The sequence below is a fragment of the Sorex araneus genome, chromosome 6 (assembly GCF_027595985.1).
Source record: "Sorex araneus isolate mSorAra2 chromosome 6, mSorAra2.pri, whole genome shotgun sequence".
NCBI lineage: Eukaryota > Metazoa > Chordata > Mammalia > Eulipotyphla > Soricidae > Sorex > Sorex araneus.
The window spans coordinates 166,907,888-166,976,908 of record NC_073307.1 but is presented as its reverse complement, the minus strand read 5'-3'; the positions used below and the strand labels follow the sequence as shown (position 1 = coordinate 166,976,908).

General features: G+C 61.1%; 2 protein-coding genes across 3 annotated transcripts; one reads left to right on the top strand and one right to left on the bottom strand.

Annotated features, from left to right (window-relative positions):
* Positions 1 to 20,429: 20,429 nt before the first annotated feature.
* On the bottom strand, positions 20,430 to 43,961 carry NADSYN1 (NAD synthetase 1). 2 transcript variants are annotated; one of them, XM_055143987.1, is made up of 21 exons: positions 43,744 to 43,961; positions 42,642 to 42,702; positions 40,426 to 40,542; positions 39,799 to 39,852; positions 39,459 to 39,548; positions 36,701 to 36,752; positions 36,100 to 36,188; positions 35,876 to 35,993; positions 35,411 to 35,542; positions 34,354 to 34,428; positions 33,161 to 33,285; positions 33,030 to 33,078; positions 31,613 to 31,715; positions 31,132 to 31,300; positions 30,712 to 30,847; positions 29,662 to 29,768; positions 27,036 to 27,167; positions 26,067 to 26,136; positions 24,337 to 24,465; positions 23,934 to 24,110; positions 20,430 to 22,919 (listed from the first exon to the last, which is right to left on the bottom strand). In XM_055143987.1, the coding sequence occupies exons 1-21, from the start codon at positions 43,826 to 43,828 to the stop codon at positions 22,869 to 22,871; spliced, it is 2,121 nt and encodes a 706-aa protein (XP_054999962.1). In that variant the 5' UTR covers positions 43,829 to 43,961; the 3' UTR covers positions 20,430 to 22,868. The 2 variants fall into 2 exon arrangements, with proteins under 2 accessions (XP_054999962.1, XP_054999963.1); XM_055143988.1 differs by lacking the exon at positions 39,799 to 39,852.
* Positions 43,962 to 58,069: 14,108 nt separating this feature from the next.
* Positions 58,070 to 68,884, top strand: DHCR7 (7-dehydrocholesterol reductase). The gene is made up of 9 exons (XM_055143464.1): positions 58,070 to 58,171; positions 60,442 to 60,531; positions 61,124 to 61,220; positions 61,321 to 61,543; positions 61,757 to 61,847; positions 61,997 to 62,210; positions 64,163 to 64,367; positions 64,897 to 65,028; positions 67,542 to 68,884. The coding sequence occupies exons 3-9, from the start codon at positions 61,129 to 61,131 to the stop codon at positions 68,004 to 68,006; spliced, it is 1,422 nt and encodes a 473-aa protein (XP_054999439.1). The 5' UTR covers positions 58,070 to 58,171; positions 60,442 to 60,531; positions 61,124 to 61,128; the 3' UTR covers positions 68,007 to 68,884.
* Positions 68,885 to 69,021: the final 137 nt, after the last annotated feature.

Sequence of the window (69,021 nt, the reverse complement as noted above, 5' to 3'; positions counted from 1 at the left end):
CAGAGTCAAGTAGAAGGAGAATCATAATAAATACAGTGATCAAAATAAATAAAATCTCAATCATTTGTGTTCACAGACTGAACACAAACACAGATGCTCGTGGCAGTAGCTGTTAGACAACTTTCTGCTCTGGGTCTGGAGAGACGCCTGAGCACAGAGTCAGGAGAAAGCCCTGAGTACCACCAAGTGCCACCCCCAAGTCAAACAGGAAGGAAACAAAGAATCTACAGATGTTTCTTCTCACTGAGTGCTCCCCCGAGTCTGGGGGTCCTGATCGTGGGAGCTCAGAAGTGTCTCTGAGGTCAGGGACCCCTGGGAGTCTCCTGACTGTGTCTCCCGGTGCTGTCCTGCAGCTCACTGTGGTCAGAGAGTGGCCGCAGCCGAGGGTCAGGCCCTCGAAGGTTCCCGAGATCCTCCCGCACTTAGAACCACCGTGAGGAGGGTCTGACCCCAGGAGACCAGAGACAGGAGTGCTGGGTGGGGCCCGGGGCTCCTCCCGAGGCACTCACTGCACAGTGCTCTCCCGGGCCCAGGGGAAGCAGCCACAGAGCAAATGCACACAGGGAGGGTCAAAAAATAAACAAGGCCTCAAGAGTTGGAAGCATCAGACTCACACCACCTTAAGTCATGAATTTGAAATGTGCCCACCAATGAGTGTGCACTTGTATAACTTTCCCAGTGGAGCCTTTGTTTCTCAATCTCCATTTTACCACTAACACGTACAACTAGTTACAGTGCCATGTTAAAAGGCTTGATTTAGAATTCAAGTTATGCAGAATATTGCACGTAAACTCCCAAATGATACAAAAAATTTGCCAGTTCAGTTTGACTCCCATTGTCTAGTCGAGATGTCAGTTGTCATCTAATCCCCAGCCAGTCTCCCCTGCCACGTCCCACAGTGTCCACATCTGGCCTCCGAGACTGACTCTCACCAGGAACCACAGCAGCCCCGACTCCAGTCAACGTCCCCCCAAACCCCACAAATATAAGAGCACAAGGTTCAGTACCTCCCAATCGAAAAATATCAGCAGGTTCAGGCCCAAGAACACGCCCCCTGACTCAGCGCCAGAGACCCCACACAGGTCACACGGGAGCAGCAAGGAGGAAGGGGATATCACGGGCGGGGGAGAAGGACCATAATCAGAACTTTTCCTTGCCGTGAGTTTGGGACATGCTTAGAGTATCATGTAAGGAACCACCTCGAGACCACCACAGGCGAACACTGCAGAAACCCACCACAGGGAGCGTCTAAAGATAGGGCTGAAGCCTCACCAAGGAGTACCCACATCAAACTCTCTCTGAGAAAGAAAGAATTCAGGGACAGACGGTGAGGGTGTTCAGTGGGCTCAAGGAAACAGTGGAAAGGACATTCAGTAACATGCAGGAGGACAGGAGAGGAACCGTGGAATGGACACAGGCTGCCAGAGTTAAAGGCCTTCCTCTGTAACACGGAACAGGAGAGCACGTCTGTCACCATTAGTGTTTATGCTGTTGCCGTCACCATGAAAGGAAAACACCCCTGGCTCTGGCAGGAAGGAACTGCAGTGAGCTTGGTCTTATGACACATTCTACTTGAGTGTACATATATGACACACAAACGCATGCAGGCTTGCCCATATAGTTCCATATTTGTGCCTTTCCTAGACTATTTCTCTCTCCAGACCCGTGTATGTAGGATAACATGGGGTTTGTCCTTTCAGCCTTGCCACAGGGAACTCAGTTTAGCTTAGAGCAATGGGCTTTCTGTATGGACACAGGAAGACAGTTAATATTATGCTTTGTAACTTGGGAACTGATTGACTCCAATAAAATTTACTCCTGGGCATCTGCTTTCTCGACTCAGTTGCCCTTAGTTCCTAGCACCCCAAAAGCAGAGTCCCAACGAGGGACGGAAAGGACCCAAGGCAAGTCTTGAGCTACACTGGCATCAAAATAGGCCTGGCCAAAGCTCCACAATACTCAACTATAAGTTGAGAGCATGGTCATGGACAAATGCTGTCATGATCCAAAAGTAACGATGAGACTAGGACCCTGCTGGGGTTAGGAAGACTAACCTGGCCTGAGGACTGTGGTCTGGAATATACAGTGAATGTCCTCAGGAAGAACCAAACTTTAAGTCTGATATATCTCTTACTGTGCTCATACAGAATGACATTGCTAGCAATATTAGAAGTAAATTTACTACAACTATTTAAGTGGATTACTAGCTGGGGAAGGAAGAAAGGGACACACCCTGACACACCCTTGTTTGGTCCTCACCCTTGAGCAGAACCACTAGTAAATTGGAAAAATCTCCTTAGCTGAGATTTTGTTAATCTCCTGGAGGAGTGGTCTTACCACTCTTTGTCGTTTTGTTAATGTACAACTCACCTTTGTGTTACCACCCTATGTGATTGCTGTATAGACTAAGACTGTAGGAGAAGTAGGGGAAGACACAGCAGTGAAGGAGACAGCAGGGACAGAAGGGAGACAGCAGAGAGGAGGAGACAGCAGGGACAGAAGGGAGACAGCAGAGAAGAGGAGACAGCAGAGACAGAGGGGAGACAGCAGAGAGGAGGAGACAGCAGAGACAGAAGGGAGACAGCAGAGAAGAGGAGACAGGAGGGACAGAAGGGAGACAGCAGAGAAGAGGAGACAGGAGGGACAGAGGGGAGACAGCAGAGAGGAGGAGACAGCAGGGACAGGAGGGAGACAGCAGAGAGGAGGAGACAGCAGAGATGAGGAGACAGCAGAGACAGAAGGGAGACAGCAGAGAGGAGGAGACAGCAGAGACAGAGGAAGAGGCAGCAGGACACAGACAGAGGAAGACAAGCAAGGAGAGGACAGAGGCACGACACGGAAGCAGAAGTAAGACAGAATCAAGGAGAAGAGACAGAGGCGGAGAGAAGACACAGAAGCAGGAGAAAAGACACAGACGCAGAGACAGAGAGAGTCGGGAGAGAACAGAGACAGAGACAGAGACAGAGAGACAGAAGAGAGCACAGCGGTACTCACAGAAGCAGAGCACAAGGAGGAGCCGTCCCGATCTGGTTTAAACACAGCGGCTCGAGAGCACTGAACACGTGCATTTTTGTAATTTTTTACACGTGTCTAAACCTCTCCCTCTAGTTCACCTTCTCTCTCCCTGGGTGTCACGACAGGACAACGGCAAACACATGTTAGGGATTTGAGTCCCAGATGAGGCTGGTTTTGTCCAACCCTGTGGGGGGGCGGGGGGGTCAGCAGGCTGGAGACCCGGGAGATCAGCCACACAGTGACCCAAGGCCCGATTCCGGGGATGCTTCCTGCCCTTCGGTCCAACCCTTTCTCCTCAGAACCACTGACCTGCAGTTCGGATCATGCGTGACCTGCCTCTAGGGTTCTGTGAGTCTGTGCTTAGGGGAAACCCCCGTAGAGGGAACCTCTGATCCTGAGGGAGGGAGGATTATACTGACACTATAGAAACGTCTAGAGTAGGACAGTGAAGAAGGAAGTACCATAAAGTTGCAGCATGAAGACCGGCCCCACCAGAATCAGTCCCAGGGTGGACATTAGCACGGCTGTCACTGCAGCAAGACTCCAAGAAGCCACAGCGTGGGGACACGCTCAGAGTCTCTCAGGGGGACGCAGAATGGATTTGGGAGGAGCAGGGGGTGTCTGTCACCGCACGCTCTAACACCAGGGACATGCAGAAGCTGCAGACAGGACAGGGGCAGCCTTGGGTGGACACTGGGCTCTGCTGGGGACTGTCCCAGGGCGGCCTGGTCAGTGCTCACAGCTGCTGCTGTTCTGCGGGGAAGGGCAGGGGGGGGTCCCGGGCTCCTGCAGGGGGAATGAATAAAGGTCCCTGACCCCGGGGGACCCAGGGGAGAGGGCGCCATGCAGGACAGCTCAGACACTGGCCTGTGACGCAAATTCAGGGCAGCAGAGGTGCTGGTGGGGCCCCTCCTGCTCCATCTACACCCACACGGGACTGGCGGGGCCACTGAGAGTTTCTGTGGTTCTCAGTATCTCTCTGCCTCGGTGGCCCTTCCACACTGAGCCGGGGCCGATAGGAGCCTTCAACGAAGCGTGAAGCTGTTTTCACCCTCCCTTGACCACGTTGCCCGGCTGTGCTCACCTCCCCTGTGTCCCGACACACACACCCTGCACGTTCCTTTCCGGGTGTTGGTTTTGTGTTTAAGACACTTTCCTTGGGAGGGCGGGTGTGTGTGAGCCCAGTCGGCCCAACTCTGGTCTGTGCCCATCGGTCACTCCTGAAGGTGCTCAGGGACCATCTGGGGTTTCAGGCTGGGGCTGGCACCCTGGTCAGCGGCATGCAGGCCACACCTCACCCCTGTAGCGTCTCTCGGCCCCAGTGCTCCTGCTCCTGTCAGGGATCCCGCAGGACAGGCAGAGTCAGGCTGGCCCAAGCTCTCCTGCTCCCCCTGTCCCGGACTCGGTGGGGACCACACCCCGTCCCTGCAGGTTCCCGGGGCCCGGCTCCTGCTGACCGGCCCAGGCTGACGTCAGGGGATTCAGAAGCCCAGAGAGACAGCACCGGGCGCCGTGCTGGGGTCCCTGTGTCCCACCCACACTCTCGGGCTCTCGGGGTCCTGCCTCTGACTCCTGACCCTCCTGTCCCTCTGCAGAAATGAGAACCGCCAGCCCATCCTTCCCTGGACACTGAAGTGTCACCCAGGTGACAAAGGACGTCCCTCCTTCTCTCAGACACAGCACACAGAGTGGGAGCACAGATGCTCGGAGCACTGTGGCAGGGGAGGCAGTCCTGGGTCCGAGACGGAAACCCACATTTCTCCTCACCTGTGTCTGACAGAGGCTGCGGCTTCCTGGTGCTCGGGGAGCCCGGGGGCGTCTGTGGCGTGTGGGGTCCCAGGGGTCTCCAGAGTGTGGCCAGAGGGACGTCCCGGGGCTCAGTGTGGCCAGATGCCGACCGCAGGCTGAGGGTCGGCTGCTGGGCTGGTCCCCGGGTCCCTCCCGCACTCACATCCTTCACCACGTGGGTCTGACTCAGGAGGCTCTCGGGGCCCAGGGTGCTGGGTGGGTCCTCCTGGATGCTTCTAGAAGTGACCAGAGGAGAGTGCTCGTCTCTGCAGCCTAAGTGTGAGTCCTTCCCTCTCAGTGTGGACAAAGGCAGGGCAAACTCTCACGAGGGCGCGAGTACTTGAGCCATTGCAATCATAACTGCATTAGTCACTCTTGAAATTTGCTTTTCAATTTGCATAATGCTCCCGTAACTTTTTTCTTTATACACAGAATTGTCAAATGATATGACTAGAAAAATACAAACTTGATTTCTCATATTAGTCGATTTTATTGAACAATTCAGGTTAGGAAATGTATGTTTACAACAAAGGAGAGTAAACAGTTATTCATTTAAATGTTGTGTGTGGGACAAATATTTGTCAATGTCCGTTATTATCACCTTTCTCTCAGGTGCGTGCGGGACCCTCGGAGGGAGAGAGAGTTGGGGACACCAGCTTGTCCAGTGCTACTGAGCGTCATGTGGGCAGGAAAACATTCTTTCATCTCATTTAGGTTCTTGTTCAGCTTCTCTGAAAACTCAGATACCCTAAACCAGACAGAGGAAAACTGAACATCCGGTCAGGAGCAGCCCCGAGCCCCAGGGGTGTGGGTGAAAATCACTAAAGACTCGACGGGGGGCAGAGGGAATCCAGATGGGAGGAGAGGACCCTGCTGTGAGGGGCACAAGGGGGATGGACTCTTTCTCTTTGCCCTTCCAGCAGTGCTCATGGCCTTGGGACCCAGCAGTGATTGTCCAACAAAGGGGCTGGCACAGCTGTGGCTCCTCGTGGGGCTGGAGGGTGACGATGTCCACTGTCTCACTGTCCTTCACCCTCACTCTGAGTGTTCATTAGAGGAATAAAGCGCTGACCCTCGCTCCTCTCCCCCTCCCCGCAGGCCTGTCCCCACAGACGCTTCCCCTCGCCCCCGTGAAGGGGCTCAGGAGCCCCTCAGCACCCAGGGCCGCCGAGAGCTTCTGCCCCCCACACCTGCAATGGTTTCCCGCACCCCGTATGTCCCCCAGCCCCCCCGCATGTGACCCTGAGCACAGAGCCAGGAGGAGCCCTGACCACGGCCAAGCGCGGCCCCCAAATCAAATACTGTGGTCAGAGAGTGGCCGCAGCCCAGGGTCAGGTTCTCGAAGGTTCCCGAGATCCTCCCGCACTTAGAACCACCGTGAGGTGGGCCTGACCCAGAGGAGACCAGAGACAGGAGTGCTGGGTGGGGCCCGGGGCTTCTCCCCAGGCACTCCCTGCAGAGTGCTCTCCCGGGCCCCAGGGGAGGCAGCCACAGGGCAAATGCTCAGAATCTAGACAAGGACTAAAGTGCTGGAGGCGTAAGATTCACAGGCACCTTAAATGATTTGGAATTGTGCGCTCCTGTGCATGTCCTTTCTGCCTTTTCCCTAGAAGCCTTTGGGTGTCAAAGTGCATTTTCCCACAGACACATACAGCCTGTTACAGCTCCGTGTTAAAAGGCTTGATGAAGAGTTCACAGCATGGCCCTCAGCAGTGAGGAACCCAGGCCGGCGGGCACCACACACCGAGAATGCTCGGGACCCCCAGGCCGGGCCGACAACACCAGGGTGCCCGGGTGGAGACGGTGCAGAGTCCCCGCCTCCTCGGATAGACTCCCGGCGACACTGAGCTTCTGCTGACGTGGCTCCGGATGTGGGACCAGGAATGTTTCTCCAAACCGCGCAGCCACATAAGCCGCGTCAGCGGCCGCACGACCTTTCCTGATACACAAAAACACTCAGGAGCGGCTCCTCCGCCCCTGAGCACCCCGACCCCAGGGCACACAAACCAGTCTCGGCAGGCAGCGGCTGCTGGCAGAAACGCTCCTGGGCCGTGAACTGAGCCACGGCCCCGTGCGGCCCCGGGAGGGGAAGGGGTCTTGTCCCTCGGCCTTTCCCCTTGGGCAGCATGGCGCCCGCCACCTCTCAGAGCCCACTGGACAGAGAGGTAGGAGCTCGCAGTGATGGGACGCACAGGAAATACTCACGATGGGGGGGACCCGTCCTGCTCCCCACCCAAACGAGACCCCAAGCGACCACCCAGGAACGGCTCCTCCCCCCTGAACGGCCATGACCCCAGAGGCACACAAGCCAATCTCGGAACACAGCGGCTGCTGGCAAACACCTCTGGACTTAATGACTAAAGTCCCAGGATTCCAAAACCTCGCGGCTGCTGTCACGGCCGTGCGACATCATATGCTCTTCACCATCAGCAATAGAAAACAAATGATCTAATGATGCCTTTTGGCAGGTCTGACTGTTGGGGGAAAATTCCAAATATTAATAGAGGATTTTCTGTCGAAAATCGAACATAAGCAAAGTAAAGAGAGAGTAAAGTGAAAATCATCTGCCACACAGGCAGAGTGAGGGGGTAGGGGGTATACTGGGATTCTTGGGGGTGGAACAATGGCACTGGTGAAGGGATGGGTGTTTGAGCATTGTATGACTGAGACTTAAGCCTGAAATCTTTGTAACTTTTCACTTGGTGATTCAATAAAAAATTTTTAAAAATTGGGGGCTGGAGTGATAGCACAGCGGGTAGGACGTTTGCCTTGCACGTGGCCGACCCGGGTTCGAATCCCAGCATCCCATATGGTCCCCTGAGCACCACCAGGGGTGATTCCTGAGTGCATGAGCCAGGAGTGACCCCTGTGCATTCCTGGATGTGACCCAAAAAGAAAAAAAAAATTAAACTTAACGGAGGAGTCCCAGTGCCTTACCCACCCCACCCTTCTCTAATGCTCGGGCCTTGAGCTGGCGTTTCTCAGGAGGGCTCAGTCCTGGGCTTCCTGCACTTAAGCTGCAGAGACGAGCACTCACCTCTAATCACTTCTAGAAGCATCCAGGAGGACTCACCCAGCACCCTGGGCCCCGAGAGCCTCCTGAGTCAGACACACGTGGTGAAGGATGTGAGTGCGGGAGGGACCCGGGGACCAGCCCAGCAGCCGACCCTCAGCCTGCGGTCGGCATCTGGCCACACTGAGCCCCGGGACGTCCCTCTGGCCACACTCTGGAGAACCCTGGGACCCCACGGCCACAGATGCCCCCGGGCTCCCCGAGCACCAGGAAGCCACAGCCTCTGTCAGACGCAGGTGAGAAGAAATGTGGGTTTTCGTCTCGGACCCGGGCCTGCTCCCCCTGCCACAGTGCTCCAAGCATCTGTGCTGCCCCTCTGTGTGCTGTGTCTGACAGAAGGAGGGACGTCCTTTGTCACCTGGGTGACACTTCAGTGTCCAGGGAAGGATGGGCTGGCGGTTCTCATTTCTGCAGAGGGACAGAAGGGTCAGGAGTCAGAGCAGGACCCCGAGAGCCCGAGAGTGTGGGTGGGACACAGGGACCCCAGCACGGCGCCAGGTGCTGTCTCTCTGGGCTTCTGAATCTCCTGACGTCAGCCTGGGCCGGTCAGCAGGAGCCGGGCCCCGGGAACCTGCAGGGACGGGGTGTGGTCCCCACTGAGTCCGGGACAGGGGGAGCAGGAGAGCTCGGGCCAGCCTGACTCTGCCTGTCCTGCGGGATCCCTGACAGGAGCAGGAGCACTGGGGCCGAGAGACGCTACAGGGGTGAGGTGTGGCCTGCATGCTGTTGACCAGGGTGACAGCCCCAGCCTGAAACCCCAGATGGTCCCTGAGCACCGTCAGGAGTGACCGATGGGCACAGACCAGAGTTAAGCTGACTGTGCCTCACCCAACACCTACCTGCAAAAGGAAAGATTTTCAAAATAAACAAAATGCTTAGAAACGAATGTGCAGGTTGTGTGTGTGGGGACACAGGGGAGGTGAGCACAGCCGGGCACCGTGAGGGTGAAAATAGCTTCACACTTAGTTGAAGGCTCCTGTCGGCCACGGCTCAGTGTGGAAGGGCCACCGAGGCAGAGAGATACTGAGAACCACAGAAACTCTCAGTGGCCCCGACAGTCCCGTGTGGGTGTAGACGGAGCAGGAGGGGCCCCACCAGCACCTCAGCTGCCCTGTTTTGCGTTCACGGCCAGTGTCTGATCTGTCCTGCACGGCGTCTCTCCCCCTAGCGCCCAGGGTCAGACGCCTTAATTTCGTCCACCTGCAGGAGGTCCCAGACCCCCACCGCCCTTTTCACAGAACAGCAGCAGCTGTCAGCAGTGGCGGGGACCTCCCTGGGGAAGTGGCCCCTGGTCCTGTCTGCAACTTCTGGGTGTCCCGACATGAGAGCGAGCGGTGACAGACACCCCCTGCTCCTCCCAAATCCATTCTGCGTCCCCACGGAGAGACTCTGAGTTGTCCCCACGCTGTAGCTTCTTGGAGTCTTGCTGCAGTGACAGCCGTGCTAATGTCCACCCTGGGACTGATTCTGGTGGGGCCTGTTTCATGCTGGAATGTTATGGTTGCATTTCTTCTTTATTGTCCAACTCTCGAGATGCTTCTCTAGTGTCAATAAATCCTCCCTCCCTCCTGCAGGGGCCTAAATTCCCTCCCTGGGGGTTTCCCCTAAGCTCACAGTCCCCTAGAGTCAGATCACGCCTGATCTGTGACTGCAGGTCAGTGTCCTGAGGAGAAAGGGTCGGACCCGATGGGCAGGAAGCATCCCTGGCATCGGGCCTCGGGTCCACTGTGTGGCTAATCTCCCGGGTCTCCAGCCTGCTGCCCCCCCACAGGGTTGGACAAAACCAGCCTCATCTGGGACTCAAATCCCTAACATGTGTTTGCCGTTGTCCTGTCGTTACACCCAGGGAGAGACAGAAGGTGAACTAGAGGGAGAGGTTAGACGTGGGCGCGCAGAAAGAAATGGTCTAGGAAAGGCACGAATATGGAATCTATGGGCAAGCCTGCATGTGCTGTGTGACATACATGTAATCTGCAATAGCGTGTGTCATATGAGCTGGCTCACTCAGTTCTTCCTGCCAGAGCCGGGGGTGTTTCCTTTCATGATAAGGGTAATTAGCATAAGCACTGACGGGGACAGACGCGCTCCCCTGTTCCGTGTTACAGAGGAAGGCCTTTAGCTCTGGCAGCCTGGGTCCAGTCCAGTGTTCCTCTCCTGTCCTCCTGCGTTCTCTTGGGTGTCCATTCACTGCTTCCTTGAGCTCCCTGAACTCCCTCACCGTCTGTCCCTGAGTTCTTCCTTTCTCAGAGGGTTTGATGTGGGTGTTCCCGGTGGGGCTTCAGGCCCTGTCCTTAGCCACTCCTCGTGGGGGGTTCTGCAGTGTTTCCCTGTGGTGGTCTCAAGGTGGCTCCTTCCAATATACCATCAGCACCGTCCCACAGTCAGGGAAGACTCTGAGGGGCCTGGTGGGTGGGGGGGTCCCTTCCCCCCTTCAGGATATCCCCTTCCTCTTTGGTGCTCCTGTGTGACCTTGTGGGGTCTCTGGTGCTGGTTCAGGGACGTGTTCTGGGGCCCAAACATCCTATTATGTTTAGATTGGGATGTACTGAACCTTGTGCTGTTATATTGGTGGGGTTTGGGGGACTGTTGACCGGAGCAGGGGCTGACGTGGTGCCTGGTGAGAGTCCGTCTCAGGGGCTGAGACGTGGACGCTGTGGAGCATGGACGGGGAGAGTAGCTGGGGGTTAGGTGACAATGGACGTCTCCATTGGAAAATAGTTGTAGGATTTGATTGGCAGCCGTCGGGCATCAGTTGGGAGCTCACATGCAACTTTCTGCATAACTTGAGTTCTAAATCAAGCCTTTGAGCATGGAACTTTAGCAGGTTGTACGTGTTTGTGGTAAAATGGAGTTTGACACCCCAGGGCTCGTACCGGGAAAGTCATACAGGCACACACACACACACACACACACACTCACACACACACATACTCACACACATTGGAGCGCACATTCCACATTCACAGCTTACGGTGGTTGTGAGTCTGATGGCTCCGGCACCTGCGGGCTTGTTTAGTTTCCGACCCTCGTGTGTGCATTTGCTCTGTGGCTATTTCCCCTGGGGGCCCGGGAGAGCACTCTACAGTGAGTGCCTCGGGAGAAGCCCCGGGCCCCACCCAGCACTCCTGTCTCTGGTCTCCTCTGGGTCAGACCCACCTCACGGTGGTTCAAAGTGCGGGAGGGTCTAGGGAACTTGCATGGGTCCGACCCTCGGCTGCAGCCACTCTCTGACCACCGTGAGCTGCAGGACAGCACCGGGAGACACACACCGACACACCCAGGGGTCCCCAAGCTTCAGAGACGGTCCTGGGCTCCCCACCATCAGGACCCCAGACTCGGGGGAGCACTCCGTGAGAAGAAATGTCTGTAGTTGATTTTTCTTCTTCTGTGACTTGTGGGTGGCACTGGGCTGTACTTGGGAGTTTCTCCTGCCTCGGTGCTCCAGGGTCACATGCAGGGGGCTTGGGGGGCCATGTGGGGTGCTCCAAACCATTGTGGGGGGATCCCATGCAGGTAAGCGCCCGGCCCACTGGACTCTCTCTCTGGCCCCGTGGGTTTCCTGTTTGCTGCCGGGACCTGCTCCCCCTCCCCCCTGACTCTGCCTTTCTCTTGCCTTTGTTGGTCGGTAATGCCGGGCAGTGCTCGGGGCTTACTCTGTCTCTGTCTACGCTCACCCTGGTGGGCTTGGGGTCCTTCTCAGGGGCTGGGGATTCAACCGAGTCAGCTGCAGAGAAGGCAGGACACAGCTGTATTGTCTCTCCAGACCCAGAGCAAAAAGTTGTCAAACAGCTACTGCCATGAGCATCTATGTTTCTGTTCAGTCTGTGAACACAAATGATTGAGATTTTATTTAATCAATGCATTTATTATGATTCTCCTTCTACTTGACTCTGAATCCCCTGACACTTGCCCGGATGCTTTAGAATCCCTCTTCAGCTTCATTTCCTGATTTTCCAGACTCCCTCAGAGCCTTTAGGGTTTATGGGGAATAATTCCAGCCCAGAGTGGGTAGAACTGTGTGCTCTATGCCGGCCACACAAACTGTCAACCATGTGTCATACAGGCCTTGTGTCCACTGTCCTGTCAGGGGCTGTGTCCGACTATACCAAGAGACCCGTGGGGCAGCTGAGGAGCCCGTGTCCCGAAGCCCTGCTCAGAGGGGAGGGACAGTGGCCTCCACCCGTGACCAGGAGCCAGAGCTGGAGGGTGAGTGGGACACGAAGGTCTAGTTCACAGACTGGGGGTGGGTGGGCACTAATGCAGCGGGCAGGGCTCTGGCCTTCATGGGGCTGACCCTTGGCACACACACAGCAGTAGGGACTCACTGTGCAGGCCCAGGTGGAATCACTAAACACAGTAGGTTGTGTCTGAAACCCCACACCACCCTAAAAAAATGAACAGAAAAGAGATATTGGGTGGTTCTAAGTCATACAATTTAAAGATAATAATTAGCTGATTTTTTTTTCTTTTTGTTTTTCGCTTGTTGGTCCACACCAGGCAGTGATCAGGCCTGACTCCTGGCTCTGTGCTCAGGGATCACCCGAGGGCTGAGGGGACCATACTGCGTGCCAGGGGTCCTCATGCAGGGCAAATGTTCCACCCTCTGACTATTGTCTGAACCTGATTTCTTAGAACACCACCAGCCACTAAGACATACATCAGCACCTGCCAACACAGAGGGACACGGAGAGTCCTGGAAACAGCCTTTCTCTGTGTCCTCAGTGCCGGGTGAGCGAGAGAGTGTGGGTGTCTGCCATGACGCGCAGAGGGCATTTCCCTTCACTCCCAGTCACCCCGGGAGTCAGCGAGGGCCTGTGTGCGCGTGTGTGAGGGGCTTGTTGGAAACTGTCAAGGGAGCACCTGGGCCACTGTGTCGTTTGTGCTCAATAATCACAGGAAGCAAATGTGCAGTTACTGCAAAGTTGTGTCCGTGTGTGGGACATGTCACTAAGCTTTCATTTGCTCTCTTTTTCTTTTACTCAAACACAGAAGACTCGCTTGAAGGAACACGTGACCCCAGGGGAGAGCAGAGAGCAGAGACGGGCTCTGTCCCCACCCAGACACCAGCCCCTCAGCAGCTGTGTCCTGGCCGGCTCAGCTGGGGACAGGATCTTCAGGCATCTCCGAGGGACCCTGGCCCTGCTCTGAGCACGGAGCTCATCTGCCTGGTGTCTGGGGACAGCAGGGGCCGGGAGGACCCTCACTCACACCCACAGCCCGTGTCCCTGCTCACTGGGGTCGTGGGGCTGAAGCCGGAGTTGGGGGCAGTGACGGCCTCTCCCTGACCTGAGAGGACCTGACCCGCCCCCAGCTCCATCTCACAGTGACCACAGAGGGACCCACAGATGGATCCTGAGCTCAGGAATGACACCGGGGACAGGTCTCCCCTGGGCTGGGGTAACTCAACTGAGGTACCAGGAGAGGTAAACGTGATGTCTCTGAACACAACAGACATTACAGATTGGTTTGATGATTCTGAATATATCAGCCGAATCGTGATCCTCAGTATCATGGGGCTCATCTCCCTCTGCGGCATGGTGGGGAACGGGACTGTCATCTGGCTGCTGGGTTTCCACATGAGGAGAAACCCCTACAGTGTCTACATCCTCAACCTGGCCGTCGCAGACTTCCTCTTTCTCTTAGCTACTGCTCTTCAGATCATAAGCTTGTTTCAACATTTTTTTTCTTTTTTTTATTGGTTATTACTCTACCTTCCCGCATGTTTTTACCCAGTGGGTCTGATAATGCTGATGGCCGTCAGTGCTGAGCGCTGTGTCTCTGTGCTCTGGCCCATCTGGTACAAATGCCACCGCCCGGCCCATCTCTCCACCATCGTCTGTGCTGTCATCTGGGGTCTGTGTTTCATTTATTTTTTACTGGTAATGGCATGGATCTACTTTAAGATTAGTAATTTGCGAACACTGTGGAACATCTATAGCACAGTGTCCCTTCCTACTCTCCTGGTGCTCTTTGTGTCCAGCCTGATTCTGGTCATTTGGGGACGATGCTGCTCCCCGCGGAGACAGCCCAGCAAGCTCTACTGGACCGTCCTGCTCAATGTCCTGGCCGTGCTGCTGCTCAGTGTGCCCATAGGGGTCTATGTGCTCTGCTGTAGGCGATATTTCTATAACTGGGTTACAAGGCCCCTCATGGCCCTCCTCAGTGCCCTGAACAGCTCAGTCAACCCCGTCATCTACTTCCTTGTCGGCCAGCACGGAGAACAGCGGGGCAGGAAACCCCTGCGAGAAGTGCTCCAGAGTGCGCTGACAGACGGGGAGGCAGGAACTGAGCAGAGAGGAGGAATCACCGGCCCCAGACAGGACGTGACGACCCCTGAGCATCAGGGAGGGGGAGCCCCGCCCAGTGCCCATGTCTGACCCTGCCCCGGGCACCGCCCCTGGGAAAGTCTCTGACAGTCCCTGAGTGGCCAGAACCAGCGTGTGACTGTCAGGGGCGGGAGCTGTGTCCGTGTCGGGGACACAACACTCTCCACAGACACGACGTGCAACTCCCGAGGGGCCGCAGCCTCCCTGTGTCCCCTTCTCCACACGCTCCCTCCCTCACCCCTGCACCCGGGGAGCAGGTGGGCTCAGGCCCCGTGTGCCCGTGTGCCTCTGTGGGAATCCCTGGGCACTGTCCCTCGGGCTGACCCCACAGTCAGGGTCTCTGACCCTTCACTGTCCCCTGGAGACCTACAGCCGTGGGCGCCAGCACTGTCCCCTGAGCTGTGCCGTGTCAGGGGTCCGTGTGGGACTGAGTCTCTCCAGTGGAGCCTCACAGGGTCCAGACTCTGGTCTCACCAGGAATCCGTCTGTTCTGGCCCATGTTCATGTGTGTGAACCATCAGCAGCTCTGACCTGGTGTCTGACAAACCCACTCTGCTGTCCTACCCACTACTGGAGAAGGTGACACCTGTGACCCCTGACCTCACCTGCGGGGCCTGCAGTGTGCGGGGGGCATCTGGGTGGCAGAGAAGGTGTGTGGAAGAGACGCCCCCTGTCTCTGAGAGACAATTGACCTCACAGGGGACTCCCCGATGCTCAGTGCTCCCTCCTGTCCACCCGGAGGGGCCTGTGTCTGCACTCGTGACCCTCTGACCTGGGCAGGGGGGGTTTTGGCAGAGAGAGAAGCTGCCGTGACCTCTGTGGGGTGCAGGGTCTTCTCCCCTCTCACACCCAGTGACTTTACTTTCCCACGTGGACCCAGGTCGCAGGGGCCACTCCCGCCCTGACCATGTGGAGCCCTGAGGGCCCCCTGGATGGGCCGGCAGGAACCTGCCCTTTAGTGAGGGCCCAGCACACTCCCCCACCCACAGTCTGAGCAAAGGTCCTGGGGCCCGTTACCGGGGTCCACACTGCACTGCCCTGCTCTGGGCCTTTGCTGCATGCGGGCACTGGGAGGGCAGGGCTCTGGGCTGGGCTGGCCCCTGGGGGAGCACTGTGTCGGGGAGCCGCCTGCCCACATGAGCGCCCCTCCCTGCCCTGCTCGGCCCTTGCATGCTCTAGGAATGACACCGTGTTCCCATGTGCCCTGCGCGGGGACCCCCACAGTCCACACCCTGCACTGGCCCCTGACCGCTGCTGACCGGCACCTGCCCTGGAGGAAGGTGAGCTCCTCCCGTAGGACCCTGAGTGAGTTAAGAGACTCTGGCTGCCCTGATCTCTGACTAAGCGTCTGTCCCTGAACACACCTCCCCTGGCACAGGGGGAAGGTGCTTGCTAGCCCAGGCTGACCAGGGTTTGAACCTGGAACCACCTACGGACCCCACGTTCCACCAGTGATGACCCCTCGCTGTGAACCCAGTGGAAGCCTTAAGATCAGCTGAGTGTTAGATCTGGACAAAAAAAACGGGAGGAATTGACTTGAGAGGGACGGACACAAATGGTCTCCGCGTGCGTGGGTCTGAGGGAGCACCATTTGGGAGTAACAAAGGGTCGATGGGGCGGGTCCTCAGGACTGAGTTTCCCATGAGGGGACCGTGGGGTCAGCTGACTCGGGGCTCTCTGGGGGGTGTGCATCCGTCATTTATATATAGCCAGTTATGCTTAAACTCATAATATAAATGTAACACAGTCCCCTTCCGGAATGAGGGTGACACTCTATGATGCTTCCTTGTGTCACGTATTTTATTCTTCAAACATCAGTTATTTGCATGCTTTATTTTGTGTCAAATCATATGACTACAAGTGTTTTTATGCATACTATTGCTCATATTTCTTTGAGATCATTGAACAAACCTGAAGTCAGTTTTGTTTCCATGATGATCTCATTGAATATGATGCTTCTACTCTGTATTTTGTGAATAAAATGATCCCGCCTGATTTCTCTGCAGTGCTCTTCAGTTGCTTTAAGTGCTCACGAAAGGTTTAGGAATGAGCATCATATGAAATATGCCAATGTAGGGATGTAGGGGCAGGAGGGATAGTCCAGCATATAGCGTTTTCCTTACACATGACGGGCCCGGGTTTGATGCCCAGCATGGCACGTGGTCCCTCAGGCATGGTCATGAGCGATTCCTGGGTGCAGAGCCAGGAGTCAGCCCTGAGCATCGCCTGGTGTGGCCCAAACACCACCACCAGCACCACCAATAATAGTAACAGCAAGGCCTCAGTCAGTGCTGGCTGGAGCGACAGGCCAGTGGGACTCTCTCCCTTCCCTGCCTGGACCCGAGCTCAGTCCTTCACACCCACATGGCCATGAACCCGTGAGGTGACCCTGGGTTTCAGTCAGGAGGAGACGAGCACAGCCAGGCTCTAGCCCGACCCCAGTAAGGACGTTGTGTCCTTCCCCTGAAGCCCCAGGGCCTGTCCATGGCCGAGAGGGCATGTCCCTGTGCTGTCAGTGTCCTGCTGACCGGTGAGGGGCAGGACAGCCCAGGGGACAGTGCCCAGTGGCTTCTCTCTGTCTGGAGACTCTCGTCCCTGGAGAAGGCTCTTGTCTGTCTCCTAGTCGCAGACACGGTCACCAGGACGTGCCAGGTTCCTGCGGCTATTTTATTTTCCTGTCACTCCTGGGCAGACTGTATCTCTGCACTGTCGGCTACTGTCCCCGCGTGAGTTCCGGCTCTAACGTCCTCCCGGGAAAGGACAGAAGCCCTCGGTGACTGTCCCAGGGGTCCGTGATTTTCCTGGGAGCCTGTGGGTATTTTCTCAGTGAGTTTCTGTGGGATCCTCCCAGCAGTAACCAAGGACCCTTGACCCACTGCGGGCGACTCCTGCCCCCTGCCTCAACGCCTGCTTCCAGCCTGCAGTGCTCTGGGTCCCAGGGCTGCCCCCAGGGCTGCTCGGGGAACCATTCAGAGCTTGGCGTCAGGCTCTGTCCCGCTCCCAGGCAAGGCCCCGGTCTCCGGCCTCTCCTCTCAGTCCTCAGTGTGGTCTGGGCCCTGGAGCACTGGGAAGGAGCACAAGGAGGAACGTCCATCCAGTCACCCCGGGTGGCCAGTGGAGGCCGGGGGACATCTGCTGATCCCGTGTCACGACAGCGTCCCCCAACCCTGTCTGAGCCCAGTGAGTGACGCAGAGTGGAAGCAATCTCACAGGGGGGTCCGGGGTGGGGGGCAGGCTGGTGCCCCTGAACACGCAGAGCCCGAACGTGGGAAACCCACAGCCTCTATGAGCACCCTCGGGAGAGCAGAGGGAGGAGCCTCGAGACAGCGAGGAAGCGGCTGCTGCGTCTGTGGGCTGAGAGGGACAGGCGCAGGAGAGGGTCCCGCAGCCCTGGGAGGTGGACTGAAGGTCCTGGGGGAAGGACAGGGTCCGCAGGCTGAGAGGACAGAGCGTCTCCTAAAGAGGGGAGCAGGGCGGAAACCCAGGACAATCCCGGAACAGATGTGGACTGAGGCACCTTGTGAGAATGAAGGTTTGGTGCTCAAACAACCCACTTCAAAACTCTACAACATGCAGTATTCCACCTTAAGGTTTAAACAAAAAATATACAAACAGAACAAAAATGACAACTCAGGAGATGATCCAAATGAAGATATTGGTATGCTGCGATATTTTTTTTTGTCACCTGGGGAGTGGGAAATTGCTGATCACCATTTGCTGAGATGACAGAGCCGAGCGTGGCTGTGCATGCATCAGCCACAGGCCCCGCGACTGGAATACATACATGAACACGCATCCGTGTGCACGAAGTACTAAGCACGGCCAGCCGGCGGCTTGGTGCAGCCCGTTAAGGCTCGTCTCTCGGGCCTCAGTCAAGGAGCCCGCAGTGTCGGGGTCTCACTCCCACCGACTCCCCCAGGACCCGGATGCGGGGTTTGCCGAGGCCCCCTCAGCCCCTCTCTGAGTAGCCGGCAGCTCGGCTCCGGATCCAGACACCGCCCGGGGGCCCTGCCCGGAAGAAGCTCACTTCTCCCCCCTCCTTGATTTCATTATATTTGAATAAAGTAATTGACAGTAATTTACCACCTGAGTATTCCAACCCCAACCCCAACCCCACCACACCCCCCCCTTCAGTTACCCCCGAGTCCAAGCTGGCCGGCTGTGTCACGGCAAGCGTCCTGCCCGCTGTGCTCTCGCCACGGGGCAGAACCTCGGGAAATGTTCCTCCCCTCCCGCTCCTGTGATTCCCTGGGAGAACGATATTCTTCGTTTCCCTTGTGAATCAACACGAATGATATCTCTTGCAATCATCTGCAGGAAGGAGACTCAGTGTTTGACGTTAGTGTTTGGATTTTTCAGTTATACTGAAAATGCCGCCTAAACTGCATGAGACAAGATTTTTTAGCTCATCATTTTGTTTAAATTGCGGTACTGCATGGGACTTTTGTGTTGACATCTCTGTTTTCTATGAATTGTAAAGTAAGCGTCACTTCGTCAAAAAGTTATGATAATCTGCACTTAAAATGTTTATCCTCAAGTGGACATTTCAATTAAAATTCATTTGCAAAATTTCAGCATCCATTCTGAGTTAAAATCTCCCTTTTTGCATACCCTGGATTATTAAACTAAAGACTTTTTAACACGGCATATCAATCTATTGTGTATTTTGTGATAATAAGGTTTTAGAGTGCTCTAAATGTATGAAGACAAAGTTATGCAATCACATATACAAATTCATAAATATTGAATTAAGAGAATTACTGACGGTGGAGTCCAGTGCCTTCCCCACCCTTCTCTAATGCTCGGGCCTTGGGCTGGCGTTTCTCAGGAGGGCTCAGTCCTGGGCTTCCTGCACTTAAGCTGCAGAGACGAGCACTCTCCTCTGGTCACTTCCAGAAGCATCCAGGAGGACCCACCCTGGTCCCTGAGAGCCTCCTGAGTCAGCCCACGTGGTGAAGGATATAAGGGCAGGAGGGACCCGGGGACCAGCCCAGCAGCCGACCCTCAGCCTGCGGTCGGCATCTGGCCACACTGAGCCCCGGGACGTCCCTCTGGCCACACTCTGGAGACCCCGGGGACCCCACGGCCACAGACACTCCCGGGCTCCCCGAGCACCAGGAAGCCGCAGCCTCTGTCAGACACAGCTGAGGAGAAAAGTGGGTCCGAGCCGGAGCCTGGCAGGTCACGCCAAGCCAGACGAGGCTGAACCCTGCACTCCCCTTCTCCCGGGCTCGGCGGGGGGCCCCATCACCCACCTCCCCGGGCCCCTGCACTCTGGTCGACCCCCGAGACTCCCTCCTTGATTCTCCAGCCAGGCCCAGGGGAGCCCGAGGCCCGACCCCCGAGAAACGGTCACTGCTGACGGCCACGGGCGTGTCACTCAGCATCCAACCAGCTCGGACCTCGCTTCCTCCTTTGTCCACCCACAGCATCGGCCGTCCCGGGTGGGGGAGTGGCCCGAGTCCACCGAACGCGGATGGCCAGAAAGAGAGCCGCCGCGGGACTCTCCCTCGCTGCCCGGAGATTACACAGTCAGTAATGTTTTGTGATAATCCGTGTTTCATACTTGTGCGAGATGAGGAGCCCCAGGATCAGAATTGAAGGAGAGATTTCAGCCTGCAGGAGGAGAACGTATTCATAGGAGGAGTTGCAGGAGTTCCTCGGCTATTCTGATCGATTACTGTCTCCTACGAGTCTATGTATACATTCAGCCTGGGTGGTGCATTCGTGTCGTGGAAAGTACTGTCACTTACAGAATGATTAGCATCCAGTTTCCAAATCTCTCAGGAAAATCTAGTTGTACTGAGTTTGCAAACACAGGAGATTAAGCCTATAAAATGTGACTGTAAGTCTAGATGCATTTAAAGCAAGGCAGGTAATGGAAGGAGATGCTGAAAGAGAAAGAAATTTATATCGAAGTAAAACTGGTTTGACTTTGGGGCTAGAGCGATAGCACAGCGGGTAGGGTGTTTGCCTTGCGCACGGCCAACCCGGGTTCGATTCCCAGCATCCCATATGGTCCCCTGAGCACTGCCAGGAGTAATTCCTGAGTGCAGAGCCTGGAGTAACCCCTGTGCATTGCTGGGTGTGACCCTAAAAAGAAAAAAAAAAAACCAAAACTGGTTTGAGTTTGAAGGAAAGTTATAGGACAGAATCAATGTCAAGGGTCATATAGAAGGTTCAGGACAGTATTTGATGGAGAGAAACTTTGATCACACTATTACAAGATTTACTTCTTTATTTTATTTTCATAAAGTTGTTCACAATAATTTATTCCACTCAGTATTTCAACACTGATCTGACCACCATTATACCTCCCCACCACCATTATTTCCAATTTTTCCACTATCACCCAAGCCTGCCCCAAAGGCAGATGCTAGTTTATCTTGTACTACTTGTTACGAATAATCCACGAAAAAAAAATGCTCAAAAAGGGAGCTGGAGCGATAGCACAGTGGGTAGGGCGTTTGCCTTGCACGCGGTCAACCCGGGTTTGATTCCCAGCATCCCGTATGGTCCCCCAGCACCACCAGGAGTAATTCCTGAGTGCAGAGCCAGGAGTAAGCCCTGTGCATCGCCGGGTGTGACCCGAAAAGAAAAAAAAATGCTCAAAAAGGTTTCCTTATAGGAAAGTGTGTGAAAATTGCTACATCTCACCTAGGAGCCATTAAACCCCTGTGTATGACATCACTAACGTGTTGTTACAGGTTGAGACAAGGAGATTTTTAAATTGTGTCTTCAGAGTCGCTCTAATACTCTGGTTTGAAGAAGCCTTAGAGTCTCAATACACATCAGAAACCTAGGGACAAAGTTGAAGGACTCTTACAAAACTGGACACATAAAAGTGCAGGAACAGGGGCCGGAGCGATAGCACAGCGGGTAGGGCATTTGCCTTGCACGCAGCCGACCTGGGTTCGATTCCCAGCATCCCATATGGTCCCCCAAGCACTGCCAGGAGTAATTCCTGAGTGCAGAGCCAGGAGTAACCCCTGAGCATCGCTGGGTATGACCCAAAAAGCAAAAAAAAAAAAAAAAAGAAAAAAGTGCGGGAACAGAGTTGAACAAACACAAGACCGCTGCTGACGCTGCACGCCCTATCCCAGACTATCCCAGACGGCGGCGGCGCCTCTGGCGGCTAAGACCCACGCAAACACGCTGAGGACACTTTATTGTGAGCGAAACGAAACACTTATTTTTCTCTCTTCTTGTCACCTTCAGAATTTTTTTTCTCATTTGTTTTTGTTTGGGGGTCACACCCGGCGGCGGTGCTCAGGGAACCATATGGGATGCCGGGGATCGAAGTCATGTTGGCGGCACGCAAGGCCCTCGCCCCACCACCAACAGATCCCCCCAGCCCCCTGCCGTGTCTCTGATGCTCCACGGCACTGTCTCTTGCAGCAGTCCGGAGGGGCGGCACTTCCCGTCAATGAATTCACTGTTCCAGACTCCTCAGTCTATAGCGTCCCTGGGACAGAATTCTCGGGAGGAGGCAGGACCGTGGGCCGCCCGCAGACGCCTCACACGCGTAAGCCACATGTGCTCCGTGCCCGCCTCCCCGTCTATCAGTGCCGAGACCACGCGGGGGCCCTGGGGCAGCTGGAGGAGCCGTGTCCTGCGGCTCTGCTGGGGGGGGGGGGGACACACAGCTTTGCTGCTGCCCAGGGGAGGCTGGGACGGGGACGTGTGAAGCAAAGTTGAGTTAAAGGTACTTTTGTGTGCTTGTGGGTGTCGGAACCCCGGATGCCTGACACCGGCCAAGAACAGCTTCATAGCTACGTACCGCACGGTGATTCAACAATAAACAAATAAACAAATAAGAGGTATTTTTGTGATAAATGGTAACGCTGAACTAGCACCCACGGTAGCCAAGATCCCCTCAGCCCACTGAGTGATAACCAGTGTCGGGGCACGCCTCCCTCCCTCGCAGCTGGGGCGTCACAGCGGCATGCGGGGTCCCTTCTGTGACACGTGTGGGGCGTTCTCCTCGGGGCCAGCGGTCATTACCGTGCACCTGAGAGGGCCGTGTGTGCTTGTGTGTGTGCTGAAAACAGCCCTAGCAGCCCCACGAGCCGCCGTGAGTGGGGCGTGACGCACGCAGAGAGCGTGCCAGGAGGTCAGCGAGGCAGAGAACTCGGTAGAATTTTCACTGAGTTTCACTTTCCGGCATTTTCTCTTAGATCAAATGATATCCTCAAATACTAGGAATATCCGGCGAGGAGGACTTCAAGGAAGGGGACAGCCTGAGGCCCAGGGGGCAGGGACCAGCCCTCGGGCACCGCGGGAGAGGCACAGGACGTGGGGTCGGGGCAGGGTCCATCTGCCGGGGCCAGGAGGACCCTCACCCAGACCCCCCAGCCCCCGTGTCCCTGCTCTGCGGGGCCGTGGGTCGAGCCAGAGACGGGGGCAGCGACGGCCCATCCCAGACCCCAGAGGGCTGTCCCGCCCACAGGGCGAGGCTGGTCGCTGGCCCTCGGGCTCTGAGGCCTCTGAGAGGTGGGCAGGGGGCCTGGCCGGGGCCCCCTGGACAGCGTGAGAAATGTCCCCGAGAGGAATCGCGCCTTTACTGCGGCTCCCGGCACGCGGGCAGGGCTGACGGGGGCTTCTCCCCGGGGGGGCTGGGCAGGCGGAGTCTCCGCTCCGGGGGGGGCGTCCCCTCACGGGCCCCCTCAGTGCACGCCATCCACCTCCTGCTGCTCGCCTCGCTCCAGCCGGAGGACCTGGAAGGAAGGTCATGTGCAAGTGGGTCAGCGGGTCGGATCTAAGGGTCAGGACGGGAGGACACGGGGAGGGGGGAGGGGGGCATGAGGCGACACAGCAGGTGACACGCCTCATTTCCGGCATCTTCCACACCATCTGCACGTCCTGGGCACTGCGATGCCGCCCTGACTTCGGGCTCTGACAGGGAGGTGGGGGGAGGGTGGGACTGTCCACTGCCTGGCAGAGCTGGGAGTGTCTGACCAGGGTGGGGTGCTCAGGGCTGGACTGTCCCCTGCCTGGCAGAGCGGGGGTACCCGGCCGGGCTGGGGGGTGCCCCTCGCCGTATCTGCAGGCCCTGCAGGCAGGGTGGGGCTGGTCTCGGTGCAGAGAAAGGAGACGGGGAGGTCGGGGGATGAGGGTCGCCTGAGCCTCGTGTCCGAGCAGGGACCGTGTGCAGCGTGTCCAGCTGCTCTGCCCGTTCCCTCGGGCCCAGAACCAGCGGCCAGAGCAGCACCCGCTGAGCCCTGCCCCAATCTGTGTCACGTCCCCAGCAACAAGGCAAGAGGAAAGGAGGGCCAGTGTCCCCGGTCAGCGCGGCCGTAAGTGCTGGCGGAGTGACTGCCAAGTGCTTGAGTGACCCCGAGTGCAGGGTGACCACGAGCTGGACACAGGGAACGCGAGTGCTGGAATGACCACAGTGCTGGACGGGGTAACTGCAAGGACTAGATGGAGAGACCGCAAGTGCTGGATAGAGTGATTCCAAGGTGATGACTCTGAATGCCGAATGAGTGATCTTGGTGCTGGACAAAATGCCCAGAAGTGCTGGATGGAGTGACCGCTGGTGCTGGACTATGACCTGAGTGTCAGGTTAGTGACCGCGAATGCTGGACAGAGTAGTATAGGTAATGAACAAAGTAGTCGTGTGCTGGACAGACTGACCGTGAGTGCTGGGCATGTGGCCACAGAGTGCTGGGCAGTGACCACAAGCGCTGGGCAGCCGCCCCCAGCGCTGGCCTGTGCGCAGGCGCTCTCACCTGCTGCTCGATGCAGCGGGCCTGCCAGGGCCAGCCCGGGCGGTAGAGGAAGGGGCGCAGGTCGAAGCGGTGGTCATCGGGGCTGTAGCTCTCGGCGTGGTAGGCGGGGGTCAGCGTGGTCATCTTGTGCCTGTTGGCCGAGTACTTGCCGAAAAACCGCATCACTTTGTCGGCCACCTGCGGGGAGCCGCGGGCATCAGGGCCCGACCGCAGGCCCCCAGGGGGCTGTCGGGGCCCCGCGGGGCGCGGCCAGGGGAGCCCAGGAGGCCTGGGAAGGCACAGTGGCCGGCCACCGGGCTGCGCCTGACCACCGGCACAGACACGGAGGGTCCCTGCACGCCCGCGGCCGCCCCCCAGCAGCCCCACGGACCCCGCCCGCCCCTGGCGGCCACCCGCCCGGTACCTGGCGCGGGGAGCACGTGTCCCTCCACAGGGTGAGGAGTTTGCAGAACATGCTGTAGGGACCCGCCTTGGCCACCTTCCTGAGCCTCCCGAACACCGACAGCTCCTCGTACGTCATGCCCATGTCCTCCTGCGGACAGCGGCACGCGGCCACGCTCGGTGACTGGGCTTAGTACGCTGGGCAGGGGCGTGGGCGTGGGCGGGGCCGCCGGTAGTGGGCGGGGCCATGGGTGATGGGCGGGATCATATGGACTGGGAGGGGCTACGGGACATTGGCGTTGTTGGGAGTGGGTGGGGCCATGAGGAGTGGGTGGGGCTATAAAGCATGGGCGGGGCATAGGCGGGGCCATAGGCGGGGCCACGGGGCATGGGCGGGGCCATGGGGAGTGGGCAGGGCTACAGCGAAGTGCATGGAACCAGGCGTCTGGGTTGGGGCAATGAGCTGCCCCCCACTAAGGGCGCACCCCTGTCTGTGGCCCCCCCAAATCTGGGTGCTCTGCTTGTCACTATTTTTTAATTTTGGTTTTTTTGAGTGCTGGTGGGGTATCTCCCCTACACACTATAAAGGCCCTTATTTTCTCCAGGTTTTCTTTAAGGGGGTGGGGGACACATCTGGCCGTGCTCAGGGATCATTCCTGGCGGGGCTGGAGGCGCCCTGCGAGGTGTCGGGATCACACCACGGTCTGCTGCTTGTAGCCGGTGCCTCAGCCTGTACTACCTCCCCACCCGGGCACTCAGTGCTCTTTCCCATTCTCTTAGGCACCGCGGTTTGTAAAACTTACCGGCTAGGTTCCCTGCACCACGCCCTGCACCGCGGCCCCGGGGGCCCACAGCCCACCCACCAGCACTGCCGCAGAGCTCCCGACTGAAAACCAGATCTCAGTTTGCGTGGAAAACAAGAGTCTGCAAAGCCACTGAGTTAAGATCTCAAGTGGGGGGCTGGAGCGACAGCACGGCGGGGAGGGGGCTTGCCCTGAGCCCTGCCAACCCGGGTTCCATCCCGGCCAGGGGTGATCCCCGAGTGCAGAGCCAGGAATATTCCCCAGAGCACCACCAGGTAGAGCCCAAGAACCAAAACAAAGTCAAAGCCAGGGTCCGTGTCAGGCCCAGGGGAAGAAAAGGATGCCCTTGCGGCCAAACCCGCCTGGAAACCTGAGGGGCCCAGGAAGGCTACAGCGATGCCGGAAAGGAACCCACGGGAGGACCCATGCCCCATTCGGGGCTGCAGACAGCACAGACGTGCAGACGGAAGGGCCAAGTCCAGACAGACCCGCCCCCCGTGGGGAGGCGAGACCCCCTGCGGCCAGCGACCACGACCACCTGGACACCCTCTGCAGGAGGACGGAGTTGCAGCCCACCCAGGAGCCAACCCCAGGACCCAGACAGAGGACACAGGAGCACACCTCTGTGGCTCAAGGACGTGGTGGGAGGGGGGCTGGTGCCCTGAGCTCCCGGGGTCACGGCCACGGCGCCCAAGAGCGCCTCAGACACCGTCCACGGCGCCCGGGATGCTGCAGCTGCCCCGCCCGGCCACCGAGGGCCTGCAGGGCGCAGCCAGCGGGCCCCACGCCCAGAGGGGCTGGATCTGTACGCCAGAAATGGGCGCGCTGGCGCTGAGGCCAGCTGCCAGGCCCAGAGGGGGCACCGGGCACCCGGGCACCACTCCTCGGGGTGGGGAGGCGGGTCCAGGCGCAGGGACAGGGATCACGGCCAAGACCCAGCCCACGTTACCTCATCCGTCTGGGACACCTGCCCGTTGGCCAAGGGCTCCAGCTCTGCCGTGGCCGGAGCGGCCAGGATCCTGCGGCCAAGATACGGGGTCGGTCAGGACGGTGGCGAACGTGCCACAGCTCCGAGGGCAGCGCCCCGCACTGGCCGTTCCGCACAGGCCGGCCCCCACCACTGACCCAGGTGCGCAGGCAGCGTCCAGCCCAGGTGTGGAGGGCGCGTGCCTCGCATGCGGCCAGCACAGGCTCAATCCTGGCATCGCGTGTGGCCCCCGAGCACCGCCGGGAGAGGTTCCCTGAGGAGGAAGCCCTGAGCACTGTCGGGAGAGGTTCCCTGAGGAGGCAGCCCCGAGCACTGCCGGGAGAGGTTCCCTGAGAAGGAAGCCCTGAGCACCGCCGGGAGAGGCTCCCTGAGAAGGAAGCCCTGAGCACTGTCGGGAGAGGCTCCCTGAGGAGGCAGCCCTGAGCACTGTCGGGAGAGGTTCCCTGAGGAGGCAGCCCCGAGCACCGCCGGGAGAGGTTCCCTGAGGAGGAAGCCCCGAGCACTGCCGGGAGAGGTTCCCTGAGGAGGCAGCCCCGAGCACTGCCGGGAGAGGTTCCCTGAGGAGGAAGCCCCGAGCACTGCCGGGAGAGGTTCCCTGAGGAGGAGGAGGAAGCCCCGAGCACCGCCGGGAGAGTTCCCTGAGGAGGAGGAGGAAGCCCTGAGCACTGCCGGGAGAGGTTCCCTGAGCACTGTCGGGAGAGGTTCCCTGAGGAGAAAGCCCCGAGCACTGCCGGGAGAGGCTCCCTGAGCACCGCCGGGTGTGCCCCTCTCCCCCACAATAGCAGCGTCTCCTGGCCCTGCCCTGTGGGACGGGAAGGAGGCCCGGCCAGGGCCCGGCGGCAGGTTGCCTCCCCCAGGAGTCGGGGCCTGAGAGAGGGTGGACGAGGCCGGGCCTGCGGGGGTGCGGCAGGGCCGGGCGGGCGCCCTCACCTGTGCAGGGCGGGCAGCGGGAACCGCTCGGCGCAGAAGCGCATGAAGGTCCGCAGGTCCGTCTTGCTGATGCCGCCGATGGGGTTGATGTCGGCGCTGGAGCAGTCGTACTTGGTCAGGTAGCCCAGGAGACTGCGGGGACAGGGGGACACGCGGTTTCCGGGCCGCAGATCCAAGTGGCCGCAGACTCCCTGAGAGGGACACCCGCCCCGGCCCTGAGCACTCGACTCCCCGGGGCAGCCAGGAACCAGGCCCTGCCGAGGGGCACAGGGATGTCTGGGGGGCCGTGGCAGGAGGGCCCCACCCAGGAGGGCCCTGGGTCAGGACAGACGGGGGTCGCGGGGTCCTCAGGCAGGGAGAGGCCATGCAAGGCGAGGCCACGCCAGCGGTGTGCCACAGTGTGGACAGAGCCTGAACCCCAGCCACACTGGTCAGCACCAGCACCCGGAGACCCCCAGCGTCTCAAGATACCCGTCTCTAGCTACAGGGGGCATGGTCCTGAAGGCTGCGGGACCCCAACGGGCACCACAGAGACCTGAGAAGAGGGAAAGGGGCCAGATGGTCAGCACAAGGACACGGGGGGACAGACGGACGGAAACTGGCTGGTGAGGTGAACAAACACTGACTGGTGTGTGAGTAAATGGACAGATGGGTGAGTGGGTGGTGGGTGGTTGAATGGGTGGTAGATGAGGGTGGATAGATGGATGGATGGGTGGATGGTGGGTGGATGGATGGATGGATGGATGGTGGGTGGATGGATGGATGGATGGATGGATGAGTGGATGGATGGGTGGGTGGATGGATGGATGGATGGGTGGATGGATGAATGGATGGGTGGATGGGTGGATGGGTGGATTGGTGGATGGGTAGATGGATGGGTGGATGGGTAGATGGATGGATGGGTGGGTGGATGGATGGATGGGTGGATGGATGGGTGGTGGGTGGATGGATGGGTGGTGGGTGGATGGATGGATGGATGGATGGATGGATGGATGGATGGATGGATGGATACCGGATGAATGGTGGTGTGGGATAAACAGGTGAATGAACGGTGGGTGGATGATGGACAGAGGTGGTAACAGGTTAGACAGAAGCACAGCTGGGTAGAGTGATATGAGATGACAGAGGACTGCATAACAATTACAGAATTTTAAACCTAGCCAAGAAGCAGCTTAGAACAGTGCAGAGAAGCTCCGCCTGGAGCAGGGGCTCAGGCAGGTAATGGAAACGAGGCTGGTAAAGGGGTCCCTGCAGCTCCCTACGGGGGTCTGGCAAACACGGGAGACACCCCGAATTGTCCCTTAATAAGGAGCCATGTGAGAAAGAGAACTTCCAGCCTAGATCAAGACTGAACTGCCTGGTCTGGAGGCGGAAGCCGCTAGGGAGGAAGTGAGGGGGGGTGGAGAGGGGGAGTCAGAGAAGGAAGGACGATGAAGCGGGGCCGAGCGGACACCGTCCTCCTGCCGGTCACAGGAAATGCAGGAACCGGACAGCACAGGAGGCAAATGCCACAACGGGGTGTAGGGAACAGCCAACCGCTTCTCACCAACACCAGACAGAGAACAGGGGGCCTGCTTCCTCCAGGGTACACCCGCAGGGATCAGGGCTACACCCGCAGGGATCAGGGCTACACCGCAGGTCAGGCCACACCCCAGGTCAGGCTACACCCCAGGTCAGGCTACACCCACGGGTCAGGCTACACCCATAGGGATCAGGGCTGCGCCCGTAGGTCAGGCTACACCTGCAGATCAGGCTACACCTACAGGGATCAGAGCTACACCCCAGGTCAGGCCACACCCCAGGTCAGGCTACACCCAGGGGTCAGGCTACACCCCAGGTCAGGCTACACCCACGGGTCAGGCTACACCCATAGGGATCAGGGCTGCGCCCATAGGTCAGGCTACACCTGCAGATCAGGCTACACCTACAGGGATCAGAGCTACACCCCAGGTCAGGCCACACCCCAGGTCAGGCTACACCCCAGGTCAGGCTACACCCCTGGTCAGGCTACACCCCAGGTCAGGCTACACCCCTGGTCAGGCTACACCCCAGGTCAGGCTACACCCCTGGTCAGGCCACACCCCAGGTCAGGCTACACCCACGGGTCAGGCTACACCCCAGGTCAGGCTACACCCCGGGTCAGGCTACACCCACGGGTCAGGCTACACCCCAGGTCAGGCCACACCCCAGGTCAAGCTACACCCCAGGTCAGGCTACACCCACGGGTCAGGCTACACCCCAGGTCAGGCCACACCCCAGGTCAGGCTACACCCCTGGTCAGGCTACACCCCAGGTCAGGCTACACCCACGGGTCAGGCCACACCCATAGGGATCAGGGCTGCGCCCGTAGGTCAGGCTACACCTGCAGATCAGGCTACACCTACAGGGTTCAGAGCTATACCGTCAGGTCAGGCTACACCCATGGGTCAGGCTACACCCATGGGTCAGGCTACACCCCAGGTCAGGCTACACCCACAAGTCGGGCTACACACGCAGGGATAGGGCTACACCCGCAGTCAGGCTACACCCGCAGGGATCAGGGCCACACCCACAGGTCGGGCTACACCCGCAGGGCTCAGGGCCACACCCGCAGTCCCAGCTGCACCTGCTGGCCGGCCGCACGCACCTCTCGTCCACGTTGGCGGAGCCCAGCACGAGCAGGCCGCCCGGCAGACCCCGCGCCCAGAGGCTCAGCTGAGCAAAGAGGTAGGCGACGACCATCCGGACCCGGGCCTGGACGACAGGGGCAGGGTCACCCTGAGCGGTCGGGAGCAGGGGGCAGCGCTGGGGGCAGGCGCCCCCCTCACCCCGCACGGCTCCGCAGGACCCTCTGGCACGGGCCCGCAGAGAGGCCCTTCCCGCGCCCAGGGACGCGAGCAGGTCGGGGGCCCGCGGCCGCTCCCAGACTGTCCCCAGGAGCCCAGCAGCGGCCACTGGCCCAGAAGGGCCCAGCAAGGGGCCGCAGGACTGCAAGGCCAGCCAGGGGGACATGCCTGGCCTCGGCTGTCCTGGAGGGCTCAGAGGCTGAACTGGAGCAGCCCGAGACAGACACACACTCACACCCACGCACTCACACCTCCTCACACGCACACACACACATGCACACAACACATGCACACACCCACGCACACACGTTCACACTCATGCACACACATGCTCACACACATGCACACACACGCTCACATCCATGTGTACACACACCCATGTGCACACACACATGGTCACACACAGGCACACACACACATGCTCACACCCGAGCACATGTGCGCACAACACACACCTGCACGCCTCAGATCCTCCCCCACACACTCACCTGCGCACTCATGGCAACCACACGGTCACACTCAGATCACACATGTGCACAGCACTGACTCCCCCCTCTCACACTCCTGCATGCACGCACACACACACACACACACACACACCTCGGCCACAGCTCACACACACACACACACACACACACTCTCAGAGCGTTGGACGCTCTCACCTTGGACGCTCTCAGCCCCCGCGAGCCCCTCTGCCCCTTCAACACATATGGCCACAGGCAAACATGCCCACACACATGCAGCCGTCACTGGGAAACTGTGAACAGGGCAGGGGGCTTGCCGCCCCGGACACTGCACCCCCGGCCATGCACCCCAGCCCTGGCGCCCTGGACGCCCCCGTGGGGCCGCACCTGTACGTTCTGCAGAGCCAGGTTTTCCCTGCTGCTGCCCCCCAGAACCGAGAACTTGGGGTGTGTCCCCGTCACCAGGCTGAAGATGCCCACGATGGCCTTCACGGCTGGCTCGATGCTGAGGCCCACGTGGTGGCTGCAAGAGGGGGCCGCGGTGAGTGAGCAGGACCCCCCCCCCCCCCGACCCCGCGCCCAGCCCAGGGGCCCGAGCCAGCCCGGCCCTGCGCCCTGCACCCACCCTGGCACTGGGGGTGCCGATGCCGGGGGGGGGGGGGGGCGCTCGGGGGTTTCTCGCGCTGACCAGGCTCCCTCGGGGCAAGTCCCCCGAGCCAGAGCCGCCCCGCCTGTCCCACACGGGGGGGGCGGAGCCAGCTGGCCCCTCCCACTCAGACTGGGCAGCCCCCGGCCCTGCCCACGCACCTCCCGATCTGCTGGGCCAGCTCGGCCGCCCGCGCACGCGTCTCCTCGGACGAGTTCTCGCTGGCCATGTAGCAGGTGGTCAGCAGGCGGCCGCACAGCTCCCGGGGGTCCCGCGGGGTGTAGTCCGTCTGGCTCACGAGGGCGCGGACGTCGGACAGCACGTCCTGGTCTGGAAGCCACGAGTCAGGGGGCAGCGGCCGCCTGCAGAGCCAGAGCCTCTCGCCGCCCCCCGCGGCCCCTCCCTGCCCCGCACCCACCGCACAGCCGGCTCCGTGCTGCAGGGGTGCAGCCTCGGCGGGAAGGGCCAGGCGCGGGCTCCGAACTGGACCACGGAGCCGCCTACGCAGGCGCCCGCAGGTGACCCGATGCCCCTCGGTCACCTCGACCCTGCACCCGTCCTGCCCCCAACCCCAACCCGCTCTCACTCGCCCCCTCCCCCGCCTGCAGCCCGCACCCCCCCTTCCAGACAGACGCCACCTACTTCCGCTGCGCACGGCCTCGCAGACCTGGTGGCACATGGAGTAGACGAGGCAGGCAGTGGCCGCGCTGTCCAGCCCCCCGCTCAGGGGCAGGAAGAACCCCGCCTGGAAGGCAGCACAGGGGTGAGGGGGGCAGAACCTCAGCCCGGACCCCGCCACAGGTCCCCAGCCTGAGGATCCCCTACCCACAGGCCCCACCCCATGTCTGAAGCTCCCCTGCCCGCAGACGGAGCTGCTGCAGCGATGCCCCCGGCACTGACCAGGGGGCCGCCCGCAGTGCCCAGAGGCAGCGGCCGAGGCTGGACCCCCACAGTACGTCAGGAACATGGGGTCCGACTCAGTCACCGGCCAGCATCCCGCTGGACCCCACAGGCAGAGCCGGACACTGGGCGCCCTCTGGCCCCGTGTTAGAGCCGGACTCTGGGAGCCCTCCCGCCCCGTGTTAGAGCCGGACGCTGGGAGCCCTCCGGCCCCGTGTTAGAGCCGGACGCTGGGCGCCCTCCGGCCCCGTGTTAGAGCCGGACGCTGGGCGCCCTCCGGCCCCGTGTTAGAGCCGGACGCTGGGCGCCCTCCGGCCCCCTGTTAGAGCTGGACACTGGGCGCCCTCCAGCCCGGGCAGGAGCAAGGCCCAGCAGGCAGAGTGCAGAGGTGACGCCGCCAAGCAGGCAGGACGGCTCAGTGGCCAGTGCGGGCACACGGCAGGCCTGAGAATACATGCCTCTGGCCTGCCTGTCCCCCACCCTGCCCGACCCGCAGGGACACCCCTCGGCCCTCCCGCCCCCTGCTCAGAGCACCCGGCCCCCACCGGGGACAGCGCAGGAGCGCAGTCCTGGCCCTCGCCGTGGCCGCTGCCCCGCTGCTGTCCAACTCGGGACGGAGCCTCCACTTCACCGTGACGGTGGAGATGCCAGCCCCCACGAGACCAGGGAAGCAAAACTCCCAGAACTCCACAAAACTGCAAATCAACGAGAAGTTGGTAGCAACCCCCAAAATGGTTGTTTTTCCCAAATCTGTGTCTCTCCTGTGATTCTCGGGTCTACAAAACCTAAGAGCTGATGGTATGACTAGTGCAACGTGGGGGGTGGGAGTGGGGGTCCCAGAGCCGCCCACGAGCCCAGTACTGCTGCCTGGACCCCCGCCCCAGAGGGCCATCTCTACCGCACTCCAGCCAGGCATGGGTGACACTACACCCGCGTGTGCGACCCTCGGCTGGGAGCGCGCAATCAGGGCCGTGGAGGTGGGTCAGTGGTTAGCGCACCTTGCACGGGTGAGACCAGGTGTGCAGCCTGAAACTGGCTCCAGGAAGTGCCGGGCCCTCGGGGAAACACACAACCCCCGGCCACGGCGACCATAGCCCAGGGAAGGGCGGGAGGAAGCAACTCGCTGACCGTCCACGCCGGGGCAGGGCGAGAATCTTACCTGCCGGCTGCGCCGCAGGAAGTCCCAGAGCCAGCACGCGGGGCCCAGGCTGGGGGGCAGAGCGGGGGTCAGGGGCCCTGCTGGCCAGGCACCTCACGGGGCGGGTGGCTGGGGGGAAACTGAGCCCGCACCTGATCTCCTCGCCCACGCCGTGGTACTGCCACTCCAGGGGCTCCGACAGCGGCACCAGCAGGTCGTCGTGGCTCGAGAGGGCGAAGTCCACCTTCACCCGCGGGTACGGGCTTGCCCTGCTGGCCTGTGCGGGCGGGGGGGGGGGGGCAGGGCTCAGGGCGCTGTGAGGCCTCAGGGGGGTGGGTGGGCTCAGGGCGCTGTGAGGCCTGGGGGTGGGCTCAGGGCGCTGTGAGGCCTGGGGGGGGCTCAGGGCGCTGTGAGGCCTGGGGGGGGGCTCAGGGCGCTGTGAGGCCTGGGGGGCACTCAGGGCGCTGTGAGGCCTCAGGGGGGTGGGCGGGGGCTCAGGGCGCTGTGAGGCCTGGGGGGGGCTCAGGGCGCTGTGAGGCCAGGGGGGCGCTCAGGGCGCTGTGAGGCCTCAGGGGGGTGGGGGGGCTCAGGGCGCTGTGAGGCCTGGGGCGGGGGGGCTCAGGGCGCTGTGAGGCCTCAGGGGGGTGGGGGGGCTCAGGGCGCTGTGAGCCTCGGAGCAGCCGAGCGGGCTCTGCGAACCCCACGCCCCCAGCAAAGCCCTGCAGCCCCCCACGTACCCCAGTGAAGCTCTGGGGGCCCCACACACCCCAGAGGCGGCCCTGCAGGCCCCAGGCTGCCAGGGTCCGAGATGAGACTTTGAACAAGGGGAGCACCCGGAGACCCCAGCACGCTGCACCCCGAGTGGGACCCCGTGACCCCAGCACGCTGCACCCCGAGGGGGACCCCGTGACCCCAGCACGCTGCACCCCGCGTGGGGCCACGGCCCACCCTCTGGCTAAGGCCACTGGGAACGGCCCCCAGCCCCGGCAGTGCCTGGAGACCCCCCAAGCCCAGCCCCAAACACCAGGGCACCCCCGTGCCACCCCTGGTTCCCGAGGCAGGAGCAGGCCCCAGGCATGGCCCCGGGGGACGGAGCCCGACGCCCAGGCGGGGCAGGGGCGCCCCTGGGACACTGGGTGCGGGACGGCGCGGAGGCTGGGCCCGTGTGCGGAAAGGCCCAGGACAGACAGATGGCGGGGGCGCGAGGCCTCGGGGCTGGGGACGGGGGAGGCGAGGGGCGGCGGGGGCCGGGCTGCGGGTGCAGCGTCCCAGGAACACGCGAGGACCCTCCGCCTCGCCCCCCGCACGCCCGAGACTCCCACAGCCCGGGGTCTCCCGGACTGACCGCCAGGCCCCGGGACGAGATCTCGGCCCGGTAGCTCCTGACGTCCTCCAGGTCCAGCGTGGCCGTGAGCACCTCCTGCAGCGACAGGGACGGCGGGAGAGGCGGGTCACACCCCCGACTCTCAGCCCTCCCGGGACCGCTGGGCTGGGCACTTGCAGGGCACCACCGCGTGCTGGGTGTCTCATAGCTCTCATCAGCCTACACACACACACACACACTCACTCACACACACACACTCACACACACTCACACACTCATTCACACACTCACTCTCTCACACTCACACACACACTCACACTCACACACATTCACCTATACTCACACTCACACTCACATACACTCACACCCACACACTCAACACACACTCAACACACACACAAACACATTCAATCATACACCACACACACTCACACTCACTCACACTACACACACTACACACACAACACACACACCACACACATGCACACCACATACACTTTTACACACTCACACATAAGCACACCACACACAATCATGCACATACTCCCACTCACACTCTCACACCACACACTCACACATACACTCTCATACACACTCACACACATCATACTCACATACCACACACATACACACTGCACACACAAGCCACACACACCACATACACACTCACACATACCACATATACACTGTACACACCACACACACACCACATACACACATACACACACCCGTCTGCCTCTGACTGTGACTACAGGGTGAGACGGCGGGCGCTACTGCAGCCGCCCTGTGCCCACGAGGAAAGCTACCCTCAGAGGGAAGGGAGCACCGCGGGAGAGCACTGGAGAGACGGTGAGCGGGGAGGCGGCGCCCTAGTGCGGCCCTGGCCTGCCGGGCTGCCCTTGTCACGGGGGTGACCCCGTGACCCCGCCCTGCCCTGCACCAGCCGGGCCTGAGGGCAGCGCCCCAGCGGGAGCCGGGACTCCTCTCCGAGCAGAGCAGGTTCAGGGACGCGGCTCACGCACACGCGGGGCGGGGAGCAGCCGTGCCCGGGGCGCGGGAGAGGGCGGGGGGTGCCTACCACGTCGTCCAGGGAGAACTGGGCGCCCTGCGCACACACGCGGCCGTTGATGGCGACCAGCGCGCAGCCGTCGTAGTAGAGCCGGTCCCCGTCACAGCCCTTCTGGTTGGCCAGCAGGTAGATGCCCCCGTTCTGGAGGGGGGAGGGGGCCGGGATGGGCTCCGGGAGGGGACTCAGCCAGCCACCACCGGCTGGACTCCCAGGGCCCACTCTGACACCCACCCCTCCCCCACTCGCCCCTCCCCCACACGCCCTTCCCCCACTCGCCCCTCCCCACACGCCCTTCCCCATACTTGCCCTTCCCCCACTCGCCCCTCCCCCACTCACCCCCCATACCCGCCCCTCCCCCACTCGCCCCTACCCATACTCGCCCCTCCCCCACTCGCCCCTCCCCACGCCCACCTCCCCCATGCCCACATCCCCCCACGCCCACCCCTCCCCACGCCCACCTCCCCCCACGCCCACCTTGGCGGTGGCGGCCGTCACCAGCTCCACCCTGGCGTGGGCCTTGCGCAGCACGTGGTGGCTGCCCGAGGCGTTGGTGAAGATCTCCACGCCGTCCAGACCCATGTCCACATGCGGGCTGCGGTCAAGAGGCCAACTGAGCCCCTGAGTCCCCTGGGCCCCGGGATGGAGACCCCAGGGCTCAGGCGGGCCGACCTCCCACTGGCCCCGGGCGGGCGGCTGACCTGTGCGGCGTCCACAGCTCCTCGCAGACCTCGCTCCCGATGCAGGAGTCGCGGGTGGCCAGCACGGCGTCTCCGAAGGGCACCGTCTCCTGCGCCGGGCAACGGGGCCGAGACGTGGGGCCCAGCCCAGGCCCCCGCGTCATGCACACACTCCAGAAGGGGCCGCCTGGGGCCCTGCCCGGACCCTGCTGCCTGCACGAGGACCCCCTGGCCGGGGCCCGGCGCTGACCGGACACCCAGCTGTCACCGAGGACCTCGACCGCGCCCTCGGCCGCCGGGGCAGTTCCCTGTCCATGGTCAGTGCTGGCCCCACCGGCCGTGTCCACTGCAACTGTGGTCTCTGTTGGGGTCAGTCACCAGCGCCCGCCGGGCCCCTCACGGTCAGCCATCACCCCGGGCCGGGACACAGCGCTGCTGGGCTGGGGGCCGCGGCCCTGCCCGTTCCCGACGCCCCCTTCACGCTTCAGTGCTCCCTCGTCTGTGTTCCCCTTTTCCTTGCGCTGCTGGCTCCAACACTCGAGTCCCTCTGTCCCGGAAGGGTCCTGGGTGCCCGCAGCCCCTCCGGGAGGTGACTCTGCACGGGGCGTCCCCGGACACTCACCTGCTGGGTCACGGCCTGGATCATGCGCGGGAGGAAGTACTCCTCTGTCTGCCTGGGGGCACCGCACGGGCGGGAGCAGGGGTCAGCGGAGCCCAAGCAGGCGCCAGACCACGCCCCTCGCGCCCCAACCCCTCCCGGGTCCCTGTGCGGTGCCTGGGCTCTGTTCTCCGGACCCCTGTCCCGACTGGGGCGTGCCCCCGGGGCCCAGGAAGCGTGGACAAGCCCCTCTCTGCACGCACAGGGCTCGGAAGGGACCCTCGGCACCCTGGGCCACACACGCAGGCCACAGCGGCCACACCACCGTGTCCCCACGAGTCAGAACTCAGTAACTCCCGGGCATGGGAGCGGCAACTCACTGCCAGGCTCGGGGCCCTGGCCCAAGCCCGTAACTATCACCATCATTCACCCACGAACACGGCTTCCAGGCTGCCGGCAAGGCGCTCAGCCACGGGCCAGCACTGCGACACTCCAGCACAGCACCCAGCCCCGGGGCCAACACTCCAGCACGGCGCCCAGCCCCGGGCCGGCACGCTGCCAGGTATGGCTCCCCTAAGGCCGCATCACCCAGCCTTTCGAGGCCTGGCCTGTGTCTTCTGCCCCAGATTCCTCTGGGGTCCCGAGCCCACAAGGTGTTCCCGGTCTGTCTTCCAGACTCTCGCCGCGCCTTTCCCTCGGGAGGCCGACCCCTTCCAGAACACCAGCGGCGGGTGCTGTCCAAGGCCAGACCTCAGCTTTGTTTCTGCCGGGGCACGAGGGTGCCGCCCCCTCCCCACGGGCCAAGCCCAGGCCGTCCCACCCGCACACGGCCACGCGGTCACATGGTCACAGGAGCTGCCCCAAAGCCCAGACTGCGGGCGGGAAACAGCACAGGGCTCCGCCTCCAGCACTCGGGGTGACGCCCCCTCGGCCAGCAAGCCAGTGCTCACTGCACATGGGTCAGCCCCTGCACTGCACGGTCCCCTGAGCACTGTGTGGAGCCAAGAGCATCCCCGGGTAGGGCCAAAAATAGAAATAAAAAAAAAAAAGGGGCCGGAGCGATAGCACAGTGGGTAGGGCGTTTGCCTTGCACACGGCCGACCCGGGTTCGATCCCCGGCATCCCATATGGTCCCCCAAGCACCGCCAGGAGTAATTCCTGAGTGCAGAGCCAGGAGTAACCCCTGAGCATCGCTGGGTGTGACCCAAAAAGCAAAAAACAAAAACAAAAACAAAAAAATCAACTGCTCACCAATGTGCTGCTAGAGGTTCTCTGCAGGCAGGGCGGCCCCGGAGCGGGATGAGCCAGAGCAAGGCTGAGAGAGCCGATTCCCAGCTGAGGACCCCTCCCCACCCCCTTGCAGGGTCACCGGGCAAAGCCACCGCGTTTCTGCCACTATGAACAGACGCATGCACCAGAAGGGGCTCCCACCCACCCTCCACCCACCCCACAGCCACAGCCCACCGCCCTAACGCAGGGCGGCCCCCGGCCCTGCCACCGGGCTCTGCCCAGCTCTCCGAGCCAGGCGGGAATCAGGAACGTGAGTAACTCACTCCAGGAAACCACAGGTGGGGACGTACCGCCTATCCCAGGGGCAGAACAAGTCTGACCGGGCTGTGGGAACAGAAACCGGGAGGACCAAGAAGGTGAAGTGAAAGTCAGCGCGAGGCCTGACGCTGACTGTACCAACAAGCGTTCAATGGAACCGCGTGTTAGATAGAAAACATCCTCCCGAGCAACGCGGCAAGTAACAAACGGGTAAGAACCTTGTGTGAACTGTGGGGGACGCTGACACTTCCGGCAGCAGCCAGGTCGATCCACATGCGGAAGAAACCTGGCTGCCTCTCAAACTTTCAGGTAACACCTCTTCCTTGGCAAAACTCCGCAATAAAAGCAGCATCAGCTCGGCCAAGCTCCACCTCCAATACACAGGGAAACGCCCCCTCGGTCAGGCCCCGCCTCCAGCACTCAGGGCCACATCCCCTTGGCCAGGCTCCGCCTCCAGCACTCACGGAAACGCCCCTTAGCCAGGCCCCGCCTCCAGAACTCAGGGCAACACCCCCTCACCCAGGCTCCGCCTCCAGCACTCAGGGAAACGCCCCCTCAGCAAGGCCCCGCCTCCAGAACTCAGGGAAACGCCCCCTCGGCCAGGCCCCACCTCCAATATGCAGGGAACGCCCACTAGGCCTGGCCCCGCCTCCAGCACTCAGGGCAATACCCCCTCATCTAGGCTCCGCCTACAGCACTCAGGGCAACGCCCCCTCGTCCAGGCTCTGCCTCCAGCACTCAGAGAAACGCCCCCTCGACCAGGCTCCGCCTACAGCACTCAGGGCAACGCCCCCTCGTCCAGGCTCCGCCTCCAGCACTCAGAGAAACGCCCCCTCGACCAGGCTCCGCCTCCAGCACTCAGGGCAACACCCCCTCATCCAGGCTCCGCCTACAGCACTCAGGGAAACGCCCCCTCACCCAGGCTCCACCTCCAGCACGCAGAGCGACGCCCCTCCCCTTTCATAGCCAAGCTTCACCTCCCGGCTACAGGAGAGTACTCCACCCTGCATGGTCTGGCTCTGCCCCCGCACACAGCGGCACGCCTCCCGGCCACAATCCACCTCCAGTGCCCACAACAACACCTACCCATGGGCATCCTGGAAGCCCTGAGGCACAGGACTCCGCACTTAGAAACCCCATGACCATGCAGAGCCCTTGAGCTCCGTGACCACAGGGCAGGGCTGGGCCACGCCCCCGTGCCTCAGCGGACCCGGCCCCGGGACGCGGGACTCACCTGCTCCGGGACCAGGGGGTGAACCAGCGCAGCTCCCGGTAGTTGCCCTCGTTGGCCAGGGCCATCTTGGGTCTGATGAGCAGGATCTTCCTACAAGCGGAAACGGGGCTCCTGAGACCACCAGGTGCCGGGCCAGCCCCCCACCCGGGCCCGGGTCTGCACCACCCCCTGATGTGCGGGCGCCCCTAGCCACAGCCCCTCGTACCTACAGGGGCAGGGCCCGTGAGGCTGAGCCACGCAGACAGGCACCCCCTCACTAAGGCCCTGGGGCTTCCAGAAGCCCCCCAGGGACTCGGGCGCCAGGGGCCAGGCGGGTCCCTCTGCGCCCCCGGCCACCTACCTGTTGAGAAATATCACCCTGCAGTTGTAGCGGACGTTCCGGTGCATGACGGGCCTGCAGAGAGAGGCGTCCTGGGCCCCGCCCACACTGGGCACTCCCCATGGCTCGGGTCCCTGTGCCACCCGCCTTCTTCCACTGACCCCTGCAGCTAACCACAGGCCTGCCATCCCCACCCCTGCGCCAACTCCACCAGTGCCGCCCCCATGACACCTCCCGGCCTACGTAGGCCCCCCCCTCCCCACACCCACATCACACCCACGTCCCCCGAGACCGTGCATGGAGAGGAACCATACACGCCTGCCGCTCTGGGTCCCCAAACACCTACACTGGACCTCACGGACCCTCCCCGCACCGTGGAAGCACGCAGGAGGCAGCCAGCCCAGGCCCGGGTCAGCGAGGACAGCGGCCCGCACTGTCCACCCACAGAGGGTGCTCACATATCGGGGAATTGGGGAGCTGCTTAAGACAGAAACTCTTAAGGAGCTGCCCCCCCGTGAGACGGAAGCACAGGCGTCCCCGGAACAGCCCGCCCCACCACACACACACACACACACACACACACACACACACACACACACATCCACGCGGGGCGCTGGGCCCGCCCTGTCCCGCACAGGTGGCACTCACATCCCCACGTCACAGATGATGTCCTGCGTGACCGGGGCCTCCAGAAGGGCCGCGAGGACCTGAAAGGAGTGCAGGAGGGTGTCCGACTCGTAGTAATGGTCCCAGCACCCGTAGCCGCTGCGGAGGGAAGGGCGGGAGGGCTGAGGCAGGAGCGGCCAGGGGGCTCGCCCCAGCAGTGTGATGCCCCGCGGGCGCGGGTGAGCCACCTGCAAGGCGAGTCCCCTGCCCACCGTGCCCTCTCTCTGGCCGGGGGCTTGAGAGGCTCCTGGGGGCCCCACTGAGGTGCCAAGGTCAGAACCGCGGCTGGAAACGAAGAAAGATCAGCCCTCACCTCTGATCTTCATTGCAAGCTACTGCGCATTTCCTTTCACACCAAAAAGATTTGGGTGTTTGGGGCTTGGTTTTCCTTTTGGGCTTTTGTTTTGTTTTGTTTTGTTTTTGCTTTTTGGGTCACACCCGGCGATGCACAGGAGTCAATCCTGGCTCATGTGTTCAGGAATTATCCCTGGCGGTGCTCAAGGGACCATATGGGATGCTGGGATTCAAACCCGGGTCGGCCGCGTGCAAGGCAAACGCCCTCCCCGCTGTGCTATCGCTCCAGCCCCTCCTTTTGGGCTTTTGGGTCACACCTGGTGGTGCTCGGGACTTGCTCCTGGCTCTGCACACAGGGGCCCTGGCAAGCTCAGGAACTGTGTGTGGCGCTGCGGGTCACACCCAGGCCGGCGCGGGCAAGTGCCCCACCCACTGTGCTACTGCTCAGGCCACTGGTTTTTGTTTGGGGGGCCACACCCATGATGCTCAGGGCCACTCCTGGCTCTGTGCTCGGGATCACGCCAGACACGCTCAGGGGCCCCTGTGAAGTCCGGAGATCAAACCCGGGTGGGCTGCAAGACAAACAAGGATCTGTGAACGGGACCTTGTCTGGGGAAAGGGTCTGCACGGGGCTAGTGAAGGGTCTTGGACAGGAGAGAGGGGAGGCGTGAGGGGCAGACTGGGACCCCAGACTAGGGGAGGGGGAAGGCGGGAGGAGCAGACAGGGCCTCATCCGTTCCCCCTTACTCCTCCCTGTCACACACACACCCAGGGGACTGTATCTGTCCTCACCATATTTCAGTTTTGGCCCAGGCCTGGACCAACGCGAATCCTGACCCAGGTTCACTCCTTGGCAGCCCATATGGCCCCCCAAGAGCACCAGGGCTGAGCCCTGAGCACAGAGCCCGGAGTCGGCCCTGAGCATCACCAGGAGGGGTCCAAGAACAAAAGATAAGTAAATGCAGGCAGCCAGGGGAGGACCCCCGGGCCCTCGCTCTCAGAGGTGGGGGCGGGACCCCTGCCCAGCACACACCGGAAGTCTCTTGTGCTCAGTGGAGAAGCTTGGTTCCTTCCTGCCTCAGTTTCCCCTCTGGATACGTGCAGAGAGGCCAGCTCCGATTCCCGCCTGACTATGATCCACCACTGGCCACCCGTGATACCCTCTGACGGGCCCTGCGACGGGGGAGGCGGGGAGCGCAGTGGCGGGAGATAGACTGGGACAGAGGGAGGGGTGAGTGAGGGCCGAGCCCGTGCCTGGACACTATGATGAGGGGCGGGCAGGACCCAGGCCCACCGCAGGCCGCCGGAGGAGGAAGACAGAACACCCCGCAGTTCCGGAACAGAGAGCACTGGGCAGAGGGCAGAGGGCACTCCCCGGCCCTGGGCAGCCTGAAGCCCACACCCTGACGTCAGGGGCAGCAGTCTGGCCTGAGAAGTCGGGGCTCGACGCCGAGAAATCAGCCCCTCGGAGAGGGTGGGCTGGAGGGCGAGCGGGGCCGTGCGTGCACAGAGGGCAGAGCCCTGGGTCGGTGGGAACGGAACGCCCAGGAGTTCGGGGGCTGCCGAGACCAGAGCCAGGGGCGCTCCGCGGGGGCTATTTCTGATAAGGGGCAAGAAGCCAGTGGACGAATCGCTTTTCTGGGTCTCCCCTGGCGGCACCCAGAGGGCTGGGCGTGACCCTTTCGGGCCAAACTGGACACGGCAGAGCTGGGAGGGGGCACAGGGGCCCGTCAGCCCCCGTCTCTGGCACCCCAGGGGTCTCGGGACCCCGGCCTCGTGCCTGGCACTAATCAGGCTCCTCTGGCTTCTGGATTTCGGGGGGGGGCTGTGTCCACCGAGGCTGGCGCCTCGGCCCCCTCCCCGCACACCCACCACACACACCCCCGTGGGGGCTCTATCCTTACCATATTTCCAGCTCTGGTCCAAGCCTGTACCTTGCCCCTCTCTGTTTGGCGATTTCAATACCTGTGTGAGGGGAGAAAGAGGCGCCGGCTCAGCCCTGCACGGGCAAGCGGAAGCGTGTTCAAGACCACGAGCCCGAGCCAGGACTGATCCCTGAGTGCAACGCCAAGACTAAGCCCTAAGCACCGCCAGGTGTGGCCCCCAAACCAACAAACAAATCAGCCATCAAGGGCCACCCGCAACCCCGCTTCCGTCTGTGGGAGGAGAAGGAGGGCCGGGGGGTGCCCCGCGCACAGGGCCAGGAGCGCGTGGTTCCCCTCCGGTGGTCCCAGGAGGCAGAGGCGCCACCTGGGGAGGCGCCACCCCATCCGCCCTGATGCCGTCCAGCAGCTCAGCCTGGGCGGAGGGAGCAGCAGGCGGGATCCCTGCGCCCACCCCTCACCAGCACGGGGTTAGCTCTGCAGCTGGCAGGAGGGAAGGACAGAAGGACGCGGGTTCCTGAGCGATTAAAAGGACGAAGGTCAGACACGGGGCTGGTCTCTTGGCAGGAGTCTGACTCTGGCTGGGAGGCCACCTTGGAGGCCACCTCCGGGGCCAGGAACAGCCCTGGGGACCTCCTCTGGGGGTCAGGACCAGCCTTGGGGACCTCCTCTGGGCTTAGGACCACCCCACGGGACCACCTCTGGGGTTCAGGGCGGCCTCTGAGGGTCACACCCGCAGCAGTCCCACCCTAGTGCAAACTAGCCAGTGTCTGCTACTCCAGCGGCCACCCAGCGGCCACCCAACGGCAGAGCTGGGCAGCAGCAGAGGCCACTCCGCCTCCGGACAGGCGGGGCAGCTCCCCAGGTTGCCCCGGCCCTCACCCCGCCCCCTCGGCCGGAACAGTGTCCCTGGCAACGCACGCGCCCACGCCCACGCCGCCGGGCACTAGGCACTCACGGGGGCGTGGACACTCGCAGGATCTTATCTGTCCCCACACCCTGGGCTACAGGTTTCTCCGGGGCCAGGCTGGGCGGGCGTGTGTCACCCGCCCAGCCGAGCCCGGCCCGAGCGGGGTCCGCGCCGCTGTCCCTCCCCGCGCGCACCCGCCGACCCCAGACTCACTCTTTAAAATCCTCTGCAAATTGCCCTCGAAGTCCAGTGCCCACTGGTTGAGCGCGCAAGTGGCCACGGTCACCTTCCGGCCCATCCTGGCCGCGGGGCGGGGGCGGAGGGCGGCAGCGGGCGGCGGGCGGCGGGCGGTGGGCACCGGGGTCCCAGCGAGGCGGGCAGCGGGCAGCGGGGCACCGGGGTCCCAGCGAGGCGGGCAGCCGCGGGCCGCACCTTCCCGGTCGCCCCGCCCCGCCGGCCGAGAGGGGCCGCCGATTGGCCCCGCAGAGCCGCGCCCTCGGGCCCCGCCCCGAGGCCCCGCCCCCTCCGGGATGGCCCCGCCCCGGCCGCCGGTGCGCCTGCGCACGAGCGCCCGGAGCCTCCGGGTTCTGCACACGGCCGCTGCTCTTTGCCCGCGCCGCGGCGTCCTTGAGCCGACCGGGCGGGGCGGGGCCAGGTATCCCGGCGGCCTGCAGCAGCCGAGGTAGCGCGCGCTGTCCCGGGCTGCTGCAAGTCGGCCTTCCTCTTGCAACACCGGAGACAACGTTTCCAGTTTGCGGTCGGGCGCGGAGACAAAGTTTCCAGTTTGCAATTGGGCGCTCGGGGCTAAGATCCGACTCTTCCGTCCATCAACCGGCAGATGCGCCCGCAGGGCAGCGCGGGCTGGGGCAAAGTCCCTGCTGGGCCGCTGTCGCGTATCTGGACCAGGCTCGGTCCCCAGGCTTCCCTCCTACCTGCGGCCTGCAGCCGGCCCTCTCTCGGGTTTGCAGTGTCCACTCCCTGCGTAAGGGACATGTTTCCACCAAGGACTGGCCCTCCACCACAGTACTTTTAAGTACTTTTTCCCTCTTTTACAGGGAGGCTTGTTAGTGATGGGCAGTTTGGAAAACTCCAGGAAAGCACAGGAATCCATCACATTTCCAGTAATATGCCTTTCCCCGGCCCCAAGGTTCCTTTTTTTTTTTTTTTCTTTTTGGGTCACACCTGGCGATGCACAGCAGGGGTTACTCCTGGCTCTGCACTCAGGAATTACCCCTGGCTGTGCTCAGGGGACCATATGGGATGCTGGGATTTGAACCCAGGCCAAGGCTCCTTTTAATGCCAGATATCCTTCAGTTCTTTGGGGGGGTCTCTGCTCGGATATGTCCCACCAGCAAGGGCTGGTGGAGGCCTGGGGCAGAGCAATTCCTCCAAGTCCAGTGGCAACAGAAAGTAAGCCGGGGCTCAGAGGAGGACGGAAAGAAAGGTCTTAGCGGAAGGAGGCGTCTGTGAGCGTTAAATACCCAGCGGAGGATCCAGCAGGAAACATGTTTCGAACAAGTTCAAGACCGCCAAGGATCAGACTCCAGAACGGAAAGGGGAGTCCAGGAGACTCCTGCTTGGGGGCGCGCAGGGCACCTGGCAGGGAGTTTCTCCAAAGTAACAAAACCCTGATGTGATGACAGAAGCCAGGTGTCACACGGAAACAGCCAGAGAAACAGCCGCTGGCGGAAATGAAAGGCTGTGGTAAGAAGAGGAAAGAAGGAAAGAAGGGGCTGGGTTGGGGGGGGCAGAGGGGCCACTAGCCCTGCACAGCCAAGCCGGGACTGTCTCTAATACCGTGTATGACCCCTCAAGCACTGCCAGGGGTGGTCCCTGAGCATAAAGCCAGGAGTAGCCCCCAAAGCCGGCTGGGTGCGTCCCCAGCCCCCCCACACACATACCCCAGGAAAGTGTACGAACACACCCCACAGCTCCCCACTCTCCCTGGATTCTCTATCAAGATTCTAACCTACTCAGAAAGCACCAAGTGGGGGCAGTCCAGGGACCCCCACAAAACGGGCTGCAGAGGAAAGAGGGGAGAGTTTTCTATCTTGGGAGTCACCCACGTTTCCAATTAAAGGCACATTCTCCATTGGGGGGGGGTCCCCACGCCTCTAATTCTCAGCTCTGGCTGTGTGCTCTCGGCTCTCTCCACTCGGGGAACCACACGTGCTCTGAATGTGTTTTTCTTCCTCTCCCCTCCTGCTTCTCCCACACCGTCCTTCTCACTGTCGCCGTCCTGAGATTCTCCGAGGGCAGACGACAGACCCAAGAAGAGCTGGAACTCAGTTCTCCCTTCCTGAGGACAGAGCGGACGTTGGCACGGCTGGGACACTGGGGCTGCCGCGTGGAGTCTGTGCCCTTGGGAGCAGGCTTCTCCCGTCCAAATCCCCAGGGTCGCAGTGTGGCGGTGACCGAGTCCCCTGGTGCACTCAGGACCAGTGTATGTTCCCCCAGCAGGTGGATGGAGAAGCGGATGGGCCGGCAACGTTTTTCTTGAAATCAGACAGGACAAGTGTAAGGGCGGGGCCGGGGATTGACCTGGGTTTGGTTGAACTTGACACGGATCTGGCTGAACATGAACATGGGTTTGGTTGAACATAAGCAATGGAAAGTGCTTCCTTTGGGGAAATTCTTTAGGAGATCCAGGCCAGCACTGTCTCAGGGCCCCATGGTTCTGGATTCTTCCCCAGTATCTCTCCCTTCTTGTTTTGCTCCTCCACGAACTAGCTTCCAAGCCTCGGTCGGGTTGCACAGGGGCCCCTCTGCACAGGGGTCTGGCATTTGGAGACCCCTGGGCGGAGGACGGGGCTGAGGGCTGGGACTCGCTCTAGCGCCCCCCGGAATTGCTCCAGGGCTGAATCTGCTGAATGTCCATGAAATCAACCTGCTCTGGGGCATTTGATTCTACTGGCTCCAGTTTATACAAAAGAGCAAGTTACTGAGATATATTGCTTTTTCTTTCCTTTACTGGTGATCCATTTAAACAATCGTATTAAATCTACTTTTTTTTTTCTGCTTTTTGGGTCACACCTGGCGATGCACAGGGGTTACTCCTGGCTCTGCACTCAGGAATTACTCCTGGCAGTGCTCAGGGGACCATATGGGATGCTGGGAATTGAACCCGGGTCAGCCGTGTGCAAGGCAAACGCCTCCCCGCTGTGCTATCGCTCCAGCCCCGAGGTATAGACTCTTATCTATATCCTTGATTATGTCTAAAAGGTCTCTCTGGCCTCATGGTAAAGGGGGCTTTTCCTGGGAACATTTCACCATATTTCTCAGACTACAGTGCTCAGGCCAGGTTAGCTTTTCCTAACCCCGATAGGGTGCTTTTTAGTTACTTCTTGCCCTTGCCGTCAAGGGCAACTGAAGCTTAAGTTAAGTAAATGCGACAGATGCCCAGGAATTCATATTTTTCAGAGTTAATTAACTCCAGCATTACAAAAGCATAGCACTGTCTTCTTGTGCCTATGCAAAAAAGGATATTGCTCTAAACTAAGAAAACAGGGCATAAAGGACAGAGAAAAGCAAATATTTCACTTCCGTCACAATGCAGTCTTCCACAAGTTTCTTAAATCATTTCAAACAAGCAAGCATACGATATGATTTCAAATCAAGGTCTTTAAACTCTCAGAGTCTCACAACTTTCATACAAATGATTATAAAAATATTATTTAACTGTACTTTTCATCAAAATGACAAATTTGCCCTTCAAGTTTTGCTCCTGAGCATGGGAGTAATGCTATTCTCCCTTATTTATTATTACTATTTTTAATTTGGTTTTATTGTCATTTAATTTTGCTTCATGGACTGGTTGTTTCACCTTGGCGGACATCTCGGCCCTGTCGGTGGTGTGGGTCTGCAGTCCCTCCCTAGAAGCTCTAGTACAAATATAACAACTAAAAGAGGGGCCGTTAGAATTGCCATGAGGGAGGAGAAATCTTTGAATGGGTAGCAACTGGCTAGACCACCAGTCATGCTTCCAAGAGATCAGTGCTGGAAAAAAGCTTTCAATTTATGAGAGAAAGTATCCAAGATTAAGCTGCAAACGTTGTATGTCATAAGAAACATTTCCCTGGTTAAGCAACTGTTTTCTGATTAATTCCCATAAATGATGTGCTTCATTATAAGTATTGGGAGTCACACAAAACTGGATAAAATTCGAATCTCATTTGAAATCTCCTTTCCTTTATAGATTTTGTATTTCATCCCCTAGAAAACCCGCTGCTTGTTGCAAGTCGACTATTTGGCTCACAGTTTTCGGATGAAGTTGTGGTAGACTGTGCCATAATAAATTAGTGGGTTTTTTTTTGCCAGTTCTCAGTAAAATGGACGTTTTCGGGGTGGGGGGTGGGAGCTCCAGCAGCAGCTGCTGTGACCATGAAAGCCAGTAGTCCCGTGATTCAGGGTTAAGCAATGACCAAAGCCTTGAGATCTTTTCAGTATCTTCTCTAACACAACTCCTGCAATATTCATCGAAGGAGAGTTCTGACAAGCCCTGGGAAGCTTAACCCACGCCCAAACAGCCCCCCGGCTTTAAGGAAAGGGAATGATCGCCCTTAAAGATATGCTGGGATAATCTACAAGAATAACAGCAAAGCGTCTTTCTCAATACTTACTTTTCCCGTTGAGATAATAAGGTATTATTGCACAAGTTGGTACGCACAGTTTTTATGAGTGAAACTGAAGTCATTCCATTTCTTCAATAGGACAAGTCATCCAAGAGACGGATGGGGACGTGGTAAAGCCAAAATAATTCATTTCTGAGGTACATTTGTCTAGATAATTTTTCTGGGACTCCCGGGTCCTCTGAATCAGGCATCCGGCCAGTTTCATGAATGAGTGCCAAAGGTGGTGTATTCTTCATTCCCACCATCAGCATTTTGCTTCCTTCGTCACTTCCCCACACCTTCATGAGCAGAGCGGTTGGTGTTTTATTGGTCTGGTTGACACCCTTCTTGACTTGTAGGCAAACTTTTATTAGTCCCAGCGGGGCAGTGCTGCCCAGTGGGTCCTTTCCATTTGCTTAATCAGGACCCTGAGGGGCAGGCTTGCCATCTTTCCCCGCAAAGATACAAACACATCCTCTCCCCCAGGTTTTTAGCTTTCCTTTTCGTTCCGTTTCCCCTTTCTTCCTCCCCAAACCGAATATGTTGATTTATCTAGATATTATTGCTAGGTTTTTGCCAATGTGTTTTTTTTTTTCTTTTTGGGTCACACCCGGCGATGCTCAGGGGTTACTCCTGGCTCTGCACTCAGGAATTACTCCTGGCGGTGCTCAGGGGGCCATACGGCGATGCACTCAGGAATTACCCCTGGCAGTGCTCAGGGGACCATATGGGATGCTGGGAATCGAACCCAGATCGGCCGCGTCCAAGGCAAATGCCCTACCCGCTGTGCTATCGCTCCAGCCCCTTTTGCCAGTGTTTTTAGTTGCATGACAAAAAATTTTTATGAAGATCGAAACATGTGGGGTGCATAAGACTTAATGTATTTGTGGCTGTGGGATTCCTGCTAACTCCCCCTTCCAGAGAGTAATTTTAAAGTTCCTTATGCCAATCCAGTTTGACCATACGTTGTTTTTCTCTTCAGTGACTTTTTCATTCCAATATACAATTAACCAGATTCACCTTAACAGAATTCCCCACACACACTTATTTTCCAACCTGTGTGAGGCGAGATTTCTTCCCAAGTCTCCCAGGGCCGTAGGGGAACGTGAGTGAGCCCCTTCTCCAAATGTCCCATAAACATTGTCCTTAACCCTTGTCTTGGTCTCTCAAGGCCCTTTATCGGAGAAACCAAGGGTTAAATCTGGAGACCGTCTTAACACGAGACCAGAGTTGGTCCTGGGAAGTACAATTTCCAGCTTTGCATGGGAAATGCTTGATCGAATCAGTGAAGGGCTTGGCGCATTCCGTCCTACACCAGAGATGTCGAGTGGGCTCCGAGTGGCACTGGTTCTGCCCGTTAAACGGAAGGGTGCGGCTAGGATTCTAACTCCCCAGTAGCCTAGAAGATGGGTCATCCCACTCCCCTCTGTAAGTGGGGGAGTATGGCTAGGATTCTAACTCCCCAGCACCCTGAAAAATCCATTATCCCACTAACTCCTTTAAGTGAGTGGTACAGCTATTAACTTCCCAGCACCCTAAAAAATCCATTATCCAGGGGCTGGAGCGATAGCACAGTGGGTAGGGCATTTGCCTTGCACGCAGCCGACCCAGGTTCAATTCCCAGTATGGTCCCCTGAGCACCGCCAGGGCTAATTCCTGAGTGCAGAGACAGGAGTAACCCCTGTGCATCGCCGGGTGTGACCCAAAAAGAAAAAAAAATCCATTATCCCATTCACTCCTTTAAGTTGGTGGGGGGGGGGGCATGAGTACAGCTAAGATTCTAACTTCCCAGTACCCTGAAAAATCCTTTATTCCACTAACTCCTTTAAGTGGGGGGCTACAGCTATCTAACTTCCCAGCACCCTAAAGAATCCGTTATCCCACTCACTCCTTTTAGTGGGGGGTTAGTGGGCACGACTAGGATTCTAGGACCCCAGGCCCTGAAAAATCTAGTATCACACTCATGTCTTTGCATTGGGGGAGTAGGGCTAGGATTCTAACACCCCAGTACCCCAGAAAATCTATTGTTCCACTTACATCTCTATGTGGGAGTTCACTGAACACATAGTCCACCTTCGGGGTCACTGCTCAGGCCATCTGTCACTGACCACTGGGTGGTGGTGGTGACTGGGTCGCCTGGCACATTCAGGACCGATATACACTCCCCCGGCTGATGGTCAGAAGAACAGGTCACAGGCTGATGGCCAGCCACCGCTGTTCCTGTTCTGGCACCATTTGTCCCTGTCCTACAGTGACCATCCTGCAGTGACCATCCTGTGGTGACCATCCTACAGTGACCATCCTGCAGTGACCATCCTGCGGTGACCAGATCCCCGGGTACATTTGAGACCAATAGACGTTCCCCCGGCTGACGGGCGGAAGAGCAGGCCACAGGCTGGGCCTATGCAGGAAAAGCATGAGGGTGGGGGGGCAGGGGCTGACGTGGGTCTGGCTGAACATGAACAGACGTACCGCGCTTCCTTCGGGGGAAATTCCTCTAGGAGACCTGCCCGCGCCACCCCGGGGAGCTCCGGGTTCTGGTCCCCAACACCCAGACACGTGTCTCAGGTGGAAGAGTGCAGGAGCAGAGACTCTGGAGGGACTGTCCCTGCTCCCCCTCACCAAGACACCGAGAGCAGTGAGCGAGACAGCCGGGCGTCAGTGTGCTGCGTCCCGCCAGCCCACTGGCACCTCGGCCGAGGGGAGGGAACGAGAGCTGGAGACGGGCAGGGAGGTATGGAACAGACGGCGAGGAGTTTCTCAGGATCTAGGCTGGTTTAGACAGTATGATCTTCACAGTGGCCAGCAGGTTTAAAAAGCTTGTAAACAACATCAATTAGGCTCTGCAGGCCGCTTTATTTTTGCCGACATTACTTGTTTTTCAGTTCCTTATCTCAGCTCTTAAGAAACAACGAAGGGAGATGCGGCCATGGGCCTGGCCCAGGCAGATACAGGCCGGCCTCCCCCCCAGCCTCCTCTGAAGGCCGGCCTCCCCCCCAGCCTCCTCTGAAGGCCGGCCTCCCCCCCAGCCTCCTCTGAAGGCTGGCCGCCAAAGCGTGGTGGTCCTCTGATCTCCTTTCCAGGCTGGCCGCCGGGGCGTGGTGGCCCTTTGGCTGCCTTTCAGGGCTGTCAGTCAGGACCTGGCTCACCCTCACTCCAAGTTTCTCCACACCTGTCCAGGAACGGAGGCAGGGAGTGCCTGGGCCCGGCTCCAACATCAGCTGAGCAGCCTCATTTCTCAGGCCATCCAGGAGGCCTTTGGGGGCCCCCCGCCTCCCACCTGCCCGATTAGACCTTTGTGAGGGCCACGCCTCCCACCCACAAGATTGGACCGACAAGAGCACGAAACTAAATGAGGAAAACTCTTTAGGGAAGTGTTGACTGGTGAACGTTGAAGTCCCTGGGAGCTGGGGGATAGCTCAGGAGGTAGGGCATCTCCCTGCATGTGGCCGGCCCAGGTTCAGTCCCTCGTGCCCCGTATGGTCCCCTGAGCCCCACCAGGCGGGGTCCCTAAGCACAGAGTCAGGAGGAAGTCCTGGGGACCGCCCGGTTGGCCCCCCCAAACCAAAAATTATTTTTTATTAAATTTTTTATTAGTGAATCACCGTGTGGTACAGTTACAGACTTATAAACTTTCGTGCTTATATTTCAGTCATACAATGATCGCGAGCCCATCCCCCCACCAGTGCCCATTCTCCACCACCAATGGTCCCAGCATCCCTCCCGCCACCCCCACCTGCCCCCTCCACCCCACCCCGCCTCTGTGGCAGGGCATTCCCTTTTGCTCTCTCTCTGCTCTTGGGTGTTGTGGCCAAACCAAAAATTCTTTAAGTTGAAATCACTGGAATAGAGAGAGTCCAGGGGGGAAGGGACTTGTCCTACAGGCAGCCGGCTCTGGTTCCACCACCAGCACCCCGTAGGGTCCCCCACGCCCCGCCAGGAGTGACCCTGAGCACAGAGCCCGGAGTAAGCCCTGAGCACTGCCAGGTATGGTCCAAAAACACACAAGAAAACAAAAATTGAAAGAATTATCAACATAAAAAAAAGGGGGGGCCGGAGCGATAGCACAGTGGGTAGGGCGTTTGCCTTGCATGCGGCCAACCCGGGTTTGATCCCTGGCATCCCATATGGTCCCTCAAGCACCGCCAGGAGTAATTTCTGAGTGCAGAGCCAGGAGTAACCCCTGAGCATCGCTGGGTGTGACCCAAAAAGCAAAAAAAATAAAAGAACTCCCTTTTGCACCAAGAGAAGGTGAGTCAAGCCCAGAGTTGGTGTCAGTGAGTGACTCGGTGCCTGGGTGGAAACTCATTTGGAAGGAATGTTACTAGGGGACAGACACAGTCTCAGCGTTTCACCCCACTGAGGAGTGCTAGACAGGACAGGAAGAAGGAAGGTGAGCGCCTTACATCAGACTGGCCATGAGCCACGGAGCCTGCGACCCTCCCCAGTGGCCACCCAACGCTCAGCCTTCCTTCCCCAAACTGCCGTGTCACCCAGAAGGCCAACAGCGAAAGGGAGACCAGAATTAGGGAGGCTGGCTGGAGCTGTGCCGACTAGCTCAGCGGAAGTGAGGGGTCGGGGCTGGAGTGAGAGCACAGCGGGAGGGCGTTTGCCTTGCACATGGCCGACCTGGGTTCGAATCCCAGCATCCCATAGGGTCCCCCGAGCATTGCCAGGGGTAATTCCTTAGTGCAGAGCCAGGAGGAACCCCTGAGCATCGCCAGGTGTGACCCAAAAAGCAAAAACAACCAGAAAAAAAAAGGGGGGGAGTGAGTTGCTGAGCAGTGGGGGGGGGCAGGGCAGGGAGGGGCGGAGAGAGGGGAGGGGGCAGGGCAGCGTCACTGCCGGCCTCGACATCCATCTGAAGACACTTGGAGCGCTGGGGTCTTGGCCTTGCGCCCACCCCTTTGCTCCTTGACACTGCAGGTGAGTGAGACCCCCTGAGCCTGCCTCTCTCCTCCTGGCTCGCTCCCCTGGTCCCTCGAGCCAGATTTCATCTTTAATTATCGCCGGGCAGCGTTTCATCATGAACCTACGCCAACACTTGAGTCTCGGCCCCTCTGGGGCTGCGGCCTTGGGCTGCATCCAGAATTCAGCGAGGGGAAACGTCACGCCACCGTCGCAGGCCGCACGGATGTCTTTAAACGTGTGTTCTGGGGGGGACGCCAAGGAGCAGGATTCCAGCTTCCTGTTCTGTTTTCTGTGTTGAGATGCCCCCTATCGTCTTTCAGAGAGGCTGACCACCTGGACCCCAACACAGAGGGTCCCTCTGCAGAGACAGCCCCTCCTGCGCCCGTGGGGCCCTGGCCTTCTGAGTGGGCCCTTTGCACGGGTGTGAGATCACACCTTGATTTGCAGTTCCCGGACTAGCGATGACAGGGCCTGTCACGTGTCACTTTCAGTGCTGGCCACCGGAGGTCTCTATGGAAAACTCCTCTGGCCATTTTCTTTTTTTTTTTTTTTTGCTTTCTGGGCCACACCTGGCAATGCACAGGAGTTACTCCTGGCTCTGCACTCAGGAATCACCACTGGCGGTGCTCAGGGGAACCATATGGGATGCTGGGAATCGAACCCGGGCCGGCCGTGTACAAGGCAAACGCCCTACCCGCTGTGCTATCGCTCCAGCCCCATCCTCTGGCCATTTTCAATGAGGCTGTTTTCCATGTCCAGTTCCGTGAGCTTTTCTGATGTCGGTGGGCCCCCACGGGAGGCAGGAGGAGAGAGACGGTCACTTTCTCCCGCTCTCTGGGGACTGAGGGAGTCTGCGATAAGCCCTTCCCCGAGTCAGGCCTTACCCGGGGTTTCGGGTTCTTGTCTCGCCTCGCAGAGAAGAATCTCGGGAGTAGATGAGCAGTGGGGTAAAATAAAACTGATTTTCTTTGGAGGGGAAGGAAGGAGAGAAAATGAGAGAGCGCAACGCACTCAGAGAGAACCCGGGCTTCCCCAAAGGCGGAGAGAGCCCCCCACACACCCCAGCATTAGACAGGAAAGCGTGAAAGTCCCCGTCTCAAGAGGGGAGATGCGGGCGACACACGTGCTCTGCCACGTGGGCGCAAGCAGCTCGGGCACGTATGTGCGCCCTTCCTTTGTTCCAGGTGGTTTTTTTGTGTTTTTTTTTTTCTTTTTGGGTCACACCCGTCGATGCACAGGGGTTACTCCTGGCTCTGCACTCAGGAATCACCCCTGGTGGTGCTCAGGGGACCATATGGGATGCTGGGATTTGAACCCGGGTTGGCCGCGTGCAAGGCAAACGCCCTACCCGTGTGCTATCCCTCCAGCCCCTGTTCCAGGTGGGTTTTACAGGGTTTCTCCAACCTGCCCCACACGGGGCTTCGACCCAGGTCAAAGTCCACTGCCAGGGTAGTAGCCAAGGGGGCGGAGTTGGGGGTGGCCCAGGGCCTTTTTGAAATTCCTCTCCTGGCATTATTCGTGCTGGAGCTTCTCTCTGGGGGGGTCCAGCATTCTCTGGTCTGTTACTGGCACCAGGAGAGTCTTATCAGGCCTGAGCCTTAATTCTTTTTTTTTTTTAATTTTTATTGAATCACCATGTGGAAAGTTACAGAGTTCTCAGGTTTATGTCTCAGTTATACAATATTCAAACACCATCCTTTCACCAGTGCCCATATTCCACCACCAAAATCCCCAGTATACCCCCCGCCCCCGCCCCCCACCCCCAACTGTATAATTGATGAATTTCACTTCATTTTCTCTTTACCTTGATTACATTCCATATTTCAACACAAAACTCACTATTGTTGGAGTTTCCCCCCAAGAAAGACAGCCCTACTAAGGAAGCATTTGATAATTAGTTTTCCATTAAAAGATTGTATGTTTTCAGGTTTTAGAAAAGGTCGCGTGGCCACGTTAGCGGCCGCGCGGTTCGGATGTGTTCCAGTCCTGCATCCCGGAGCCATGTTAGTTGCTGCTCAGTGTCGCCAGGGCTCCATCTGGAGAAGGTGTACCGGCTGTACCTCCTCCGTCTGGATCCCCGGTGTTGCTGACCCTGATTCGGGTCTGGAGCATTCTCCGGGCCGTGTTGCTCACCAGAATGCCTGGCTGCTTCTCTGTTGAATGTGGCAAGATGGCGCCGAGGGTGGGTCAAGGGCGTGACTTCCGGCGGCCGGGGCCACCTGGAGGCTGGGCTGGGGCCGCCCCACTCCAGTGCCGCTCCGCGGCTCGGATGTGTCCCAGTCCCGCATCCCGGAGCCGTGTTAGTTGCTCTGAGCCTTAATTCTTGTAGTTGCCTGGCTCTTGGCTATATTCCTCCTCAGGACTTCCACGGCCACGGGCCCTCTCCTCTCTACCTGCCGCCTTGTTCAGTACCAGCCATCTGTCACTTTCCTGGTGTGCAAATATTTCCTCCCATCCAGCAGCCTGTCACTTCACTTTTCTGGGTTTTGTTTGTTTGTTCATTTTCTGGCCGGGGGCCACACCCGGTGGTGCTAGCGCTGACTGCTGCTCCCCCCTCAGGGATCGCGCCTGGGGGTGTTGGGGGGCCAGGTTGGGTGCCGGGGATCGAACCCAGGGCAGCGGCACGCAGCTCCGCGCTCCACCCTTGCGTTTTATTTGAGCCCGGGTTTCCCTTGCCCAGCCCCTGAATAACAGCGCAGGACCTCCTTGGTCGGGAACCGCCCTGTGGAATCCTGCTTTAGCTCTTTGGCCAGTGGAGCGAAGTCATCGAACACACGTGTGAGGTTAGAGTCTTGGCAACACTGACCGGGTCTTTCCAGGGCACTTTCCTGCATTTATTTGGGTTTGGGCGTGAGGGCTAACTCTTGGCTCTGCGCTCAGGGGTCACTTCTGGCAGGGCGCAGGGGACCGTATTGTGTGCCAGGATTGACTTGGGGTTAGCTGCGGGCCAGGCGAGGGCTCTGCCTGGCGGGCCATCTGCGGATTCCCTGCATTTTATTGTTATTGTTTGGGTTTGGTTTGGGGGCCACACCCGCAGGGCTCAGGGCTTCCTCCTGGCTCTGCACTCAGGGGTCACTCCTGGTGGGGCTCAGGGGACCACGTGGAGCACCAGGGGTTGAACCCAGGCCAGCTGCACGCACGGCAAGCACCAGGCCTACTGTGCTACAGCTCCATTCTCACACTTTACTTCTTATAAAAGCTCCTGAGGACATTGGGAAACACTTGGAGGGGCCTGAGAAGGACAATATATTGAATAATTAATGCATCCAGGGACTGGAGCCATAGCACAGCGGGTAGGGCAACAGGTAGGGCATTTGCCTTGCATGCGACCGACCCGGGTTCGATTCTTCCGTCCCTCTCAGAGAGCCCGGCAAGCTACCGAGAGTATCTTGCCCACACGCAGAGCCTGGCAAGCTCCCCGTGGCTATTGGATATGCCAAAAACAGTAACAACAAGTCTCACAGTGGAGACGTTACTAGTGCCCAATCGAGCAAATCGATGAACAATGGGACAACAGTGCTACAGTGTTACAATGCATCCAGGGCCACGCTTCCTTGTGATAACTTGGGGAACGTTCCTGTTTTCAGGAGACAGTTGCTTGAACATTTAGGAGGACTCTGTCCTCTACAGCTGAGGGGAGTGAGAAGGGAGGGAAAAACAGAGAAGAGTGCCAAGCTGCTGACGGGCACCGAGTCTGGGCACTGCTATTGTGGATACTGATATTTTTCAAAGACAAACACCTGCAGGAAACAATGAATATATCTGTGATGATACATACAGACACCGCGTGTTCCCCCGGCCCCTCTGCCCGGAAGGTCTTGGTCCTGGGGCAGGATGTCAGTCTGTACATCCTCAGCTGCCCGCCCTGCAGGGGCACCTGTGTCTGGGCACCCGGTCCAAGGCCATGCCAGGGTCTGACGGCCACAGCATATGACTTGGCTCTTTGGGGCTCCCCCATCATTAGACCCCACCTGGGGGGTCACTGCAGATCCCTAAACTTCCTCCCCGCCCACCACCGGCCAAAGAGGCAAACTGCCTTTGACCCTGGTGACCAGAAAGCAAGCTCCTTTGACAAGACAGATGCATGTTTGCATGACAGAAAAGCAGGGTGTGTGCTCTCCTCTGGCAGAAAAACAGGACCCACGGTGGGGGGAATCGGCACAAGGGGGGCTATTGCTTATTTTTAGCTCCTACATTAATCAATCTTTTAACTGCTGTCTACTGTTTGGGTGTTTGTTTTACTATTAACTGTTTTATTTTTGGTTTCCCCTCCTTTTTTTTAGGTGTTTATGTTAATCAATGCACTGTTCACCTATTGTCCTACTAATCTCTTTATTTTTTTAAGTATTTAAATTCTGTAGGAGGGTGGAGGTGGAGGGTGGGGTGACGCTGGTGCTGGGAGCCGCAGGCTGCTGGAGGGACGGACGCTGGGACATGTGCGACTGAAACCTACCCACGAACAGCTCTGGAAGGGTCTCATCTCATCTCACGGTGATCCGATTAAAAGAAAGTGAAAAGTAAACAAATTTTCAAGTGGAGAATAGTGACGTAGTCCTTCCTCGCGTAGGCGTGTTGAATAACACTGGGCTGTTATCCGACAACCCAGCAAAGGCAACCCAGAGTCACCCGGCTTGGGGTGCTGCTGTTGGCCCGGCCGATCGCTCTGCTGACCGCTTAGCCTTGGCGGCTGTGCCTGGCCTGGCGGGAACCGGAGGTCAGCGGATCCGTGCAGAGCCCAAGGCCGGCGCAGAGACCACCGCTGGGCGGGCCCTGGCCCTGGCCGAGCCCGCCCGCTGCCCAGCGCGGCCCGGGTCCGAGGGGGGCCAGGACGCGACCCCCCGCCGCCTTCCGGGACGCTCCCAGCGCCGCCCCGCCCACCTGTCCCCCCGAGGGGCGGGGCCCGCCTGTCAGTCTCGCACGTCACCGCCGCCTACTGGCCCGCGCGGTGGCCCGACTCGGCTCCAGGGGTGGGGCGAGGCGCCCGGACCAATCGCGGGGCGCGGGGACGCCGGCCGCGCGGAGCTCGGCCGCCATTGGCCGGACGCCGGTTACGTCACGGGGCGGGGCGGGGCCGGCCGGAGGAGCCCCAGAGCCTGGCGTGGATGCGGAGCGGCGCGCAGGTGAGCGGGCGGGGGGCTGCGCGCAGGTGAGGGCGGGCCCCGGGCGGCGCGGGGGGCCAGGGGTCGGGGGGTAGGAGGCAGCCGCGGGGCCTCGCCCTGCCCAGGGCCGGGGTCTTCTTGCTCGGCCGGGGGCGGGATGGGGTAGGGGGCGTCCGCTCGCTCCCCTCGCACCCGCGGGTGCAGATTCCTGTTGCCGGGGCTGGCGGGGTCCTCGGCGGCTTGTTAAGCTGCTGGTTTGGGGGGCGCTCCCCCTCCAGCCCTGCCCCGCTCTTAAAATAACCAGCGTTGCTTTGGGCATTTCTTCTTACCGTCAGAGGATTTCCCGGGGAAAGGGGGGTTCCCTCTGTGGGGAGGGGTCCCAGGAAGGCCGAGCAGAGGACACTTCCCCGGGGACAGCGGGACTGGGGGGCCCCAGAGCCCCCTGTGCTGGGCATCGCCCTCACCCGACAGGAGGGGAGCTTGAGGCGCCCCTGTAGGGGCTGGGGGGCCCAGCGCCAGACCCCCGCCGCCCCCAGCGTGCACCCCCCCCCCGCCAGGCCCCCGCTGAGGTCCAGGGCTGCCCAGGGCCTGTCCCCCTGGCGTCGTGCTTGTTGGGACGGTCGCGCTTGTGGGCCTCAGGAAGTGTGAGGCCGGGGCGCTGCCGGCCTGTCCCCGCCGGGGGCAGGGCGCGCCTGCCGGATGCTGGTTGCAAGGGGCGTGGGTGGCACCCGGGGGACCTGCGTCGTGCCCCGGGGAGCAGCCGGGACCTGCTCTTCCTGCGCGCGGGGCCCTGGCCGGGCTCAGTACCCGGGCGGGCGGGGCCGGGAGCCCCGAGGGTGGAGGCAGCGCAGAGGGCAGCGCGGGCACCTGTCCGCCTGCCCCGCGGGCGCGGTCCCCTGGCAGCGGGCAGCGGCTCCGTGGGCGCAGGTGTGTGTAGCTCCACGGGGCAGATGCCCTCGGATAAGCGGCTGATCTGGCGCGCCGGGGAGCAGAAGGAGGGGGCGTGCGGTGGATAATAAACCTCATAAATCCTGCTGCAGATAGGCGCGCGCCCCGGGGCACGGCTTCTGGGGCTGTGTGGGGCGGCGCGCCCGTGCACGGCCCCGTGGGGGTCTTGGGGGTGCGCGGCCAGGGGGCTGACCCTGACGTGGCCACGGGGTATCTTTCTGCCCAGGGCCATTTGGGAGGCCTCGGGACAGCCCCTGTGCCCTGCGGGACCTTGGCCCCGGGGTCAATGCCACCAGACCAGAGCCAGGACACCTGGGGGCGGGGGGCAAAGCTGAGACCCCCAGCATCCCCCGCACTCGGTCCCCACCAGCCGCAGAAGCCCCGCCAGCACCGCTGCCCCCTCACACCCCGCCCGCGGCCGCCCCAGGCCCCAGGGCTGACTCCGGGACGGGGAGGGGCCCGACGGGGCCCGGGTACCCGCAGAGGGCGAAGGGTCCGGGTCTGGGTCGCAGCTGCTCGCGCTCACACAGCTGGACCCAGGCCGGGGCTGCTGGGGGGGGCTGACCCCGGGGGGCTCACCCTGGCGTGGCCTGGCTCCCGCCTGCCCGACACGGCCCGGGCGCGGCCAGCCTCCCGCCCGAGCAGGGCTGCCCTCTGGCCCTGCTCCACAGCTCCGGGCAGCCGCGGGCCTGGCGTGGCCTTGGGGGGCCGAGGAGGCCACTGTGCCCGCACACTGCGGGCGGGGGCGGGGCCCGGCTCTCGCCCAGTGGGAGCGGCTCGTCCCACACGGTGTCCTGACGCCTGGTGCCCCCACACCCAGGCACCCGCCCTCAGGAGCAGCCCCGGCCTCTCGCTGGCTCCGCCCCCAGCCCCCAGTGTCCTGCTGGCTCCGATGAGGGTCGGGGGCTCCGCAGGCCGCGGGCACCCAGTATGTCTGCCTGGAACAGGGTCCGAGGAAGCATCGTTAGCTCAGTGCTCAAAACCAAGATGGATACTTATGTCCACGGAGGCGCCTCCAGGAAGCCCTCCACCCTGCGTCCCCACTGATACGGACCAGCCTCATGTGCAGGCAGAGAGCGGCGGCGAGGGGCCCAGGGGGGCAAAGCTCGGCCTCTTTGGTTCCTGCAGCCAGTGGGCCTGGATGGGCCCCTGTGGACAGGGGGACAGTGCAGGGGCAGGGCGCGGCGGGGCTCGCCATGGTCCCGGCTCGTGGGTCCCCAGGGCTGCACCCGAGCATCGCGGGTCCCCCAGCATAAAGATAACAACAGCATCAGCGAACAGGGGCCGTAGCGGGGCCTGTCCCGGTGCCCTGGCACCCGCCACCTGCCACTTCCGCCCTGCAGGACCTGCCCCGAGCTGAGACACAGGAGACCAGCGCCTCCCCCCGCCACAGCCGCGGGACACGCACTCTGCCCCGCGCCCCGACAGTGCAGGTGAGCCGGTCCCGCGGGCAGCCGGCACGGCGGGCCTTGTCCTCGGGACCCGGGGGAGCAGTGGGCGGGCTGGGGGGGTGAGTGGCACACAGCTGGGGGCGGGGGTGGGGGGTGGCCGTCGCAGGTGTTTTTGCATCTAAGGCGTTTTCCCATCTGGGATCTGCTGTCCCGAATGAGGCAGAAGGAGTGACGGAAGGTTACAGAAGGAGGAGGCGGGGGTTCTAGAGGGAGGGAGAGAAGGTTCTGGGAGGAGGAAGACGGTTCCAGGTAAGAGACGGCTCCCGAAGGAAGCGGTAGAAGTTCTCAAGAGGAAGGAGAGAGAAGGTTCCAGGCGGAGGTGAGAGAAATTCTGTGAGAAGGTGGGAGAAGAGCCGAGGAGGTAAGAGAAGGTTCTAGAAGGCAGTAAGAGCTGGCGCTAGGAGTGGGTGGAGGTGCCGGGAGGAGAACAGTTCTAGGACAAGCTGGGGAAGGTTCGATGTTGGTCCAGGTAGAAGGTTCCGGAAAGAAGTCGTGGGCCGGGGCCTACGTGAGGCTGTCCCCGGGCAGGAGTGTTCGGGGCGGGTGCGTGCCCTGACCGTGCCCCCTCCCGCAGGCCCCATGGCTGCCAGGCCTCAGCCCAGCGGCCCCCGAAGCAAGGGGGCTTCCAGCACGGCCAACGGTGGCCCGAAGGGCCAGTGGGGCCGCGCCTGGTGAGTGGGGGGACGGGGGGCAGGGCGGGGGGGGCTGCCCTGCGCCAGCCGCCGCCGGCCGGACGCTGAGCCCGCCCGCCCGCCCGCCCGCGTGTCGCAGGGAGGTGGACTGCTTCTCGCTGGCCAGCGTGCTCTTCCTGCTGCTCTGTGCCCCCCTCATCGTCTACTACTTCGTCATGGCCTGCGACCAGTTCCAGTGCTCGCTCACCGCGCCCCTGCTGGGCCTGGCCTCGGGCCGCACGCGCCTGGCCGACATCTGGGCCCGCACGCCCGGCCCCACCCTCGGCGCGGCCCAGCTCTACGCGGCCTGGGTGGCCTTCCAGGTCAGGGCGGGGGCGTCCTGCCGGCGGGGGGGCCCCGAGCCGTGGGGGGGCCTGGCAGCCCCTGAGAGTAAGGTCGCCACGGTGGCTCCAGCAGCCGCCTGGACACGCCACGGCCCTGGGCTACGGCGCACGGCTCGGGGTCCCGGGCGGGCCGGGTGGGCGGGCCGGGGCGGGGGTCTCGGGCAGGCCGGGCCCATCGTGCTGTGCCCGCAGGTGCTGCTCTACATGGCGCTGCCCGACGTCCTCCACAAGGTGCTGCCCGGCTACGTGGGAGGGGTCCAGGAGGGGGCCGTCACCCCCGCGGGTAAGCTGCCAGGACCAAGAGGGAGACCCCCGCCCCGGCCCTCCCCGTAGTGCCCAGAGCCCCCCAGAGCGGGGCCGGGGGGGGCGGTGACTCTCCCCAGGGCCACCCGGGAGCCAGGCCGACCCCCACGTGTCCGTGTGCGCCCGCAGGGGTCGTGAATAAGTACCAGATCAACGGGCTGCAGGCCTGGCTGGTCACCCACGCGCTGTGGCTGGCCAACGCCCTCGTCCTGCGCTGGGTGCCCCCGACCGTCATCTTCGACAACTGGATCCCGCTGCTCTGGTGCGCCAACGCCCTGGGCTACGCCGTGTCCACCTTCGCCATGGTCAAGGGCTACTGCTTCCCCACCAACGCCAAGGACTGGTGCGTGCCCCAGGCGGGGAGCGCGGGGCCGGGGACCCCCTTCCCAGGGCCCCTCAGCTGTGCGGCAGCTTCTCGGAGGGGGCAGAGGGGACTGTCCACAGGCCTCGGGGGCAGCTGGGCTGGCCGTCCTGCTCAGGGCCCTCTGCTCAGTGACGTGTTGGCTCCCCTGGGAGCTACTGACTGCGGGGACCCATTCCCGAGGACCCGGTGGGTCAGACGAGTGTCAGCACCCACCCTGTGGCCACTGGTCAGCCGTCACCAGTCCATCCACCCACCATCATTCCTTCATCCACCCATCATTCATCTATCCACCCATCATTCCTTCATCCACCTGTCATTCTATCCACCTGTCATCCATCCATCCACCTGTCATTCCATCCACCCATCCATCCATCCATCCATCCACCCACCCACCCATCCACCCATCCACCCACCCATCCACCCATCCACCCACCCACCCATCCACCCATCCATCCATCCACCCATCCACCCACCCATCCACCCATCCATCCACCCATCCACCCACCCATCCACCCACCCATCCATCCATCCATCCACCCACCCATCCACCCATCCATCCATCTATCCACCCATCCATCCACCCACCCACCCATCCACCCATCCATCCACCCATCCACCCATCCACCCATCCACCCACCCATCCATCCATCCATCCATCCACCCACCCACCCACCCACCCACCCATCCACCCATGCATCCATCCACCCACCATCATCCATCCATCCACCATTCCTTCCACCCACCCATCATTCCATTCATCCATCAGCCCCTCCCTCCCCTCCCCGTCATCACCCACTTACTCACCCGACACCTGTCCATCCGCCCAGTACTGCTCCACCCCCCCTGCCCGCCCGTCGACTAGCCGCCCAGTCTCCCCGCACCCGCCCACACTCACGCCCTCTCCCTCTGCTGCTCCATCCCTGCCGTCCATCGTCCGGCCGCTGACCCACTTAACTACCCAGTTCCCGGAACATCCCACCCACCTTTGCTCCCACCCCGTTGGCTGCCCACCCCGCTTTCCACCGAGGGTTTGTTGAGCGTCTCCCTGTGCGGGTGCGAGCGGCAGGGCCCGGAAGCTGCTAGAATCTCCCTGTGCGGGTGCGAGCGGCAGGGCTCGGAGCCCCTGGGACTTGCCTGAGAGTCTCTCGGTGGGGGCGTTTGCCCTTTGACCTAGGCGTCCCCACTCTGAGCGCAGGAGCATCTCGTTGGCCCGTTAGAGTCGGGGGCCCCCATGCCGCCCTCTGTGTGGGGTCAGCCCCTGGCAAGGCCCCCTGGGCTCCTGGCTGTCATTTCTCTCGGCCAGAATTGGCCCGTGTGCGTCCCCCCCGTCGGCTTCTGAGTCTGCACTCGGTCACCTTGGTGGCCCGGGGGTGGGCCCGCGGGGCAGCTGGCCAGGACTGTGGGGGTCACTGTGGGCCTGGGGCGGGGGGTCGCCGGGCACAGGTCAGTGAGGCTGGGGGGGCCTGGGCACTGTGGCCTTTGGTGCCCACAGCTGCCCGTGCCCACAGGGCCACATGGGCCTCACACACGGGCACCTCCCTCCCTAGAGGCAGCTGTGGGGGCCACACGCAGTGGGGTGCAGGCCTCCTCCTGGCCCTGCTCAGGGCCCTCCTGGGCTGTGGGGACCAGGCCCGGGTCAGCGTGTTGGTGGCCGCGCCCGCCCGCTGCCTGCCGGCCCCACACGCTCCCCAAAGTGCCTGTTTTTCTCTGTTTTTATTTATTTATTTTTATTTTTATTTTTTTTTTGCTTTTTGGGTCACACCTGGCGATGCACAGGGGTCACTCCTGGCTCTGCACTCAGGAATTACTCCTGGCGGTGCTCAGGGACCATATGGGATGCTGGGAATCGAACCCGGGTCGGCCGCGTGCAAGGCAAACGCCCTCCCCACTGTGCTATCGCTCCAGCCCCCTGTTTTTCTCTGTTTTTAAAGCAAGTTCACCGGCAACTTCTTCTACAACTACATGATGGGCATCGAGTTCAACCCCCGCATCGGGAAGTGGTTCGACTTCAAGCTGTTCTTCAACGGCCGGCCCGGGATCGTGGCGTGGACCCTCATCAACCTGTCCTTCGCGGCCAAGCAGCACGAGCTCCACGGCCACGTGACCAACTCCATGGTCCTGGTCAACGTCCTACAGGTAGCGCGGCCGGCCGGCCGGCGGGGGAGCTCTGCAGTCCCCGGGCCCCTGAGGCGGGGTGGGGCGCACAGGCCTGCCCCGGGGACGGGCGCGTCCCCACAGCCCACGGCCCTCCCCGTGCCCCCCAGTGGCACACACGGGCTGGATGATTCCGGAAGGTTCTGGACATACGGAACTTCCTCCCCCCAAACTCCTCCCCACTTGCGGGTCTCAGTGACGGCTGTGGGGGCGGGGGGCCAGCAGGCCCTGTCCACGCTGTCCCTCTGTGACACCCACTGGGCTCCTCGCCCGCGGGCTCTGCCGGCCGTGGATCGAGCCCCAGCCATGGCCCTGGGCCGGCTGCGTCCTTGCTCTGAGTCCACCCTGGACCGTTCATGCGGCTGCCTGCGGGGTCTGAGGCTGGGCCCTGGGCCATGTACCGGGCACGTGCCCACCCTGGGGGTGTGTGGGAATGTCCCCGGGGCATGTCCCAGAGCGCGGTGACCCTCGGGGCCGCCGCCCCCACGCGTGTGACCGAGCGCGTTGGCAGGCCATCTACGTGCTCGACTTCTTCTGGAACGAGACCTGGTACCTGAAGACCATCGACATCTGCCACGACCACTTCGGCTGGTACCTGGGCTGGGGCGACTGCGTGTGGCTGCCGTACCTGTACACGCTGCAGGTGAGACGCCGGCGGGAGACGGTTGCCGTGCTGACGGGCGTGGGGACCCCGCCCCCACTCCTGGCCGGGAAATGGGGGTGTCTCGGGCTGTCGCATGGGAAGCGGTGGGTGGGGCCGGTCTGGGGGCTCGTCCGGGACCCTTGACTTCACTCCCTGACTCCGTCGTGAGCCCCGGTGGGCACCGGGCACCGGCTGGGGTGGGCGCGGCCCAGTGTGGGGGGGCTGCTTGGCGGGAGGCAGGTTTTGCGCCCCCCCCCCGCCCCCGGCCCTGCTAGTGGATCAGAGCAGCCGGGCCAAGAGCGGCACCATGAGGCCAGACTAGAAGCTTCTGGAAAGGACTCCCAGGCTGTCTGGGGCGGGGGCGGGGGCGCGTGCAGACTCACTGTCCCCGAGAGCCAAGGTCCCCTCCTGGCTACTGCTGCTTGGGAGCCGGGGACTCTGCAGGGGAGAGGACGGGGGGCACCTCCAGGGTCGGGCACTGGGCAGGGCAGGTGAGGCCGGAGCCGGGCCCTGATGGCAGCTGGGCAGGGAGGGCCCCGCCCCGCACACGCAGACCTGGCTGGGCACCGGGCCTGGGGGGAGGGGGGAGCCCCCGGGCACCCAGGGGACAGCAAGTGGCGTCCTGCATGGCAGCGTCCTGGCCACGCCCCTGGCAGAGGACAGAGTACAGCCTGGCCAGAGGTCACTGCACAGTCCCCGCTGAGGGTGTTCAGGGCCCCTGGACCCGCCTGGTTTCTAGTCACCTCCTGGGCCACCTCGGCCAGGTCATGTTTGCACAGCGCAGGGGCCATGAGGTAGAGGCATGTGCAAGGTGTTTGCGTGTGACGAGGTGGGCCTGGAGGGCCTCGAGCACCACCCGCCTGACGAGGTGCTCGCCCACAGCTGTGAATGGTCGATGTGCCCGTACAGGGGCTGCAGCGCCACCCTGTGGTCACGGCATGTAGTATAGCTATGCTTGGAGCGAGTCCAGGTTGCAGTGCCACCCTGTGGTCACGGCATGCATTACAGCTGTGCTTGGAGCGAGTCCAGGTTGCAGTGCCACCATGTGGTCACGGCATGCATTACAGCCATGCTTGGAGCAGTCAGGCTGCAGCGCCACCCTGTGGTCACAGTGCGCAATACAGCCATGCTTGGAGCCAGTCCAGGCTACAGTGCCACCCTGTGGTCACAGCATGCATTACAGCTGTGCTTGGAGTGAGTCTTAGGCAGCAGCGCCCCCTGTGGTCACGGCATGCAGTACAGCCAAGCTTGGCGTGTGTCCAGGCTCCAGTACCACCCTGTGGTCACGGCATGTGGCCCTGCTTGGAGCGTGTCTGAGCCAGAGCTCGGACACCCGGGCTTGGGTGTTCTGGACCTCCCGTGCGTCTGCAGACTGATTTGTGCTCTTTGACGCTTTGAACTTAGTGCCAGTTTCCCCCCGGTGTCATGGGGCTTGGTCTCAGAACCCCGTAGTGGTGGGACCTGCAGCCCCCCTGGGGGCCGGCATGCACTTCCAGTCAGCTCCCCTCGCACACTCGCACCAGTAGGGGGCGCTGTGGGCAGGGAGGGCCGCCTGTGGGTCTCAGGCTCGTGTTCTGGCCGTAACTTTGGTCAGGGCAAGTATTCATTTCCCCTTAGGTTTGCAGTTAGCTGTAGTGCCAGGCGCAGTGGCACGTGGGCATATGTCCACACACACATATATACATGTGTACATGCAAGTGCATGTGTGTAGTGGGCCCTGAGTAACAGGATTCTGTCTGACATTCTCAGGCTGGGAGTGAGGACTTGATTTTTGTACACATGGTGGGGAGGGGGCCTCACCTGCGGGGCGGCAGGGCTGCGTCCAGGGGAGCTGTGTGTGGCCCCTGGCCGCTCCCAGGTATGTTCTGGATGGGGGAGCGGCTTGAGTCGTCACACTGGGGACAGTGAGTGGACAGTCCACTGCACCCCCCGTCTGGCCAACATGTTGCTGAAAGGAAGCATCATGGTCGTGTCCACCCATGTCCACATCCGTGGGGGGGGGTACTCATGTTCACGCCCATGTATATGTATGGGGATCCATGTCCACGCCCGTGTGTATATGGGGACCCGTGTCTACACCCGTGGGGGGGAATCCCATGTTCACGCCCATGTGTATGTATGGGGACCTGGTCCACACCCGTGTGTGGGGGGACCTGTGTCCATGCTCATGTGTGTATGGGGACCCGTGTCACACCCGTGGGGGGGGGAACCCGTGTTCATGCCTGTGTGTATGTATGGGGACCTGGTCCACACCCATGTATGGGGGGACCTGTGTCCACACTCGTGTGTATGGGGACCCGTGTCCATGCCCGTGTGTGTGTGTGGACCCATGTCTACACCCGTGTGTGGGGGGGAGAACCCGTGTCCATGTCGCGTGTGCACAGCAGTGCGGGTTGTGTTGGTGGCAGGGAGCAGGGTGGCCGTGCCGTGGGCAGCTGAGCCTCAGACAGCCCCTGTGGCTGCCACTTTGCCCCCAGGGCCACGCGTGGCCTGACCGCAGCCCCCCCCTGCAGGGCCTCTACCTGGTGTACCACCCGGTGCAGCTGTCCACGCCGCACGCCATGGGCGTCCTGGCGCTGGGCCTGCTGGGCTACTACACCTTCCGCATGGCCAACCACCAGAAGGACCTGTTCCGGCGCACGGACGGCCGCTGCCTCATCTGGGGCCGCAAGCCCCGCGCCATCGAGTGCACCTACACGTCGGCCGACGGGCAGACGCACCGCAGCAAGCTGCTGGTGTCCGGCTTCTGGGGGCTGGCGCGCCACTTCAACTACACGGGCGACCTGCTGGGCAGCCTGGCCTACTGCCTGGCCTGCGGCGGCGGCCACCTGCTGCCCTACTTCTACATCGTCTACATGACCATCCTGCTCACCCACCGCTGCCTGCGTGACGAGCACCGCTGCGCCAGCAAGTACGGCCGGGACTGGGCGCGCTACACGGCCGCCGTGCCCGCCCGCCTGCTGCCCGGGCTCTTCTAGGGGACTGGGCGCTACACGGCCGCCGTGCCCGCCTGCCTGCTGCCCGGGCTCTTCTAGGGGACTGGGCGCGCTACACGGCCGCCGTGCCCGCCCGCCTGCTGCCCGGACTCTTCTAGGGGACTGGGCGCTCTACACGGCCGCCGTTCCTGCCCGCCTGCTGCCCGGACTCTTCTAGGGGACTGGGCGCGCTACACGGCCGCCGTGCCCGCCCGCCTGCTGCCCGGGCTCTTCTAGGGGACTGGGCGCTACACGGCCGCCGTGCCCGCCCGCCTGCTGCCCGGGCTCTTCTAGGGGACTGGGCGCCACAGGGCACTGTGCCTGCCCACCTGCTGTCCGGGCTCTTCTAGGGGACTGGGCACCACAGGGCGCCGTGCCCGCCCGCCTGCTGCCTGGCCTCTTCTAGGGGACTGGGTGCCACAGGGTGCTGTGCCCACCCACCCAGGCCTCCTAGGGGCCAGGGTGCACACGGCCGCCGTGCCCACTTGCCTGCTGCCCGGGCTCTTCTGGGGGGCTGGGCCCGCCGGCTCCGGGGGGCTGCTGCATCCTGCCCCCTGGGCGTCACCCGCAGCCTCTGAATGTGCCTTCCCTCCGCCGGGGGGTGGTCCTGGGGCCCCGGGCCATGGCCTTCGCCCCTCCCGCTGACCGCCCTCCACACGTGGGCCTGCCCGCCTGGAGCTGGGCGCTGCTCTGGCCGTTTGCTGACCGGCGGTGCCAAGGACCCGTCCTGAGCTTGGTGCTCCCAGACCTGCAGGCTGCCACGGGGCCAGCACGGGAGCCCCCCGTGGGCCGCCCAGCCAGCCCGGCTGTTCTGCAGTGTCCTCTGATGTCACTGCCCGCGATGCGGTACTTGTTGATAATAAACTTGTGTTGGAAACTCCCGTATGTGACTCTGTTGTTTGCACCCGGGGACTTGATTTTGCGTGTGTGCGTGCAGATGCATGTGCCTAGATGTGTGCTTGTGTGTCTGTGTGTGCAGCTGTGTATGCATGTGCAGGTGCATGTGTCTAGATGTGTG

What these genes read in the sequence shown, in the direction of transcription:
- DHCR7 (XM_055143464.1), top strand. Translation starts at nt 61,129, where the DNA reads ATGGCTGCCAGGCCTCAGCCCAGCGGCCCCCGAAGCAAGGGGGCTTCC. An exon ending in GGCCAGTGGGGCCGCGCCTG is followed by an intron (nt 61,221 to 61,320) that starts GTGAGTGGGGGG and finishes CGCGTGTCGCAG; the next exon opens with GGAGGTGGACTGCTTCTCGC. An exon ending in TCCTGGTCAACGTCCTACAG is followed by an intron (nt 64,368 to 64,896) that starts GTAGCGCGGCCG and finishes GCGCGTTGGCAG; the next exon opens with GCCATCTACGTGCTCGACTT.
- NADSYN1 (XM_055143987.1), bottom strand. Translation starts at nt 43,828, where the DNA reads ATGGGCCGGAAGGTGACCGTGGCCACTTGCGCGCTCAACCAGTGGGCA. An exon ending in ATCATCTGTGACGTGGGGAT is followed by an intron (nt 39,853 to 40,425) that starts GTGAGTGCCACC and finishes CTCTCTCTGCAG; the next exon opens with GCCCGTCATGCACCGGAACG. An exon ending in TCCAGGCCGTGACCCAGCAG is followed by an intron (nt 36,189 to 36,700) that starts GTGAGTGTCCGG and finishes TGCCCGGCGCAG; the next exon opens with GAGACGGTGCCCTTCGGAGA.